The 72,089-nt window shown below is 43.3% G+C and overlaps 1 protein-coding gene across 1 annotated transcript; it reads right to left on the reverse strand.

Annotated features, from left to right (window-relative positions):
• Nucleotides 1-12,984: 12,984 nt before the first annotated feature.
• Nucleotides 12,985-48,747, reverse strand: LOC147634373 (putative sugar phosphate/phosphate translocator At3g11320). Its single transcript, XM_086805515.1, has 4 exons — nucleotides 47,488-48,747; nucleotides 46,400-46,503; nucleotides 46,063-46,291; nucleotides 12,985-13,551 (listed from the first exon to the last, which is right to left on the reverse strand). The coding sequence occupies exons 1-4, from the start codon at nucleotides 47,998-48,000 to the stop codon at nucleotides 13,405-13,407; spliced, it is 993 nt and encodes a 330-aa protein (XP_086661641.1). The 5' UTR covers nucleotides 48,001-48,747; the 3' UTR covers nucleotides 12,985-13,404.
• Nucleotides 48,748-72,089: the final 23,342 nt, after the last annotated feature.

Below are 72,089 nucleotides of genomic sequence, written 5' to 3' on the forward strand. Positions count from 1 at the left end.
ATGGGGATCTCAAGAAAAGAAGTTTAGCAAATTCAGTTTTGCAAGTGGTGTCTTGTTTGGAGTAAACAAGTGAGAGCATCTTACTACACTATGTGAAGAGGATAAAAAATCAAGGAGAATATTTGAAAATGATTTTAAACAGAGTGGCCATCACATAACTACACTATCACATGCTATACACGTGTAATAATTTGATATCCTCTACTTTCATCAATGAAGTCACATTTCCCTATGGTTTAAGAAAACAACTATCACTTCCCCACCATACTTTGTGTATAGTCTTCTTCTTTTTCACCACTCCACATGTGCACGGAATCAACGATGCATCGTCAAAACCGTATATTTCATCAACAATGACTCATATTAGTTAACATGTTGATGTTAAAAAAATCTACAAAAAAATGTTCTTTTAAATTCAAGGATTGAAGAATCCATCCAATTTTATACACGAAACGTCCCTAAAAACTCAAGGTGATAAGTATGGCGAAAAAGTTGTGAATGGTGGCTTACTTGGACCAGATAAAAGTAAGAGCTATTAGTATACACTCAATGCCCGCCTCTCACCATGTATCTCACTCTGATGTATAATGCACATTTGTTAGGCCCCTATGAAGAGTAGCCATGGTGCATATGTCTTTAGTGGGAGCCTCGGACCATTGATGATGGTTATTAGGAGATGGTCAAGGGTACGAGCGTTAGTTGGGGTCTGAGGCAGCGCCAGGCTAGCATCCCCCCTGGTGGGGGTTCGGCATGAGTCCCCAAGGGAGGAATACTCCCTAAAATTAAGGGCTTACTCATTAGTGGGCGGTGGTCGGTGGGCCGCGTTTTTGTATGTGGGCGGTGACCATGTCTATGCAGTGTAATCGTCCTCGTTGTATACACGCCCACTACACTGCCTACAGTACTATATATGGACATGGTTGCCAATGAGCTAAGGCATCCAATGCTTGTGAGTATCACCCCCTTGTACACTTCGTACATCCTCCATCCAGAGACTATCTAGATTGCCATTTAAGCTCTACTTGAGAGCACATGGGTGGACAACACCATCACTTGTACCTCTTTGGTATAATCAAAATTTTTGAATCCTCTCCATCGTGTCTCTATTGCATTGTCTATTTTTCTTTGTCTTGTTATCTCTTTCCGTTGTGTCATATTCTTATACAATATCAGATCTTAGGTGCTCTCAGCAAGAATAGTGCATAAAGTTTAATCCTTCTATGCATAGAACCCTAGGAGTGATGGCTTCTATCTCTGTTGCTCTGCTGCACACTAGTCTAACGCATTCATCCACCTGACTTCACGGAAGGCAAGCTTGATGGGACAAACTGCACTCTCTGGAAATTCAAAATCAATGCCATTCTAGACTCTTATGAGCTCCTAGAAACTGTTCTAGGAATGGATGTAGAGCCAGTGGGAAGTCCCAACCCCAACAACCCTACAAACATGCTTCCACTAGATGCTACACTTCTTCAGGCATGGAGAGGTCCCAACCCCAACAACCCTACAAACATGCTTCCACTAGATGCTACACTTCTTCAGGCATGGAGAGGTCACAATGCTGACACACTTTGTGCCATCGTCACCAGCGTAAGTGATTCTACTCACTTTGATTCAACATACTACTAAGGCTACAGAGGCTTGGATCATACTGAGAAATCAGTATGAGATTCGGAATCAGACCAGGATTCAGAACCTAGAGAATCATCTTGTTGTGCTGAAAAGTTTGTTGAAGGAGAAGCTGCTGAAGCATTTATCTCGTGGATCAAAAATTTGCGAGATCAAATGGCTGCTGTAGGGATTACAGACACTAGTGAGGAGTTGGCCCTCCTAGAGATGCATCCAAATTCTTCCACAGAAGTATGATGGCTTGGCTACATCACTAAACACTCAGGTTAGAGTACCACCTTTATCATTTCAAGAATTTAGTGCTATGCTACTTGAGGAGGAGATGCGACTGAAGACTCGCGATGGTGGTGATGCTGCATTTTCGACCAATGCTAAAGGCAAAGGAATGACATCTTCTGATCAGAAGAAGAAAAAGCCAAAGAAGAAGAAGTTTCAAGGGAGTTGCTATTACTGTGACAAGAAGGGTCATGGTGTCAAAGACTGTAGAAAGAAGCAGGCTGACGAGAAGAACGGCACCTTGAAATCTTCATGGAAGGGAAAGGAGTCTGTCAACAATGTCTAGACCGAGCTTGGTTTGCCACCATTAAAGAGGTATGTTCATCTGTGCTCAGGCTTCAGTTGGTAATGATTCATGGATTTTGGACAATGGAGCATCCCGACACATGACCAGTATAAGAAGGGCTGGTATAGTTTCTAGAAGCCTCTACAGGAACCCATCAGTGTTGTTGTTGGGAATGATGCTAAATGTCTAGCCGAAAGTTTTAGAACCATATCTTTTGTGGTAGCTACACGTGAAGAGAAGAAGCTATTAGATGTGCTCTATGTGCCACCCCAAATAAAGAGAAATCTACTATTAGTTGCTGCGATGATAGATTGTGGGCTTGAAGTACGCTCCAAGAAAACTAAAGCAGAAATTCTAAATGTTGTTAGAAAGGCAGACGCCGGCAAAGGAGTAAGGCGCAAAACTCTCCACGAGCTGAGTGCCCTTACAGTGTCTATAGATAAGAGCACAAGAAAGCTTTGGCACGAGCGATTTGATCACATTGATTTGCAATGCTAAAGGAGATGCAAAAAAAGGGTATGGTAGCTAATTTGCCTACATTTTTAGAATTGCAGGAATCATGTGAAGCTTGCATGATGGGCAAGCAACAACACAAGGCATTTCCATAGGAAAGCAGTAATCGGGCAAAGACAACTCTCTAGAGCTGGTACATGCTGATCTTTGTGGTAAAATGTATACTACTATAGTAGAGGGATCTTCTTACTTTATGTTGTTAGTCGACAATTACAAGATGTGGGTTTATTTCCTTCGAGATAAGGCTGAAGCCTTTGGCAAGTTCAAACAGTGGCATAAGCTTGTGGAAAATGAGACATGAAAGAAGGTGAAGAAGTTTCGTACAGATTGAGGAGGATAATTCCTTTCAATAGAATTTGATATAGCTACTGCAAGGAGAATGGCATCAAGCACCAACTCACCACTGCTCACATACCTCAGCAAAATGGTGTTGTAGAATGCCGCAATTAAACTGTCATAGAGATGGCTTGATGCATGTTGAAGGCAAAGGGTTCACCCAATACATTTTGGGCTGAAGTAGTCAACACAGCAGTTTATGTCCTCAATCGGAGCTGAACAAAGGCTCTGAAGGATGTTACACCTCAAGAGGCCTACTCTGGTAAGAGACCTTCAATTTCTCATTTCAGAACATTTGGTTGTGAATGTTATGTGCATATTTCAGATGCATCCAAGACCAAGCTAGATGCCAAAAGAAATAAGTGTATCTTTCTTGGATATAATCAAGAGTCGAAGGCATATTGGCTCTATGATGCAGAGGCAAAAAAGATTGTGGCCAGCCAAGATGTGATATTTGTTGAGCAGCCACACTCAGTGGAGGAAGGAGGACCATCCACTTTATCATCGACCGAAGAAATAGTCCACCATGAGCCCCACCCACCACCAGTCAAATTTCCTCCCAAGGAGGAGGAGTTTTCAAAGGATGAAGACTCTCGCACATCACAACAGCTTGCAGCTGCACCACAAGGAAAGCCACTTCCAAAGTTGGCACAACAGCTCCTTGATGAGCGTAATCAAGTACCTGAGAAGCCAAAATCTTTAGCAAATGGACCATGGAGATCAAGAAGAATAGAGGAGTAGAGAAGAGCATCTACTCTCATTGTCAATATGACCTTGATGGGCTGAGATAATGGGAACAGTGAAGGATCCAGCCACCTTGGATGAAGCCTTAGCAAATCCAAAGTAAAAAGCCACGATGGAGCCTAAGTATGATAGAATCATAAAGAACAACACCTGGGAGCTAGTTGACCGACCAAAATACAGAAAGGTAATTGGTAACAAATGGGTTTGGAAAGCTAAGTATAAGGCTAATGGCTCACTTGAAAAATACAAAGCTAGGTTGGTTGCACAGGTAGAGGGTTTCGACTTTGATGAAACCTTTGCTCCCATAGCTCATATGACAACTATCAGGGCGGTACTTACCTTGAATGCTCACAAAAAGTGGCCAGTCTTTCACATGGATGTCAAATTAGCATTTATGAATGGCCATCTCAAGGAGGAGGTATATGTAGCTCACCCACTAGGTTTTGAGATGCCTGGATCAGAAAACAAAGTTTGCAAGCTGAAGAAGGCATTGTACAAGCTGAAACAAGCCCCAAGGGCATGGTATCACAAGATAGATCAATTTTTCAAAAAGTTTGGGTGTATAAGAAGTTCTTCTGATGCTAACTTGTATGTTCTTAAAAGGCATGGCAAGATTTTTTTGGTTGTCTTGTATGTAGATGATTTAAACATTTCAGGTGACAATGAAGAGATGATCCAGCAAACAATGGATATGCTGAGCCATGAGTTTGAGATGATAAACTTGGGTCTTATGCATTTCTATTTGGGGATTAAGGTCTAGCAATAGCTAGGTAAAATCTTCATTTCGCAGCAAAAGTGTGTTTGGGAGATTCTCAAAGCATTTGGGATGACAAACTGCAAGCATGTGTCTATGCCAATGGAAGTGAACATGAAGCTTTCTGCAGAGAAGAAGTACAGGAAGTTGGTGGGGAGTTTGATTTTTCTCACTAACACTAGACCTAATATCAGCTTTATAGTTGGTGTGTTGAGCAAGTTTTCCAGCAAGTCATGAGAAAGTCATTGGAAGGAAGGGATAAGGGTACTTAGGTACATCAGAGGTACTCTTGAGTATGGCATCACTTACAGCATGGGTGACACTCTGACACATTATTGTGACTCAGATTGGACAGGAGATTGTGATTCTAGGAAATTAATTTTTGGATATTGTTTTTCGCTTGGTTTTGGTGCTTTCTCTTAGACCAGTAAAAAGCAACCTACAGTAGCACTTTCTTCCACAGAGGCTGAGTATCAAGCAGCTTGCTTTGTTGCATGTGAGGTAGTATGGCTGAGGAGAATCTTGGTTGACATGGGAATTCACATCAAGGAGGCTACAGTCTTGCGGTGCGACAATCAGAGTTGCATGGCTATCTCCAAGAACCCTGTCTTTCATGCTCACACGAATCACATTGAGATTCGGTATCATTATGTGCGAGAGCTGATAGAGGATGAGATACTAGAACTAGATATTTCTCTATAGAGCAAAATTGCGCCGACATCTTCACCAAGGCTCTTGGGAAGGACCAACTCACTTGGCATCTTCATCGACTTGGCATTGGGCCAAGTGGACATTGAGGGGGGGTGTTAGTATACACTCAATGCCCGCCTGCATGTATCTCACTTTGATGTATAATGCACATTTGTTAGGCCGCCCCCATAATGAGGAGTAGCTATGGTGCATATGTATTTAGTGTGAACCCCGACTTAAATGCCAATGGGATCATTATTGTGACCATTGAGGATGGTTAGGAGATGGTTAGGGGTACGAGCATTAGCAGAGGGGCATGGGGCAGCACTCGACTAGCAGCCCACGAGGCAATGGTATGAGGAATATTCCCTAAAATAATCCCTCAGATACCAAGTCCATCATTAGTGGGTGGTGGTCGGTGGACTGTGTTCTTGATACACGGTCAACGACTATGTCTATGTAGTGTAATCGCCCTCATTGTATACGCATCTACCACACCGCCTATAGTACTATATATGGACATGGTTTCCATGAGCTAAGGCATCCAATGCATGTGAGTATCCACCCCCTTCTACACTTCGTACATCCTCCATCCAGAGTCTGTCTAGATCGCCATCTAAGCTCTACTTGAGAGCGCACGAGTGGACAGCACCATCACTAGTACCTCTTTGGTATAATCAAATTTTTTGAATTCTCTCCATTGTGTATCTGTTGCATTGTTTATTGTGATTTGTCTTGCTATCTCTTTTCGATGTGACATATTCTTATAAGAGCACCTTACCGAACTTTGGGGAGAAGAGAAACAAGCAAGGGAAATGCTCCAAAAGATACAAACAAGAGCACCTTGCAAAAGTATGGAGAAAGGATAAACAAATGATGAAAACGCTCCAAAAAAAAAAGTAAAGAAAGTGCCCAACACATAAATACATTGTTGCACTCTATATCTGTAATAGTTAGCTATCCTTCACTTTAATCCATAAAAGTTCTCGTCTAGATGGAGAAATAGCATGCCCCTATGATTATAGTTTCGAGGAGAGACTTGTGCAATTACTCTCAATATTCTAACAAGTGTGCACTTTTAATGGCATCCTTGTTTTCATATTGATGAGAAATCCGAATCACTCTCAATATTCTAACAAGTGTGCACTTTTAATGGCATCCTTGTTTTAGTATTGATGAGCAATCCAAATCAATTTTTCTCACTATAGTCCTATGAGATGTTTCGTAAAGTTGTCTATGTGTCATGTGCACTTCAGTTTGTGTCAATCAAATGTCATTTCAAGTAGTTGGATTTCTTTATTTGTAGCAAGTTTTGGAATCATGGTGGCTTGAAAATGGAGTGATTAGGAGCATGGCTTAAACATGATGACTAGATTAAATAAGAGATTAGGCTAATCAAATGAGATTAATAAAATGACCAACATAATGGCAACATGAATATGGAAAGTGAGAGTGTTCTCTTATATTAGATATGAGCCTTTGAATAGACAAGAGTACAAAATGATTAAGAGTAGATTAAGCATTAATCCTCTCCTAATATCTCTCCACTATCTACCTTGATTTGAGTATCATCAAAACGAGCACCATTGTCTAGTTTTGGGTGCAACCAAGGTCCTCCACCCACTTGGACAGAGAATGCGGGGGAGAGGGAGAGCTTGAGTTCCTTGCAAGCAAACACACACACATAAGAGAGGGCAAGAAACAAGGGAGAGATGTATGGATGAATTTTGTTCTATCTTCTTCTCTACTCTACAACCATATAACTAAAAAGATAAGAGTACATACTATAAGGGAAAGTGCTCTTGTACATTAACATACAATGATCGGTCCATAGTGTAAACTCGACTATATGAGTTGGCACTATAACTATGCCATAACTCTAGTACTCCAAAGGGGCTATCACACAGCATGTCATCCTCCACTAGCGGCATATTAACCATAATCTCACCATCATACTAGTGGCATATCAACCATAATCTCACCCCATCATGCTAGTGGCATAAGTGTGGAAGCTATCACCCAGGCGGGTCATCAATGTCCCGCAACACTAGTTAAGCTCGATATCTCAACACTCCCGCTCGAGCTCAACTCCACACACTGCACTCCAAGTAAGCTCCTAAAACTATGGAGCTTCTCTATGCTCAATTCCTTCGTGAAGATGTTAGCTACCTGATCCTTTGTATACTGACATATACCAGATCTACATCACCTACTAGAACCTTCTCCTTCACAAAGTGATAATCCACCTCAATGTGCTTCGCTCTAGCATGGTATATTGGGTTACTGACCAACTATATGCTACTCATGTTGTCACAATAAATGACAACTACCCTATCCACGGGCTCACCCATATCACCAAGTAACTACTATTGAAACCAAGATACCTCATAAGCTTCCATGTAGCAGCACCCCTATACTCTGCCTCTATACTCGACAAAGCAATTGTTGGCTTTTTCTTACTGCTTCAACTCATAGCATCACTCTCAAAGAAAAACATAAAGCCGCTGAGATGGACCTCCTGTCTGCGAGCGACAACCCAATTCGCGTCTATGTACCCATGTAGCTATATCTCTATACCAACCTCATAAAAAAGTCCATAATCATCTGTGGACTTTATGTACCTAAGAATCTGTCTATTCATATCCAAGTGTGGCTTCCTAGGGGCCTGCATAAACTAACTCACAAGTCCAATAGCATAGCTCAAGTCTGGCCTAGTAATGGTCATGTAGATCAAGCTACCCACTATGCACGTGTACATAGTGAGGTCCTCCAAAATCTCACGTGAATCTATGAAGCTTTGTGTTCTGCTCCAATGGCAATGAAATAGGCTTACATCTTGTCATACCATACTTGGACAACATTTACAAGCCATACTTCCTCTGTAATAAAAAAGTGCTATGAGTCCTAATAGCATGTATGTCAGCATCACTATCACCAGTGGGGTAATCAAGTCATCCATATAAATAACGAATAGCATGATCCTTCTATCTGCCTTTTCACGTAAAGTGAAAAATCTACATTGGATATCTGAAAACCAATGGTTTGACCATAAGATACTCCCCGATCTTGTTTGACCACGCTTTGGGTGCCTACTTCAAGGCATATAGGATTTTGCATAACCTGAACACAAAATCTGGGTGTGCATCCCTCTCATAACTTGGTGGATGCAACATGTATGCTTCTTCTTATAAATCACCATGCAAGAATGCATTCCTTACATCAATTTGATGTAAAGACCAACCCTTTGTTGTAGCTACACCACAAACAGGTGCTCACTTCTATCATCACCACCATGTTTACTAGATGATACATGGTTGCCTTGCTGCAACTTTCCACTTTTAATGTCATTATGCTTTTTAAAGCAATCCTTTGGCATGTGCCCTACTCTATGCTATTTGCACTTGGATTTCTTTGACAACCACCTCGGCCCCTCTAGCTCCCCCTACCTCTAGATTGGACTCTTTCACCTGTGTATGATTGTTGTTGTTACCTACCTGCAAATCATTGAATTGTTGTTGTCCATAATTATGGTTTCCATGTCGGCCACCACCTTGGCCTCGACCATGACCTCTACCTCTGCTTGTACTTGAATTGGAGTAGAAGGCCTGTTCTGATATATTCTTGCTTTGTGAAGAAGAGTCCTCACCCAAAGACTTTTCTTCTATGATCAGCATAGATACTAAGTCCCGAAAGTTGGGAACATTCTCTCTAACTGCAATGGAGGTCTTGAATGGCTTGTACTCTTTGCCAAGCCCATTCAGATGACAGACGCTCACTAAATCATCATCTTCCACCAATACATTGATAGACCCAAGGGATTCAACAATGCCCTTAATCTTTAAAGCATAATCATTGATAAACATGCTTTTCTTCTCCACAGTATGCAGCTCTTGTTTTAGTTGTAGTTTCCTTGCCTTTGTGTTGTTCTGAAACATCTACACTAGGTTCTGCCATGCAACTATTGTTGCAGCGTTGGCATCCTGCATATGTCCTATCATTGTGTCTATGACACTGATTGAAAGCCAATACATGACTTTCCTTGCACCCTGGTTCCAGTCCTTGAATGCCTTTACATGTACTGGAGTGATATTCTCTTCAGGCAACTTCGGAGGCTCCTCATTATCTTCTTCGAGATAGTCTCAAAATCCTTTACTCTTCAGGAAATTGGTCATTCTAAACTTCCAAGCATGGAACTTATTCTTGTCCAGCTTCTCACTGACAATCTGATTAATTCCGTTAGACATGTTTATCTACAATAACCAGAAACTTGCAAACAAATAATTTATGTATGCAACCTGTAACACAGCAATATCTTCCTTGAGACTCTCGCAGAGCAGTGATACTTCAGCACAACATGTATGTCACCAGATGTGACCAGAGTACATGTACATACATCCAAGATCAACAATATATATGCAAACACTATATGCACTCCCAAAAAGCACTGAAGCACTGTAGTAAAACCAGATTTGAGCAGAGATAATTCTCAATCGAGACTTCCCAGAACTGTCGAAAACACCTTGTAGTGACCAAACAAAGACCGAAAGGCACCCAAAACGCAATCCTAGCTGTAAAACTTCAATACAAAGTCTATGAAGACAGCTCCTCAATCAGAGATGTGTAGCTCCTAGAGCTGCCCTAGGGGTGTCATACCTAAACAAGAAGGGGAAGAGATGATGATGCTCTTAACCCGTGTACCGCTTCCTTGCTTGCTTTGTTCTTGCCTCCTTAGCTCTCACACAAACCGGAGCTCTGATACACCAAAAAGAGAACCGGAGTTCCCTACAAGCAAACACACACACACACAAGAGAGGGAAAGACAAGAGAGAGATGGATGATTGAATTTTCTTCTCTTCTCTACAACCATATAACTAAAAAGATAAGAGTACATACTATAAGGGAAAGTACTCTCCTATAATAATATACAATGGTCGGTCCATAATGTGAACTTGACTATATGAGCTAGCACTCTATGCCATAACTCTAGTACTCCAAAGTGGATGTCACATAGCCTGTCATCCACCCACTGGTGGCATATCAACCATAATCTTACCAACCATGCCAATGGCATAAGTGCGGAAGTTATCACCTAGGCGGGTCATCAATGTTCGGAGCACTAGTTGAGCTCGATGTCTCAGCATTGTTTCTCTCGAGTTTCTCTAGCTGAGTTGGAGGGGTGATTGGACCATATTACCACTTGCTAATAAGACAAGGTAGAGGGATGACTAACGAGACAGGCATGTTCTAACTGTTCTAGAAAAAGTGTCTTCGATGTAGTTGGTCCCTTCTCGAGCCTCTTTTTCTTTCTTCTCTACTTCTTCTATACTTCATTCGGCTTCACCTGCAAGAAAAGCTTTCTAACCTTTGTTTCTATAGAAACATTCCTTCTCTTCATGATTGAGTTTTTCACAAAAGTTACATGACTTCTTTGGAACCTCCTTCAAATAATATCCTTTGAAGTGTGCCTTTGATCTTGACTTTTTTTAAAAAGCTCCTTCTGTGATTCCTTGCCTTTGTTTGAGCTTGTTGTCTTAATCAAGTAGAGATGCTTCCACATCTACTAACTTTGGGGCTAGCAAGTTTGTGAGTGTAGTAACAATGTTAATGAACTCATCCTGGGTAAGCTCTTTAAGAGTGCAACAATGACAACATCATCCTCTATTTTTTTCTTGATGCTTGCGAGTTGAGTGAGGAAATATAATTGAGATGAGTCGGGGTTGACTCACCCGGGTTCATTTTAAGCTCAAAAAACTTTATAAGTAGGCTAATTTTTTAGTTCTTTAATTGTTCCTCAAAAAATGTGTCGAGTGTTCCATGCATCATGAGAAGTATCATTTCCATCTATATAATGGATGTATATGTCACTAAGGCCCAAAGCAATGATTCCCAATGCTTTCTCATCTTTGCTAATCCATATTGCCTTTTCATCTCTGATGGTAGGTATCTTTTCTTTCCTATTTGCTACACTCCATAACCCCTTCCTCATACAGTGAAATCTATCTTGGTTTGCCAAGTGTGAAAACTATAACCCTCAAATTTGTCAAGTTTGAATGAGTTGGGCCATGGCTTGGATAGGTCTAACCACTTGGATAGGTCTAACCACTTGGCTTATCAACTCAAGGACAGTGTCTAAACCCTTACAACAAGATGGAAGAATTTCTAAAAGTCCCCCTTCACCATTCAAGTGCATGTGAGTGGAAAAACTTTGAAAAACCCAAATTCTTTGCATAAGCATGATAGTGAGTTTTAGTTTTGATTCTCTTCTTTGTCTTCATGTACTAGATGATTCACAAGAAGAAGGCATATTTAATCACCACTAATTAGCTCACAAAAAGCTTCCAGAGAACATTAGATCAGTGTATCAACTTGTGATTTGAGCACATACACTTCACTTAAGCCTTTTAATCAAGCATTAATCTCAATTTTACTAAACTATGCGTTTAAGGAGTGCACAAGTCAAAGTCAATTGCTACCAGTCGTTTTTCAAAAATTTAAAGCCACTGTCGTGTTCTCACTTGCCTCGAAAAGCCCTGGAGGTGAGAAATAAGATCGACTTGCCTCCTAGGTGTTGATTTTGAGATTTTCCCCAAAAACAAGGCCACTAATCCTCTGCAAAAGCCAACTACTTCAAATCGTTGTGGACCATTGAGACTATGGGTGGCAACACCTCTGAGTTGGGCAGCACCTTCAAGGTGTCGCCTGTCAAGGGATTGAGTGTAGGATGAGAAATCAATGCTCCAATGGCTTGGGGTTGTGGAGAAAATGAGCAATATGACCTAAACGATGAAAAAGATTAGAGAGCTTGCGAAAACAAAAGGCCTAAGGGTCCATGCTCTAATACCATGATGGAATCAAAATAGAGTGATTACAAACATGACTTAGAGATTATGACTAGCTTAAACAAGAGATTCAAAACTAATCAAATGAGATTAAGAGAATGACAAACATAATGAACATGAATATGAAAAGTAATCATTTTATACGCATGAGTATAAAATGATTACTTGTAGAATTAAGCATTAATCCTCTTCGAAAAGCTCTCCACACTATCTACCTTGAATTGAGTACCATCAAATGAGGACCATTGCTTAGTTTTGGGTGCAAAAAGATTCTCCACCCACTTGTTTTCCACAAGTTTCTCTAGCTAAGTTGGAGGGATATTACCACTTGTTAATATTGGCTTTTAACCTTGGTACCTTTTGTCCTTAGCCCCAATGTCACTTACATTTTAGTGCATTACTTAATAACAATGAGAAATAATCATTGATGAGTTAGACCTCTGGGTTGCTTAGGCCATCATCAATGCTACTTTTGAGCAAGCTAGTGTATCGCCTTCGTTTCTTGGAAGTAGGCTTCGTCTTTGTTTCTTCAAAGCAATCATGAGATTGAATCATTCTACTAAAGCAATAGTAAGAATGAACCATTCCACCAATCAATGCATGGTATGCCTCAATAAACACGTTAACATACTCTCAAGGTTCTCTCTTGTAGTGTATATTTTAAGTGAACCCGAGAAATTATATGCTGTACCACCCAAGCATTCTAATTTCCTTTGGCTTCCTGTAGACTAACTTGGAGGTAGTCTACATACAAATTATAAGAATTGCATGTGATTAATCTTAGGGAGGATAAGGGGGATTAATTTACGATGTATTTGTGACTTTCAACTCTAATTACAAACACAGAGCTCCACAATAAAAAGAAAATCCACAAGGAATATATTGGTATCAGTATAGATTGCATAGAGAACAGATCGCAGGAATGCAAGACACTCTACTTTGATATTGATTTCCATAATCTGCATATTAGATAATCTTGCCATATAATTTTGTACTGGTCTAATTTCATTTTTAAAACTATTCTGAATAAACCGTCACTGATGAGTTTACCATGACTTCCAGAGAAGAGAACTGCAATGATTGTAGAACCACCCCCCATGTTCCCGTGTAGCTCTCCTCCAAGGCCCAGCTCAACAGTGTTGAACTCTAGGGACGATCCAAAAGAATTAGTGATTGCTCTCAAAAAAATAAGGCGCCCAAACTGTTCTTGAAATGCATCCCTCTTTGATAGTCTTTTCAAGTCCTCCCATCAATATTTCCTCAATGCTTGGGTTTTGAGATTCCATATTTCGAGCAAGACTTACACACAGTGTAGACTGTTTCATATTCTCATGGGTTTACTTCCATCGCTTCTTCACTTCACCATACAGTATCACACCGCACACAGTTAGCGTGTAGCCAAGCATGCCAACAACAGAGACAGGATTGCGGAACAGAAGGATGGACACCACAACAGCGACTGCTCCTTTTGCATTTCCAAGTACCTACACATGACAGAGACAAGCATGAAGTAAGTTATCTGTAAGTTGGAGGTGGTTTTTTTTTAAGGGCGCGCACGAGGTGTGGTTAGTTTGGTGGTGTTGTATTTGAAGTTCTGGATTATCTATTTGAAATCATCAATATCCAGGTGCTGCTCCCTTCAAAGTCGGGAAACATATTTATCAAGATGCAATCCACACAAGCAACACATCAGATCAAGAAATCTTAGAAGTGCAGACCATCCACGGGTGGCGGCATCGTTTACGACTGCATGCTCAGAAAATATCTACACGTCAGTGCTCCAGAGGAGATCCAGATGCATATCCCATGTTTAAAAGCATTCACAGTCTTTGCATCTTTCTAAATCGACTAGTTACACTGAATTTTCTCAGTTCTTCAATGGCTGAACAAAAAATCAGCCAAAATGAACACTAGCACTAAAAATATTGCTGGATCTGACTCGTATAGTCACTCTCTAACAGCCAACGACCATGGTGAAGATTGAACTAGAGTCATGTTAACTACTATGTCAAAAAGTGTGAGCATTATTCAACTAAGCCGGACAAAGCAGAAAGTAATGAAGTCAACTTTGCTCTAAAAATGATATACCGTCATAAGGCCAGATGAATCTGAACTTACGAATAATTTTAAAAGAAAGAAGAGAATCACCAAAAACAAACAAATTTTTTAAAAAAAAAAAAGCTTAATAGATACACCCGAGAAAAAATAATAATAATAATAGTAATAATAACTTGCAAAAATAGACAAATACATAACTAAATCACACATGCCCACATACACACAAACAAATTCTTTATTGAACCACAACAAAAGAATTTCTAACAAACAAGCTAAATAATTTTTTAATAATTAATTAACAAAAACAAACTTTAAATAACTAATTCACTAAAACAAAACAAGTAAAGACAAGAATACAAAAAGTGTGAACTTTACCTCAAAGATTGTCCAATCATGAAGTATAAGATCATCAACTTCATCATGCATAGCGTGGACTAAGTGCTACGACATCCCTACTCACGTTATCAGCACCCCAAAGTAGGTGCAGGTTTACATATTAAAAAATTTGTCCTAACCAAGAGGACAAAATTTTTATACAGAGACTAACGAGCTGAGTTTCTATCACTTCTCCGGAGGTGAAGGGCAGACTCAACCATGATGAAGGCTAGCACTTACAACTAGACTAGCAAAAACAAATCACTTCCCTATTAAAGCAATGATTAAGCAAGACTAGAAGCAATGATAAATAACAACTAAGAGCTAAAATGATCTAAACAGAAAATGGGCTTTTAAGCTCCCCATTTTTGTGAAACTTATTACTTATGATCTTAAACATTCCAAAAGCAGAAATCTCAAAGATATATCTACTTCGATTCAAAAAGCAACGAGCTTTGCTTAAAACCTTTTTAAAGCAATAATCCTTTTGCACAAGCAAATTGATGAGTTGGCAAACTTGAGTAATAAAAGTAAACTTGTTTGAACAAATACGAGAGAATCTGAATAACTAAGAAGAGACAACACCATATTTAGTTATTTTAGAAATGTTAGAAGTGAAGTGCGGCATTCTTATGATATTTAAGTTGGAATACTCAGGTTGTAAACGTTTATCATATATATCTACATCTAAACCAACACAAGATTGAGAAATCTTAAGGTCCAAAAAAGAACAATGGTCATTATTTGCAGTGCAATTAAGTTCACAAAACTCTTTGGGATAAATTCCTCCACTTGGAGAGGTAGGGTTGAAATACATTAAGTCTTGGAAATCACGAATATTGGGAACAAAAAGATCATCAACAAAACGTCTCACTTGACAAAGATTGTGGAGAAAGACAAGACACGTATCAACGAAAACTAGGCGTTCCATAAATTCAAATTCATATGTAAGAAGATGAAAGTTAGCAAGAAAAACAGCACAGTTAGTACCCATAGGAATACCCATGGCTTGTTTATCGCCTAGGTTATATAGAGGTTATCTAGGAAAAAATCTAACCAAGACATAATATCATCTTAGTCTACAATCTTAGTGTATCTTTTTTTATTCTTGGCTATGTCTTGGTTTTTGTTTTTCGACCAACAAAAATCAAAATGAAGAGCTGATTTTGCTATCAACGAGGCTTTGTATCTATTGTGCTCTAGTTTGTAATGAAAGACTTGACAAATCAGAGATTTGCTCTAAAAATAATAAGCTAAAACCTGAAATGGCAAATATAATTGTCCAGCCTTTTAACTCAGAACTCAGCAATCAACCTATCAAAGCCCAGAAAATGATTTGACAGCACAAATTGAGGACCAGAACATAGACGTGGGCATTTTATAACGTAGCAGATCCAAAATAATACATTTCAAATACCCCACTATGCAAGCTCCAGTTTAAACAGTTGAAAGGCTCTCTGGATCTCCTCTTAAAGATCATGAAGAGGTTAAAATAAGTTAACCTTTCAATGTTTGAGAAGGATAGAAGTGATATTACCAACACAACAGCTCAGGCTTAATGGCTCTGCTTCGTTCTCTGTTTCTTTTAGCACTCGTCAAAAATTACATGGCATCAAAACACCTTGTAACCATAAACCCTCCAGAGGTTTATTCCTTCAAGCCTCATCACCAAATTTCACAAGATGAGTAAGAGCATGATTTGACATTAGAAGGGGTACCACATAAGCTCAAAGATAGCCATTTGATTCCTATAAAGTTGAAAGGCCAAAGTGACTTGTTTTGGGGCATAGAGGATGTACTATGACATTCAAAGTCCAACACACGTCAAGAGTTGGAGCTTCCCCCTGCACGTCCGTGCCTGACCCGCCAGCGAAGGCGAGGAAGGCCCAATGCTGGCGGGAGGCAGCGGGGCTGCACTGCAGCAAGAAGGGTAATCCTCCTTGGCCTCACCTTTGCCCTCCTAGCCGTCGCTTCCCACCTGCGCCCCTTGGCCGTCTCCTTTGCCTCCCGCCCCCTTGGGCCCACCTAGCCTTTGCCTCCCTCCCACCTCCACCTTCCTCGCTCCCTCTTAGTCTTCCGCCACCCACTATCCCTCCTTCACCCCAGCCCCCCCTTGCCTCAGCCCTGTCTTTGCCCCCCTTTTCCACCCCGCACTTCCATGGCAACCCTCGCCTTGCCCAGCTTTCTACACTCCTGCTAGCTTCCCCCCCTCCCTACCCTCTTCCCCGTCAAGTGCTTTTAGCTTTTGGGCTTTTTTCTTTGTGGCAAGACTCCGCATCTTCTGGTCTCAAACCCCCAGGAGGACTCCATGGCAGCCGTGACGTCATCTCCGACTGAGGCTGCCGTCCCTTGCCTATCCTTTTCAAAAGAGAATCTCCAGCTTCTCACTTCGACAATCGCTTCTTGGAGGCCTCCACGTTGGTATGCAAGATTGTGGGTAGCCGCCCGCCATGCAAATAGTTCAAGGATCTATATACAGGCAAGCCTTCTTGGCGCGCCTGGAAAGATCACAGACATTCGTCCCTTGGGGCGTGGCTACCATCAGGTTGAGTTTGATTCGCCTGCAACTTCGGAAAGAGTCATGCAGCTAAGCCCCGTCACACTACGTACAGCCTAGGCCTTCTTTGTGAGGTGGCAACACAGCTTCGATCCAACGTCCAATCCTTTGGCTGGAGTCTCAGGCTTTCCTGTGACAATCTGCTTTCCAGGTCTTAGCTCGAGCCTTAGAGATTACGCAAGGGAGATGGTGTCCTCCAGCCTCGAGGTGCTGCTTTTTGTGTTTCTTCATGTTTCAGAGGGCACTACCCCTTCCCTCCTACAGATACCTGCATTGTGACAAGTGGAGTCCAGAGTATGCATACTCCAAGGATTGAACAAAGTGGCTCCACATGGAAACCACGTTTCGTGCCCATCTTGCTCGGCTTCGCCCCAGGACTAACAGTGATTACTCTCCATTGAAACCCGCGCCCAAGACTCTTCGAGTGGAGGGCAGTTCAGACAGTTTCGCTTCCCACGGATCTTAGGTATGCGGATTGTCTCATGGAACATTCAGCGTTTAGGGAGCCCACAATGCTTTCAGAGGCGTGGTGTTCTTAGAGGAGCTCCACAAAGCAACAGTTGGTGGACCCATTGACATTCTCTTCATTCACGAGCACCATCTTTCAAAGGGATGTACCCACCGTTGTGGGAAGATCTTGCAAGGCAAGAGAGACACCTTTTGGTCCCATTCTTTTGGCCCCTCCAAGACACAGGGTGGAGTATGCATTTTTGTCTCAGTGAGCAACTAGTCCCGATAGTGGTCGACTCAGGAACCATTGTCACTGGACAACCCAGTGGGTGGCCATCAGGATTGGAGAGGACTGTGTGGGCTTCCTGAATGTATATGCGCCAAATGTGGTAGCAAGCAGGGCCACCTTCTAGAGTACAATTCACCAGTCCCTACCGCCGCAGGTGAATTCTCTACTGATTATGGATTTGGGAGGGCCGGCCTCTCACGCATCTCCGGTGGGACCTGAGAGTGAACCTGGCATGATCCAGAGGACAGTGAGGAGATGCCTGGCACCCCCTTTTTTTCATATATTGCACGATTGGGCCGTAGGATTAAAATGCCAAAGGTTAAGGACACTCCAACAGCAGCAGGACATTGCCAGTCCCAAGGCCTCCCGCCACACTCTTAGATTTCTGGAAGCACTTGTGGAATAGTTCTCAGCCGCGGAAGATCACTATCTTCATGTGGCAGCTGGCACATAGAAGCTTGGCAATTGACACTTGGTTGGCCGTTGGGGGTAGACTAGCATTTTGGCCGAAGTGTGGCCATCCCCAAGAGTCTCAATGTCCTTGCCTTTGGGACTGCCCAAAGGCACAACAAGTTTGGCAGTGGATCCTACACATTTTCACTGTGGGTCGGGCCCCCACCCGCATTGTTACGTGGGGCACAAACACTTGGGCCACTAAGGCCACGATCGTCATGCCATATGAGGAGGAGGGTGGGGGACTAGCTCTTCAGGTCTCACCTTCGTATTTCTGCAGTGCCAGTTGCAGCTCCACCTACAAGTCACTGGACTCCAGGTTCTAGCCAAAGATGGGAGACTTGCAGTACTATTGCTACGTGGCACATTTGGAGAGCTCGATGAAGCAAAGCCATCGTAGGCACCCTCACCCCACATGCGGAGTCCGTTCGGAGCCTCTGGCTCAACATCATTCACACCCTCCATGGTCCATGGGGGAAGCTTTAGGGTGGCTCAAACCGCATGCGGAAGCGCCGGGAGGCCTTCTTGAGGATCTGGCAACACGGTCCCTTTCTTACTGATAGGGTTGCAAGCCCGTTCGGCACTACAGATCACCTGTGTGATTGTTTCCCCCTCCACCCATTGTATGAGATAGCCCTTCTCCCAGAGCGGCCAGTTGGAGGAGAAGAGCATCCTCCTCATTTATGCATCTTGACTCTCGCTTTCCATTTGGGGGCGATTTAGCAATTATGGTTGTTTTCTCGGTAACTAATAGAAGGATCGTTTTCCCCAACCAAATAAATAAATAAATAAATAAAAAGAGAGGATGTAATCTGACACACCTCACCTACAATATACGTTCACAGCCAGTAGAAGCTGTTCGGATGTGTGCGCAAGAAGTTTAGTATCCTAGCCATGGCAGGTGCCACATGGCAATCACCCAATGGACAAAGGGGCAATAATAAGAGACTAACAATGATTATGGTGGCAGCCGGCATAAATAGATCATATATATATATATATATGCATAGCAAAATCGTCAAAACCATCTGCAAATTACAAGCGTTTTCCCATAGCATCTCTCTACACAGCGAATCCAACTACAGGGATATCCAACACAGTAGTGGGATGAGCAAGTGACATCTTCCTCCCAGATCCCTCCTATTCTACTTGATTTCAGTTGTATATCTCTAAACACTAGCACATACGCACAAGTGTTCTACAATTGGTGTCAGAGCCTAGTGAACCTGCTATTTTTTTCTTTTCTCGCAATCATGCGTGTTGACTACTTAGATAGGGTAGAGCCCCTTGATTCCAAGAGTGCACAAGGCCAAGTTTGGGAAAAGTCACTATTTGCGTTCCCTGGTATTGGTGCCCTCTTACCCCACCCTCCCGTTGTACTTGATTTCAATTGTAACACTCTTTCTTGTACATAATACAGATCATAGTTTTTAGGACTCGTGTGTGATGTGTTTGTGATTCCACTCCTTTCTATCTCTAAAAACCCTAGCACATAGGCACAAGTGTTCTTAAGTCGGTATCACGACCTAGTGAACCTCCATTCAAGTCATACGGCTTTGACAAGTGCCACCCTATTGTGGTGGGAAGACCACCTTAGGCACCACTCCATGGCTTGGTGGGATGACTTACCACCTTGAAGCAAGTTGTTCCTGTGGACTATTACCGTGAGCTAAAGCGGCAATGGGAGCATTTTCCCCAAAAGTAGGGTGCGCACGCAACCGACTACTACCAAGCGTTTTTCTAGAAGCTTCTGCTCATGTTCCCAAGGTTGTTCTTCAACGATTGGAGTAGATTGAGCATTTTGTGGATGGTTTAAAACCATTCTTGCATGCTGATGTTCGTGACATCGGCCCCATGATCTTTCCGACATGGTTCGTCTTGCTACAACCCTCGAGACATGGAAGCCTAGAACTCAACAGAAAGTCCAACAGCATAAGGAGAAGGAGATTCCTCAGGAAGAAGATATAAAGGGCATGGAGAATAACATTAGTTCTAGTGGGGAGTGTCGCAGACACGACTCTCTCAGGAGGAGTTCCGAGCCAAGCGACTAGCCAGTTCAACGTTTCAAGTGTGACTCCACCAAGCACATCACGAAGGATTGTCTGAGAACCTTGGAGGAGCAATATGAGGCGGCGGCTTCTTCAACATCAGAGGAGCAGTCCAAGGAGGAGGCTTCTTCCGAACTGCAGGATGAGTGTGAAGGAGACGCATGTGTGCGCAACTCAGCTTTTTTCATTTCTTGGATTGAGCACACTTCCAAGGTGCAATTCATTGCAATGTGCCACAAGCTCAAACAAAGGAAGTTTTCGCCTAGGTCTCTAAGGGACAATCTTCACAACTGCCAACTGCACTAGGTGGAGAATCTTAATGCCTCAGTGGCAGTGGCAGTTGCTTCTGTTTTAGGGCTCGTACAAGAAACTAATGCAATGCAGCTATATTAAATGAATGGTTACAATGAAGATCTATGAATAGATCTACGCCTGTCCTAGATGAATATCTATCTCGAGAAGAGAGAGATATACTGGATGGTGATGCTGACTGAATGTTCCCTTGTCAATGCTGAGGTCCACCCTTGGAATGCTGGCTTTCCTCTATGTAGGAGGCAAGAGATGACTGAACTGTATGCTGAATCTACTGTCTACGACTGTATGTTGCCTATGATGCCCTTGCTCTTCAAGCCAGAAACGTTGAGAAGAGAAGATGATCTGAATAAATGATGCGTTTCTATTTGTGTATGTGTTTATGTTGCCGATCGGGCTGGGTCGGATGGTTCTGAAATGTTGTTGGCTGGACTAACAGGTCCCAACTTGATGTGATAAATGCTCTAGATGCCTTTTAATGCTTTATATACCTGCCGTAGGTACTGTAACAACCCCCTTACACTACACATGCTGTGATCTACTGCTGTAAATGCTGGATTAATGCCATGTTTAATGCTTATGAGTGCTAAGAATGCCATGTCACCTACTGGATGTGCACGTGACATTCCCCTCTGCTAAACTGTTACTGGGTGGTACACTTGGCAACCTTTCGACTCCTCTATTGATTCTCCTCCACTGAAACCACTGCCCCACTTTGACTTCTTCTGTCGGGACTGAGGTCAACTGCAACAGTTGAATCCTTTGAGCCAAAGACTTCTCCACTATGGGAACTGCATTGCAAATGCTCCTAAATCTGATTGGAAATACATGAGTCACCACTGACCTGTCTGTGGAATCCTTTCACACACCATCTCCAACTTTCCTAAACCTCAAAACCTCCTGAGGCGATGGTGGAGCAAACTTCCGTCTTCTTATGTGGAAGAGGACCCCCTACTGCCAATTGAAACCCAAAACTCCATTTACTCCTTTGATGATGGATCCTGTTGGGTTTTTGTCGCAATAGAAGGCTATAAACAGCCTGTAGAAGCAGTTGACCAGCTCCCATGCACCAAAAAAAGCAAGCGCCTCACATAAAACTAGAGTCTTACTCAAGATTAGAGCTCCTCCGCTAGTTTTAGCTCCCACGTGTGCTTTTTAGGTCCAGAAGGGGCACCTACTTGAAGGAGACTCAGATATTGTCTGGTGCCCAGCTTTTGGCCGCCACATGTATTAAAAATATTGTCCAGTGCCCAGCTTTTGGCCACCACGTGTATTAAATAAGTCCTGCTCACTTTGTACACTTATAAGTTGTCCGGCCACTTATAAGTGAGTGTAACATGCAGCGGAAGTCTTCGTATTGGAGGATCTTGTAACACAAATGCTCACACCATCTTCTGTATCCTGAGTTTCACGAGTTTAGCAATCCGCTTTAATGCTTCAAACTTTAGAGAGATATATATGTATACCAGATTGGGTCCCAAATTACCCACTGAAGGGCCCCCTATCCCGTTACTGGAATAGTATTTGCTTTATTACTTTAGAGAGAATGACTGTGGACTGTAGATGAGCCAAACGCAAGATCTCGGAGGATCGGAAGCCTGGCTGATCTGAACACGGCTGTAGAAACACCACAATGAACTGATCTCGAGCCTATGCACTCTTCCCAAGGGTATGAGGAAGGGCTACACACCTGAGGCTGAGAAGGGACTGTAGTGGACTGTTCTAAGCTATGAATGAATGTTGTGTTACCTTCACCAGATGGCTGGGGCAGATGTGGATGATGAATGGAAGGTTGAGAACTAACGTAGAACTAAAACGCAGGACTATAGGGGGTACTGTGCACAGGCCGGTTGCTGTATATGCAGAAAACGCAGGAAACCTTGCTGGAAACTGGCCCGGGAATGACTGTACTGCTGCGTTTATATATTGTGGACTGCTGTAGGCTGAATGCTGATGCCCAGGGGTGCTGAAGAGGCAAATGATGAGCCATCTTGTCACCATGCACTGAGTGCAGATTGCATGTGGCTTCCAAGTAGTCCACCAACAACTGGGGGTACTCTTGAAAGAACTCCTTGTCTAGCCATACGGCTTCGTGGGTACCTCGATCTCGGAATTTCGTATAGAACTGACGTATCCATCGACCAGAACCATGCTTCCAACGATGAAGAAGGATTTGCTCGGGCTCGATGACTTCTGCTTCGTCTACCACGTCTGGCTGCTGTTCATCTGAAACATCAAACACTTCTGGACCAACATATGGTTTTAGCCAAGAAACATGGAAAACATCATGCATTGTCCAACTGGTAGGCAACTTTAACTTCATGGAGACATCACTTAACTTCTTAACGATTGGGAAAGGTCCAAAACTACGGAATGAAAGCTTGGGACAACGTTTGCCCACTTGTTTCAATCTTTGTTTCATGATGCGCAGATAGACCCAATCCCCCTTCCTTGAAGTGGACATCTCGTCTAAACTTACTTGCCTATCTGTGAACTGAATAATGGCCAGACTCAAAACTGAGGGCCAAATTGGGTTGAGTACCAAACTCTGCGAAATCGACATACTGATCTTCTATGCTATTTAAGTCTTTTCCAAAGATGTTGAGAATGGTACTCCTAATTGGTCTGGATGCTGGTCTTTCTACTAAGAACATCTGCTACTGGGTTATACTGACCAGGGATGTACTTGATCATTCCTCCAACCTGGTGGAAGAGCTGACCATGTGTAGTGTGCTCAGCACTCCACTGGGCACTTGGCATCGGCGGGAGCCACTTAAGTGCTTGGTGGTCTGTGATGACTGTGAAAATGTGTCCATAAGGAACAGGTTTCAAATGTTTAAGAACTGACTGCTATTCTAGCTTGCCTTTTAAAGTCTTGGAAAGACGAGGGAAACTTACTAGGAGGTTCTGCTACCTGTGGGATACTCGGTGGAAGATCATCCTTAAAAATGTCTGAATGAGAGAGGAGATCTGCCAACTGAGGGACTGAAGAAGATGAGACAGCGGTTATCGATGAGATAGAAGCTATCTGAGCATAAATCAATGCTCCTTCTGCTCCCTTGCGGATAGCTCGTCAGGCCTGGAGATGTGAAATCATAGGAATGCCAAGAATGCTTCTATCCCCACCACGAATCATGACAAGCTCAGGAAAACCTTTAGAAATAATAAAGGTCTCCTGCCCCCAATTGGGAATAGGTTCATACTGACAAAACCACTGGATTCCTAAGATCATGTCACATCCCAACAGAGAAGAGACAATGAAATCTCGCTGGAATGAGACCTTTTGAACTTAAAAAGAAAACTGTTGTGCCTTTTGAGATATGTGGGTGCGGAGACGAGGTGTAAACCCGTCTACCTCCAAATGATAGGGCACTAAGGTACAACTCATGTTGGTAGCCAACTGGGGAGAGATGGCGTCCTCAGAACTGCCCATGTCAAAAAGGATTATGAACTGTCGGCCCTTGGCAGAGCCACAAGCTCGGATCAGGCTTTTCTGTATGTTTGTTGCCTCACTCTCCTGCTTAGCATCAAGTACCACGGATGGCATGGGATGCATAGAAGGTAAGATCTGAACTGCATTGGTGGTAGCAAGCAGGCCTGGAGGAGCGGGAGACACTGCAGCAACTGTGGCAGCAGGCTCTTTGGAGGCTTGCTCCACTTGCCTTCTTGGACAATCCTTCTTACCATGCCCTATGATGTGACAGAAAAAACATATGTTTTCTAACTGATACCACTTTTGCTCCTCTGGAGGAAGATAACCTCCAGTAATGCCTACTTGAGCCTTTTTCTCAGGGGTTTTCTTAGGCTTGGATTCCTTACCCCCTGAACTAGAGCTAGGACTGTTGTCTGTCTTAGTGTGTTTAGAAGACGAATTACCCTTTCCCTATTGGGGTTTGGTACAAGACTATGATGACTGCTTGGGCTCGCCTCTGTTCATCTTCATTTCTTCATTCTGAGCAAGAGTCAAAGCCCGGTCATATATACTGGGTTCAAAGTTACAAACTGTGAGCATGTTAGGATCCAATCCACGAATGAATTGCTTCATCTTGGCCTGCGCAGATAACCCTAACTGTTGTGCTAAAGTAATAACCTTTCCGAAAAACTGAAGCACTGGGGATCCGTTCTGTCCGAGTCCATAGAACTCATCTGCCATACCGGTCATGTACTAGGGCGGGAGAAATCTGGTCTTCAAGTCATGGACAAAGGTATCCCAGCTGAAAGCTGTGACACCTGTGGCCTGGTCTATATAGAGATTAGACCAATGCTGCCACCAAGTGACTGCCTCACCAGTGAGATGGGGAGCCACTACGTGGACTCTATCCTAAGGATCTGTGATCCTAGCTAATGGAAAATGAGCAGTAAATTGATGAATAAATTGATTAACTGCTAAATGATCACACTTACCATCATAGTTACTGAAATCGGTTGACTGCAAATGACGGTAGCTGCGGGCTGCTAGCTGGTGGCACCTATGGCTAGGGAAACTAAGGAGAGATGCTGATACCTCAAGTGTATGGCCTCCTTTTCCCGTTGGTGGTCGAGTAACATACGTTCTCGATCAAGCTCACGTTGGTGCTCCCGAGCGGCGAGTTCAGCTTGACACCGGTCTTCGTCGATCCTACATTGGGCTTCCTCACAGTCCCATCTTTCTGCTTTTTCTTTTTGTTTTCTTGCTTCTGCTTTTGCTTTTTCTTCTCTCGTTCGGGCCTCATCCTCTCTCCTTTGTTGTTCCATCTAAAAGAAGAGGGAGATGTAGTCAAGTGCTGCTGGAGGCGGAGGAGGACGTGCTACTACTGTCTCCAAGAGTTGGAGACGCTCCATGAACAGCTGGTTCTGAGCTCTAAGAAGAGCTATGGTGTCTGCGCGGTAGACGGAAGAGCGAGGTCTCCTTCGAGGGAGACATCTTCCGGCTGATGAGTACTCTCCTCTGTAGACATGATGCCGAAGTCGATGGTCGTGTCGGAACGCAATCTGACCATCCAAGGATGCCCTCACGCTAGGATACGGTGTGTGTGGACAACCTGAATCTGATACCAATGTAACATGCAGCGGAAGTCTTCGTATTGGAAATCCTGTCACACAAATGCTCACACCGTCTTCTGTATCCTGAGTATTGCGAGTTTAGCAATCCACTTTAATGCTTCAAACTTTAGAGAGATATGAGAGATATATATATATATATGTATACCAAATTGGGTCCCAAATTACCCACTGAAGGGGCCCCTATCCCGTTGCCGGAATAGTATTTGCTTTATTACTTTAGAGAGAATGACTGTGGACTGTAGATAAGCCAAACGCAAGATCTCGGAGAATCGGAAGCCTGGCTGATCTGAACACGGCTATAGAAACACCACAATGAACTGATCTCGAGCCTATGCACTCTTCCCAAGGGTATGAGGAAGGGCTGCACACACCTGAGGCTGAGAAGGGACTATAGTGGACTGTTCTAAGCTATGAATGAATGCTGTGTTACCTTCACCAGATGGCTGGGGCAGATGTGGATGATGAATGGAAGGTTGAGAACTGAGGTAGAACTGAAACGCAGGACTGTAGGGGGTACTGTGCACAAGCCAGTTGCTGTATATGCAGAAAACGCAGGAGACCTTGCTGGAAACTGGGCCGGGAATGACTGTACTGCTGCGTTTATTTACTGTGGACTTCTGTAGGCTGAACGCTGATGCCCAGGGGTGCTGAAGAGGCAAAACACAGGCCTGATATGAAGGGGGGACTGCTGGCTGTAGGCGAGTATGCTCCTAGGGCTGAGGAAGAAGGCGCCTGGATTCTGAATGAATTACTAAGCACAAGGCTTGCCTATTTATAGTAGTTGAGAGTTGGTCAAAGTTGGCTGACTCGACATAAAGTTATTAAACTGTCATAAAAAATGGCATTAAATGCTAATTAAATACTATAAAATATTGAAAAAATACCAGATAAATCCTAGTTAATTTCCTAAGGCTTTTGTGATGCTCTAAGTGATGCACAAGCATATGAATGCATGTTATGCAAAATGCAGAGTGCTTTCTGCTGCAAACACTAAGGCTTCTACTTACTCTACATGCATGAATGATTCTCTCCAAGTGGGTTAAGGGACTTGATTGACTGACTGACCCGCTAAGGCTGAGGAATGACCTACGTAGCTCGTGCCTGACTTATCTTGGACTGAGAATATACAATGGGGTCACGGCATACAACAAATATCATCCTACTGGGTTCTAATAATGTACAGATGTTGCACTACTGATGATGAGCCATCTTGTCACCATGCACTGAGTGCAGAGTGCATGTGACAGTGAGTGTGAACCTACACCAAAAATTATTAGCATGTGAACTCATAAAGCTGTAAATTGAGTTTTTGGGGATACTTACCACCTGCAAAAACACATGTAGACCACCTATCAGTCCCAAACAGGTGTCCACATACACGTCCACAAGGTGCCCAGGCGTCCCGGGGCCCATGGACAATGCAGGCAAAAATCTCAGGCATTGTCCAAGCAAACAAGACAAGTTATCCAAAGATAAAATCAAAGTCATGCACACATGAGTGCAGCTAGACTGGAAGAAACACCCATCTGCTCAGTTGTATTCGATAAAATGTCCAGGGCTCATGAGCCTTCCGGAACCTTCCCAGAACATAAATACAAAAGATCTCCAAGATAGCTAGTCCCAGGGAATTACATCATGTCAAGCTCCATGAGCCATATATGTACACCATGTCAGGCTCCACCAGCCACACATGTATTATCATGTCAGGCTACACCAGCCATACATGTACTGTCATGTCAGGCTCCATATGCCACACAGACACACCATGTCAAGCTACACCAACCATACATGTATGTCATGTCAGGCTCCACATGCCATACATGAACAATAGAAAAATAGAAGCTATAAAGGAATTTTGTGACACTCAATATCGAGCATGATATCCTCATCCACATGCTCATCTGCAACAACTGGAGGAGGAAGCTCAATAACCACCTCAGGAAGCTCATGAGAGAGCGGAGGAGAGGATACGTCATAAAGATGATCTCTCAGAAAATACAACATCACGGTTGAGAAGAATCTTTTTAGCAATAGGATCATAAAGGCAGTAGCTTTTGGAAGTGGTGGTGTGCCCCACAAAGATAAGAGTACGGGATTTGGAATCCAACTTACCCCTATGATCTTTTGGAACATGCATGTGAACTGAACAACCAAATACTCGAAAATGAGAGACATTTGGCTTCCGTCCAAAGTAAGCCTCATATGGAGTCATAGAAGGAACAACAACAGTAGGGGACTAGTTGAGGATATGAACTGTCACGACACAAGCCTCGACCCACACCAGATGAGGAAGAGATTGGTGCTCCATCATTGTCCGTGCCATCTCAATAACAGTCTTGTTCTTTTGCTCTACTACCCCATTCTCTGAAGGCATATCGGTGTTGGAGAACTCTCGCTTGATGCCGTGCTCTGCACAATAGTCATCAAACTCATGAGAAGGTGCTCGAGAGGATGATCCTCTCCAAGGGGTGGAGTGAGAGTGCCAGACTCATTTCTCAGGAATGAAGACCAAGACGGTGTTCAGAGACAGGGTAGGAACGGAATGGGGACTGGATGGAACAGATGCATAGATCTTCTTCAGAGTTAAGAGTGGATTTGGGACTGGAAGAAGCAGATTGGAAACCCGTCGTCAAGTTTAGCATCAAGTTTAGCAGAGGGGGATGTTATGTGCACACATGTACATCCTAATCTTAGAGCTAATCCTGGAGGCAACTGTCAGAATACGCAGCGGAGATGATGACCAGATCTGGGAACACGAACAAAAACGCATGCAGAAAAAAATACAGCACAAGAGAGAGAGAGATAGAGGCGTGTAACTCTGCTCTATATACACAAGAAGATCCCGGGGTTGATACAAAACTGGCAAGGGGGCTAGGGGCCTATTTATATGGCCCCCCAACAGTAGTTGGCCTGCTGTAGGGCAGCCGACTGGCCCTGAAACTCCACGACCAGCTCACAGGTTTGGGCTTCAGGGCCCTGAAACTCCACGACCAGCAGTCGGCCTGCTGTAGGGCCGCCGACTGGCCCTGAAACTCCACTCCAGCTCACAGGTTCGGGCCCTGAAGCCCAAACCTGCAATGCAACCTCTGCATAGTCACCACCTCACAAGCAGCATCACAAACAGCCCGGTACTCTGCCTCTGTGCTCGACAAGGCAAAAGATGACTGCTTCTTACTGCTCCATAAAACTGCTCCTGGGCCTGAAGTAGATCTCCTCGTGTTCGGATCTCCTCCCCAAACTAAGTCACTCCAACCGTGGAGTCGGACTCCATCCAACAATCCCCCTCCTGTGTACATGAGTCCATGATCCTTCGCATGCCGCAGAAACCACAGAAAACGCAATCCTGCCTCCCAAAGAGTCATCCGCAACCATGAGCTCAACTGCCTCATCAGGAAGCTCCCGTCCAATCTGGTGTCGATCAACCAGATCAATGAACCATTCTGCTTCTGAGTCAAAGAGGCATCACACTGCTCACAAGGATCAACACCTGTTACGGTGCAAAAACAAGTCCTGGAAACCTGATGAAGACCACGCAAAGCCTTCTGAAACCTGTCAACCACCCCCTCTGAATCCGGAACCACAAAGCCTGGAGAAACCACCTCCTTCTGCAAGTAATCACCTGCCACCTGCCTGGCTTTCCGAAAGGTCCCCGTGGAAAGAACATCCGAAACCACAGGAGGTTCTCTGACTAACGAACACAAGAACTACCAACATCAGTACTGGAGAGTTCCTGCCAACTGCTGCCATCTACTGGCAAGCTATCCACCATCTGGTCCCGGAATGTTGGGGTAAAGGCATTATGCCCACCCTTATAGTGTGTACAAGCCCATAAGTTATAGTACATAGTACACTTAGTACTTTTAATGTACTAAGTGCACTATGTGTACTAGTGCAATATACATGTGTGATAGGGGAGTCACACACTCATTCCCATGAGTTGACTTATCCCCACAACTCTCTCTCTCTCTCTCCCTTGCTTCTCTGTGTATGTCTCCCACATGAATTCTAACTCTCCCATTCAACTGGTATCAGAGCCTTGAGCTTAACTCAGCAGTGGAGCAGTCGTACTGGTCGTGCTGAATTCTGAAGGTGCTGGTCGTACCCTAATCTGGTCGCCTTTCTCTGCCCAGCCAACAGGCGTGGACTGCTTCAACTGCTGCCCAGCAGCTGGGCGTAGGCAGCCAGTAGCGTGGGCTGCCCAGCAGCCACGAGGACTGCCCAGCCATTCAGGCGCAGCCAGGCGTCTATACACGCTTAGTGCAAAGGGGAGGCACGCGAGCGTGGAGCCTTTCGAGCCCAGCCATCTGTACAGCACTGCAGGCACATCAGCAAGCAGCGCCCCCCCCCCTCCCCCCCCCCCCCTTTCTGCATCAGATTTCTGCAACAGCATCAACAGAAATTCAGCCTACAGATCTCAGAGAAATTCAAAAATTAAGAGGTATTTGCCTTCAATTTTGGGAATTTCTTATCAATTCAATCAATTGAGCAGGTACAGGTGCCGAATTGCTCAATTTCTGAGCAAAATTGGCAAAATTGGGTGACATTGGTCACAATCAGGATCAATTTGCAGAAAATTGGATGTCGAAATTTGGGGCTTTTGATGTAATTATGCAATTAAGCACTCATACATGCTGTATGATGTGAGAAATCGCACATTCGGGCAAAATTGCAGCAAATTGCAGTGCAAATCAAGGGGCTTTTGTGCCGATTGGACTGATTTGCATGCAGGCACTCACAGTTGATGCTTTGGGCAACGTGTTGATGCCTGGCAAGCACTCAATGTGCCTGTAAATCAAGGGGCTTTCATGTATTGGATGTATATGTGGCCAAGGGGATGCCCAGCAAAGTGCCTCAAGCAAAGTGTATTGGTTGAAGAAACTCATAGGTCTTCAGATGAAGGAAGGGGCGTCTATGACAGCCCATCTAAATGAGTTTAATGGTATTGTCAGCCAAGTTATAAATCAAAAGTTGGCAATGGACGATGAGTTCAAAGCCACTTTTCTCTTATGCACTTTGCCAGAGAGTTGGGACACATTCAGGACAGCCACTAGCAATTCGAATGCTATGCTGTCATATGCAGATGTTGAGGGTGCTCTTCTTCAAGAAGAGATGAACAGGAAGAACAACTCTATTGGAAAGTCCAATGCAATGAATGCACGTGGGAGATCCCAACAAAGGGGTAAAAGCCAAGAACGGGGAAGGAGCAAGTCTCGCTCCAAAAAGGACTTGGAATGCCATTATTGTGGCAAGAAGGGACACATCAAAAAGCAATGCTACAAATGGAAAAATGATCAAAAGGAAAAGGGAAAAGGCAAAGACAAAGACAAAGATGAAGCCAAAGATGTAAAGCCCAAGGGCAAAAGTGGAGTCAAGATTGAAGAAATCAATGTTTCACATGCAGATGACAGTGAGGATGAGGTCCTATTTACGTCTTCACTTGATGCCCATTCACTTCTTACAGGTGGTCATGGTATGCACTCATGGATCATTGATTCAGGTGCCTCCTTTCATGTCACAGGTTGCAGAGACTTGTTTGTCAGGTATACTGCTGGCAATGAAGGAGTGGTTTATTTGGGTGATAACCATGCATGCAAGATTCTTGGCAGAGGTGATGTGAGGCTTGTGTTTTCAGATGGCTCACATCTTATGCTCCATGATGTCAGGCATGTGCCTGAGATCAAGAAGAATCTGCTTTCTACTGGACAACTTGATGATGCTGATTATGTTACCACATTTGGTCGTGGAAAGTGGAAAATTAGTAAGGGCTCACTGGTTGTTGCCAGAGGCTCTAAGGTGGACACTCTTTACTTTATGCATGCAGGTGTTTGTCACCATGCTAATGTAAATGCAACCGAGCTGCCGGAAATCTCTATGTGGCATAGCCGGTTGGGACACATGAGTGTCAAGGGAATGGAGCAATTGTCTCGTTTGGGTTACTTGCCTTCTCTAAAGTTTTCAAGTTTTCAGTTTTGTGAGCATTGTATATATGGCAGGCAACTGCAGTGCCCCCACAAGAAAGCTCTTGGATAGAAAGATGCTCAGTTAGAGCTTGTGCATACTGATGTATGTGAGATGCCTCAGCTTTCTTTGGGAGGGGCAAAATATTTTGTGTCTTTTATTGATGATGCCACACGCAAGGTGTGGGTTTATCCTCTTCGTTTGAAGAGTGATACATTCTCAGTGTTTCAGAAGTTTGTTGCTCATGTTGAGAATCAAACTGGCAAAACACTGAAGGCTTTGCGTTCCGACAATGGTGGAGAGTATATGTCCAAACAGTTTCAGGACTTTTGTGATGCTAAAGGCATCAAGAGGGAGCTGTCTACTCCTTATGATCCTCCACAAAACGGAACAGCAGAGAGGATGAACAGGACCATTCAGGAGAAGGTCCGTTCTATGTTGTCACATGCTGCGTTACCTCATGGTTTTTGGGCTGAAGCTGTTATGACAGCCGTTCACCTTATAAATAGGTCACCTAACACGAGGCTTGGTGGAAAAGTGCCAGAGGAAGTATGGACACGGAAGCCTCCATCATACAAGCACTTGAGAGTGTTTGGTTGCGTTGCGTACGTGCACATACGCAGGGAAATGCGCACCAAACTTGATCCTAAGTCTCACAAATGCATATTCCTAGGATATGGTGACAAAGGTGAAATGGGGTATAGACTTTGGGATCCCGTGAATAGAAAGATTATACGCAGCAATGATGTCATTTTTGATGAAACATGCATGTATAAGGAGCCTGCAAGGCAACAGGAGCCTGGCAGAGTCGTCTTTGATGATGATGGACATCATGGACAACAACCAAGGGCTATAAATCAGCCATTACAGCAGCAAAACCAGCCCTTAAATGGTGCTGAAAATGGTCCAAATGGACAGCCAAAGATGGCAGAAGATATCCCTATGGATATACCACAGTTAGAGGAGATACCGGGCATGATTTTTCAGCCTTATGCCATGGAACAGGAGCCACCAATAGGTGATATGCAGGCTGGACAGCAACCTGCAAATGATGGTCATTGGGTACGGAGGTCCACAAGACCCTCCAGAGCCCCTGACAGGTTTGTTCCAGGGGTTGACTACTTGATGCTTACTCACTGTGGGGAGCCCTCATGTTATAAGGAGGCTTTACAGAGGGCAGACAAGGCTCTTTTGGAGCGTGCCATGAAGTCAGAGATGGATTCTCTGCACAAAAATGGAACATGGAAGTTGGTGCATTTGCCTGCAGGCAAGAAGGTTTTGCCTTGCAAATGGGTTTACAGGCTCAAAGTTGCACCTGATGCAAAGCCAAGATACAAAGCCAGGTTAGTGGCTAAGGGCTTCAAGCAGGAATATGGTGTGGACTTTGAGATCTTCTCTCCAGTGGTCAAAATGACCACACTTAGAGCTGTATTAGCTTTGGTTGCTCATGATGATCTGGACTTGATTCAGATGGATGTGAAGACTGCTTTTCTTCACGGTGATCTCCATGAGGAGATATATATGCAACAACCAGAGGGTTATGCAGTAAGTGGAAAGGAGAAGCTTGTATGCAAGCTGAAAAAGAGTCTTTATGGGCTCAAACAGGCACCAAGGGAATGGTATCATAAATTTGATACATTCATGAAATCACAGGATTTCAGGAGAAGTGACATAGATCACTGCTTGTACACCAAGAAAGCTTTGGATGGCAGTCTATTGATCCTCATCTTGTATGTTGATTGCCGGGAAATCTCGTAAGGAGATGGATGCCTTGAAGCAGAGGCTGCATCAAACCTTTGATATGAAGGATTTGGGTGATGCAAATCACATTTTGGGTATGCGGATACTTCGGGACAGAAATCAGCATGTGTTGTATTTGTCTCAGAAGGAATACATTGGCAAAGTTTTGCAGAGGTTCAATATGGACGGGGGGAAGAAGACTAGTACTCCTTTGCCTCCATATGTGAAACTCAGTGCTATGGACAGCCCACAGTCAGATAGTGGCAGGGCTGATATGGCCAAGATTCCGTATGCTTCAGCTTGTGGCAGTCTCATGTATGCCATGGTTGCTACTAGGCCGGACATTGCATTTGCAGTGGGAGTGGTTTCTAGATACATGGCCAACCCTGGCAAGAAGCATTGGGAAGCAGTGAAAGGTGTCATGAGATACCTGAAGGGCACACAGGATATGTGCATTTGTTTTGGCAAACAGGATGCATTAGTGCATGGTTACACGGATTCGGATTATGCCGGTCATCTAGATAACCGGAAGTCTACTACCGGTTATGTGTTTACATTCACAGGAGGTGCTGTGTCATGGATATCCAGGATGGAGAAGTGCACTCTACTACAGAGGCCGAGTATATTGCAGCCACAGAGGCTTGCAAGGAGGCATTATGGCTACCTCGGTTAGTGGTTGATTTGGGCTATACAAGGGATATTCCATTGTTGCATTGTGACAGTCAGAGTGCCATCCAGTTGGCAAAGAACCCTGTCTTTCATGCAAAGACGAAGCATGTGGATGTGAAGTATCACTTCATCAGAGAGGTGATAGAGAACAAGCAAATTCAGCTTGTTAAGATTCATACGGATGACAACCCGGCTGATCTATTGACAAAGAGTTTGCCTCCGGAGCGGTTTGCTCATTGTGCAGACACTTGATGGGCATTGGATGAGGCCAGTTTCAGCCTTGATATGGCCTTGTATATTATCATGTACATGCTGATTTTTCTTTTCCTTTACTTAAGGGCACTTTGCCTTTAAGTGGGAGGTTGTTGGGGTAAAGGCATTATGCCTACCCTTATAGTGTGTACAAGCCCATAAGTTATAGTACATAGTACACTTAGTACTTTTAATATACTAAGTGCACACTGTGTACTAGTGCAATATACATGTGTGATAGGGGAGTCACACACTCATTCCCATGAGTTGACTTATCCCCACAACTCTCTCTCTCTCTCTCTCCCTTGCTTCTCTGTGTATGTCTCCCACATGAATTCTAACTCTCCCATTCACGGAAAGCCTGCACCTGCAACGTATCCACACTTAAGTGGCCATTACCAGACTGCCACTCATCACAAACCTGAGGACCTGGGAGAGAGAGTGCTGAAAGCTTGTAAACTCCATTCTCCACTCCGCCTTCCCAAACCACTTGGCCTGTTGCTTTGTCCCGGAGAGCAACAAAATGCTCATCAACCTCCACCCGTACGCCAGTCTTGCAAACCTGATGCACTGACAACAGATGAAAACCAAGTGCCGGAACATACAACAACTGGGAGGAATGCTTCCCCCCTCTGCCATTGGGAACTATCTCCATCCTGCCCTCACTGTGAACTGGGATAGTGGACGTATCCCTAGTAAGAATGTGACCAAAAAGCCTGCATAGATCCTGTAAACCGGAACGGGAAGAAGTCATGTGCCTGGAAGCACCACTATCTAGAATCCACTCCCGAGTATCCGTTTTGCGGAGAGTCCTCCAATCTCCTCCCTGCCTGAAGAAAATGAAACAGCGGTGTCCACCACCTCCAGGTGCACAAAAGCCGGAGTCTTCATGATTGAAGCTGAGGAATCTTCACCCTTCTCGGTCTTCCGCTTGGGACACTGCCTCCAATAGTGGCCTTTCTCGCCACAATCAGTACAGGTCCTCTCTGCCTTTAGTTTCTCGCGGTCAATAACGGACTTCTTCTCAGAAGACTTCTCCGACGAAGCCTTCCCTTGCCCGTGTTACAGCCTTTCGACCGTTGGCCAGTTAAGGCCTCCGAACCTCCACCCTGAGGAGGGTTCGTGAATCGTTCCTCCTGGTCCAGGACCATGGGCACAAGCTCCTCCCACGTGATGGTGCTGAGCCTGCCACTGGTAATCAAAGATGAGTAAAATGATGAGTACGAAGAGGGCAAATGTGACAGCAACGTGATGGCCATGTCCTCTGACGATATCTCCTTCCCAGCCTGAAGAACTTCCTACTGAAGAGCCTGCAGCTTGTTAATATGCTCTCGCATCGTTGACGACTTTGCAAGGTTCATAACCCGCATCTGTACTTCCAAGGAAATCCTCTTCATGGGCGATACCCTGTTGTAAAGAGAAGCCAAATGCTGCCATATACCTCTGGCCAGCGTCATATGCTTTACATGATTGATTATCTGCGGTGTGCAGTTGAGAAAGATAAACGAACGGACCCTGGCGTTGACACGATCCCACATCTGTGTCTGAGCCTCCCGGTCCTTTCGGGTCGACGGTAACTCCCCTTCCTCTACTTCCGGCCGTGGAACACCAACAACGACGAAATCAACGAGGTCGTAAGACTCCAGAACAGATTCCATCATAACCTTCCATATGCCGTAGTTGCTCCCGTCCAACTGACGGTCCACCGGGAACGTGGGGAGTGTCGGGATCTTCACATGCCTCTCGGCCATCTCAAACAGATCTGCCATTGCGGAGATGTACTCTAAAAGGGTGGGTGGGTGGGAAAAAAAATCTGTAAAACCTGCAAGTGGCTGTCCAGCACCTTAGCCCGCCTTCCTCTTGCACCTTCTCTTCCCAATCAGCCCAAAACAGTCCACCAATCAGCAACACAGCAGTCCCCCTCTTGCTCACACAAATCCCAAGAACTATCTAGAGCCTAGGGCTCTGATACCATGTCAGAATACGCAGCGGAGATGATGACCAGATCTGGGAACACAAGAGCAAAAACGCATGCAGAAAAAAATACAGCACAAGAGAGAGAGAGATAGAGGCGTGTAACTATGCTCTATATACACAAGAAGATCCCGGGGTTGATACAAAACTGGCAAGGGGACTAGGGGTCTATTTATATGGCCCCCCAACAGCAGTCGGCCTGCTGTAGGGCAGCCAACTGGCCCTGAAACTCCACGACCAGCTCACACATCCAGTCGGCCAGCTTGTCAGCAGTCGGCCATCTCATACATGGAGTCGTGGACCAGTTCCAGCAGTCGGCCAGCAAATGGGCTGCCTCCCAAGCCACAGAAAAAATAGGGAAAATAGGGGGAAAATGCGAAGAGTGGGGAAAAATGATAAAACTGAAACTCGCGGCGGCAGTGCCCGGGGGACTAGGGCCTTTGACACACTTGTTGATACCATCAATGGATATTAAAACACTTAAACATGGCCATAGCCTTAACACATATCCATCATCACTTTGCATAAAACATAAAAGCTGGACAAAACATCCACAAATGCTGAAAATGGAGCTTGCACGTGTGACACCGCATAGAGGTCGGAATGGGCCGACCCCCCCCTTGGAGTATTTTATTACCCAAGGAGAATAATATCATGTACAAGCTTTGAGGGCCTTACTCTCCCCACGGGAGATGCCGGATTATCCCTATACAAATACCATAACACAGCCCAACACAAGGCTACCAAGCCGGAACATAGGCTGTAGAAATGCCGAGCCAACAATATAATCCATATACCTCCATGTGGGTACTGATTCTTCCCTAAAAACCACGGGTCTTCATGCAATAGAGAGGTTACAGCAAGTACAACTCTCCATTCAGCCGGTACAGCAGGTACAGTGGCTGGTACAATCGGTACGGTGACTGGTACAGCAAGTACAACAAGTACAAAAGCTGGTACAACCGGTACAATGGGTGGTACAGCAAGTACAGAAGCTGGTACAACTAGTACAAGGGCTAGTACAGCAGGTACAGTGGTTGGTACAGTCGGAACGATGGCTGGTACAGCAAGTACAAATGCTGGTACAAGGCTAGAAATCATAATAAATGATTGAATACCCTTGCCTTCAGTATTTCTTCGCGATGGAAGCCTCCAAAACAATCCCCAACAGCCGGTATTCTTCATGGGCAGCCTTCAAGAGAGAGAGAAAGAGAGTAGCCATCATTAGGGCAGCCTTCAACGGTGGTAGAGGCTAGTGTGCAGCAAGAGAGCCTCCACTAATGAAGAGAGAGGGCTCCAATTTATAGATTTGGGCCTCCCATGAGCTAAAATGGCAAGAGAAGGTTACGATGACAAGTGGAGAGCCACACAATAGCTGAAGTGACAAGTGTGAGGCCACTTGTCTCACTTTGATCCACTTTCTAACAAGTGTCAGGCCACTTGTCTCACTTTGGTCCACTTTCTTGCCACATGTCCCAATCTAAGACATGGGTCCTTCCATAATCTTTACCTCTAAAAATATCCCAACTGGTAGACATTCTGTCATAGGCACTTTGCCAACTCTTGGTATCTGCTCAATTCCAGATGTAATGACGCGAACAGAATTTCCATCGGAGTCGGGCCAAAAATAGCAACTCTCCTAAATTTTAGGAGTGTGGTCCTTTGTATTCTAGGATAATCCCCCATTCCCAAAGCTTGTACTTTCCAAATATTTAAACATCCTGGAGTCCACCAAACCCCTTTCAGACTGGGAAATGTCCAGGTTGGTGACATCCTCCCCAACTTCTTAAAAGTTGTCCGCAACTTTAAGCTTCAAGCCATATATTCAAGATATAATCATGTCCCATCGATTGGGCGAGACGAGACAATCTCAAAAATCCAATATAACTGAAGATTCCATGTCCCAAAGAAATGGGCGAGACTATATAAGTCTCCATAATACCAATATCAAAATCATGTCCCAAGATAAATGGGCGAGACAAAAACAGTCCCATAAGTCCAGATATCATAATCATGTCCCAAGATAAATGGGCGAGACAAATCAGTCCCATAAGTCCAGATATCATAATCCATGTCCCAAGTAAATGGGCGAGACAAAATAAGTCTCCTGCCAACAAGACATCGGTCCACATGACCCTTGGCATAGACATAAGTCCCGTCATGTCCACTTTACCACTTGCACTCCGTGTTGGTACTCTGACCACACACCTTGGATGAGAGGTGGGCTCAAGTAACAAGATAAAACAATCACTCGCAGGCATAGATAACCTGGAGTTCCATAAGCATTTCTGCTACTTGAAAATATTCCGCCTGCCATCATAACACACCATGTGTGCATGGCCGGAATCCACACGGGCACCGCCCGAAAGTCCACAAATGTCCTGCCATGTCCTTGGACTCATATGCATCCACTCATATGATCCATACACACGCCTGAAAATATTCCGCCTGCCATCATAACACACCATGTGTGCATGGCCGGAATCCACACGGGCACCGCCCGAAAGTCCACAAATGTCCTGCCATGTCCTTGGACTCATATGCATCCACTCATATGATCCATACACATGCCCAGGTATAATCCATACATGCATCCGCATGTTTCTAGGCCTGACACGCATCTGCATGTCCCTAGAATATAGGGGTTTGTGACAAAAACACCTCATAAGGGCGGGCACACCCACAACAAAGGCCCTGGTGTATAAAACTAGATAGGAGATGACTTCTAACAGCAACATGATAAAGACTCACTAGAACCACATATTTTGGAGCATTGGAGTGCAAGTTTAGGCAAGGGATGGACTGGAGTGGACTCAAGGACCTGTCGACTGCATGGAGAACAAGATATGGCTGTGTGGGCTGCATCAGACGTCGAGATCTGCTTTAATTATGTTTGCGTCCAGGTGGCTGGCCAACCAGCAGTCGGCCAGATCTCCAGCTGTCCAAAGCATGTTTGCTCATTGTTTATTTCATTCAACTCCTTTTGAGTTGGGTCTACACATAGGACTAGGGTTAGGGTTTTCTACCTTTTCTAGAAGGCAGCCCATGGCTGCAAGGGATTATGTACCTTTTTGTACCATATGAAATACTGAATTTCCAGCTCTCTCTCTCTCTCTCTCTCTCTCTCTCTCTCTCTCTCTCTCTCTCTCTCTCTTCCAGTTTTATGCCTCTTTGGCATCGATACCCAGAGTGGAATGTAAATGGATGTACCTGATCTGTCCCATAGGTCGGATTCGGCCTCCTGTGGACGTTAATATAACTCTCTCTCTCTCTCTCTCTCTCTCTCTCTCTCTCTCTCTCTCTCTCTCTCTCTCTCTCTCTCTCTCTCTCTGCATCAGCATGTTCTAGATGGTGTTTAGGGCTGAAAGAAGACTCTCAGAGCTTCTGCATGTAACAGCTTGAGTGGCAGATTGCCCAAAGGCTCAGCAGATTTGGTAGCGGATTCTCTGCATCTTCACTATGGACACGACCTCGACCCGGATCATTACATGGGGCACTGTCGCTTGGGCCACAGAGGCTGAGGTGGTCAGGGCTTACAAGGAGGATGGGGGAGGGCTAGCCCTTCAGCTCTCTCACCACCGCATTTCGACAGTTCTAGTTAGAGCCTCATCTACAGACCACTAGCGACCAAGCTCATGCCAAAGGTGGGAGATTTGCAATAGCATTGCAGCCTAGCACATTTGGCGCGCTAGATGCAATGAGGCCATCAAGGGTACCCACACTCCGTCTGTTGAGTCCATTAGGAGCATTTGGCTCGATATCATTCATACCCTCCGCAGTCAACGGGGGAAGTTACAAGGAGGTTTTGACCGCATGCGGAAGCAGTGGGAAGCTTTCTTGAGACTCTAGAGGCCCGGCCCTTTTCTCACAGATCGAGGTGGTGACCCCACTTGGTATTACAAACCACCTGTGTGGTTGTCCCCCCCCCCCCCCCCCCCCCCCCCCCCCATATGAGATAGCCTTCTCCTCATAGAGGAGCCAGCCGGAGGAGAAATGTATCTTCCCTTATGATCATTTGATTCCCACCCCATACACAAGGCGAGTTTGTATCTAGCCCTACGGGGTTGTTTTTTTAGTAACTAATAGAAGGATCTTTTTCCCGGGAAAAAAAAAAGAATAGAAGAAGTAAACTTTCCTCCATGCCCGTCAGGAATAAGGACATGCGCCTTCACCACAAATAGGGATGGCGGATTTGTCATCGATGGTGACATTCCCAAGACGTTTCTTTAGATCACTCATCAAGTCCTGTCGAGAAGTCATGTGCTTTGTAGCACCACTATCCACAATCCACTCCATAGGTGTAAAAGCTAAGAGAAATCTCTGGAACAATAGTAGAAGAAAGCTCCTCAAGATGTACCCAAGTAGCTCTGTCGGCGAGAGGCTGTCATGTGCACGCTAGGGGCAGGCTGATTGGCGAGCTAGAGTGTGATATGTTGTGGGCAGACATGTGCTTTTTGGTCCGTTGTTGATAGCGTGGACACACTCCGACAAATGGGGCACAGGAGTGCAGAGCACATGGAGCAGGAGCTGTTAGAAGTCATCTCCTGTCCAGTTTTATACACCACGGCCTTTGTTGTGGGTGTGCCCGCCCTTATCAGGTGTTTTATCATTTTTCCTCACTCCTCGCATTTTTCCCCTATTTTTCCCATTTTTTCTGTGGCTTGGGAGGCAGCCCTGTAGTGGCAGGTGGACCCTGAGCCTGGCCGACTGCATCTGTGAGATAGCCGACTGCACCTCATGAGTCGTGGGACTCTCCTGCTGCTGGCCGACCCAATGCTGGCCGACTGTGTTTATCCAGTCGTGAGGCTTCTTGTGTCCAGTCGGCTGCCTACAGCAAGCCGACTGCACATGTGGGGGCATATAAATAGGCCCCCACCCCCATACCACTCATTGTATCATATTCGGGATCTTCTTGTGTATATCAGAGCACAGTTACACGCCTACATCTCTCTCTCTCTTGTGCTGTTTTTCTGCATGCGTTTTTTTTGCTCTTGTGTTCCCAGATCTGGTCATCATCTGCGCTGCGTATTTTGACATGGTATCAGAGCCCTAGGCTCTAGATAGGTCTTGGGATTTGTGTGAGCAAGAGGGGGACTGTTTTGTGGCTAATTGGTGGACTGTTTTGGACTGTTCGGGAAGAGGAGAAGCAAGAGGACGGCGGGCTGATTTGCTGGACAGCCACTTGCAGGTTTTAGTTCTTCTTTGTTCCCACCCACCCACCCTTTTCAGAGTACATCCCCGCTATGGCAGATCTGTTTGAGATGGCCGAGAGACATGTGAAGATCCCAACACTCCCCACGTTCCCGATGGACTGTCAGTTGGACGGGAGCAACTACGGCATATGGAAGGTTATGATGGTATCTGTTCTGGAGTCTTACGACCTCGCTGATTTTGTCGTCATTGGTATTCCACGGGCGGAAGTAGAGGAAGGGGAGTTACCGTCAACCCGAAAGGACCGGGAGGCTCAGACACAGATGTGGGATCGTGTCAACACCAGGGTCCGTTCGTTTATCTTTCTCAACTGCACACCACAGGTAATTAATCATGTAAAGCACATGACACTGGCCAGAGGTATATGGCAGCATTTGGCCTCACTTTACAACAGGGTATCGCCCATGAAGAGGATTTCCTTGGAAGTACAGATGCGGGTTATGAGCCCTGCAAAGTCGTCGACGATGCGGGAGCATATTAACAAGCTACAGGCTCTTCAGCAGGAAGTTCTTCAGGCTGGGAAGGAGATATCGTCAGAGGACATGGCCATAACGTTGCTGTCACACTTGCCCTCTTCGTACTCAGCATTTTACTCGTCTTTGATTACCAGTGGCAGGCTTAGCACCATCACGTGTGAGGAGCTTGTGCCCATGGTCTTGGACCAGGAGGAACGATTCACGAACCCTCCTCAAGGTGGAGGTTCGGAGGCCTTAACTGGCCAATGGTCGAAAGACCGTAACTCGGGCAAAGGGAAGGCTTCATCGGAGAAGTCTTCTGAGAAGAAGTCCGACGCTGACCGCGAGAAACTGAAGGCAGAGAGGACCTGTAATGATTGTGGCGAGAAAGGCCACTATTGGAGGCAGTGTCCCAAGCGGAAGACCGAGAAGGGTGAAGATTCCTCAGTAGCAATCATGAAGACTCCGGCTTTTGTGCACCTGGAGGTGATGGACACCGATGTTTTATTTTCTTCAGGCAGGGAGGAGATTGGAGGACTCTCCGCAACGGATACTCGGGAGTGGATTCTCGATAGTGGTGCTTCCAGGCACATGACTCCTTCCCGTTCCGGTTTACAGGATCTCTGCAGGTGTTCTGGTCATATACTTACTGGTGATACATCCACTATATCCCAGTTCACAGTGAGGGCAGGATGGAGATAGTTCCCGATGGCAGAGGGGGGAAGCATTCCTCCCAGGTGTTGTATGTTCCGGCACTTGGTTTTCATCTGTTGTCAGTGCATTAGGTTTGCAAGACTGGCGTACGGGTGGAGTTTGATGAGCATTTTGTTGCTATCCGGGATAAAGCAGCAGGCCAAGTGGTTTGGGAAGGCGGAGTGGAGAATGGAGTTTACAAGCTTTCAGCACTCTCTCTCCCAAGTCCTCAGGTTTGTGATAAGTGGCAGTCTGGTAATGGCCACTTAAGTGTGGATACGCTGCAGGTGCGGGCTTTCCGGGACCAGAAGGTGGATAGCTTGCCAGTAGAAGGCAGCAGTTGGCAGGAACTTTCCAGAACTGATGTTGGTAGTTCTTGTGTTCGTGAGTCAGAGGAAACTGAACAGGTCACTTATGCTCTGATGTCTCGTAGTGTTCGGGACATAGAACCTCCAGTAGATGTGGATGTTCTTTCCACGGGGACCTTTCGGAAAGCCACGTCGGTGGCAGGTGATTACTTGCAAAAGGAGGTGGTTTGTGGTTCCAAATTCAGAGGGGGTGGTTGACAGGTTTCATCAGGTTTCCAGGACTTGTTTGTGCACCGTAACAGGTATTGATCCTTGTGAGCAGTGTGATGTGATGTCTCTGTGACTCAGAAGCTGTATGGTTCATTGATCTGGTTGATGGACACCAGATTGGGCGGGAGCTTCCTGATGAGGCAATTGAGCTCATGGTTGCGGATGACTCTTTGGGAGGCAGGATTGCGTTTCCTGTGGTTTCTGCGGCATGCGAAGGATCAGGGACTCTTGTACACAGGAGGGGGATTGTTGGATGGAGTCCGACTCCACGGATGGAGTGACTCAATTTGGGGAGGAGATCCGGACACGAGGAGATCTACGTTAGGCCCAGGAGCAATTTTATGGAGCAATAAGAAGCAGTCATCTTCCAAGTTCTCAGAGCCGACCGTTACCAAGAGTTTTTGGTCACTTGTTTCGATTGGTATTCGTCCTTTCGAACAATTCTTTCCGTTTGTGGTACATGGTCAGCCATTGGCATTTATTGTTTCTGATACATCGCGACACATTTTGGCCTGTGAAAAGCTTGATCCCCTTTGTCGGACTAGGTGGAGGCATTCCGGCTCTCCTCGTCAAGTACCATGAAGACGACCTCTTCCCACTTGAGTTCTATCATCCGTCTGGAAGTGATCAAAGAGGAGTAGAAGTTGTCGAAGGATGCAGGAAGCTGACTAAGAAGCAGCAATGCCATATCCTCCGAGCCGATTTCTTTTCCAGAGGAGAAAATCTCATCCCAAAGAGCCTACATTTTGTTAATATGCTCCCTCATGGTCTTGGATTTTGAAGAGTCCAATTTGTTGAGTTGTACCACAAGAGAAGCTCCCTTCATGGGAGGCCGACGGTCATAGAGATCTCCGAGACGCGTCCAAATGGAAGAGGCCCACATCTCATGTTTGATGTGGGAGAGGACTGCGTTTTTGCAATTGAGAAAGAGGAAAGAACAAGCCCGAGCGTTGCTCTTGTCCCATATGATAGCTTTCCTTCTTTCAGTCTTCCTCCTCCTCCTCGTTGAGATCTGCTTCAGCCGGATTCAGTCGAGGAGTTGTAAGAATCTCTGCCAAAATCAATTATAAGTCTCGAGAATAGACTCAATCTTCACCTTCCAAACGCCGAAGTTTGTCCCATTCAGATGCTGTCCTTCAGGGAAAATGGGTAAAGATGGCAGTTTGAACTCCAGAGAAGACATTGTCCCCCCTATGAAGCAATTGTTTGCTGGAAATTCAGGTGTAGGAGAGGTTTCTGACACAAAGATGGCTCGAAAACACCAGTACAAGGCTGGAACTCAGCAATGCAACTGTGAAAATCAGCAATCACATGTTGGCAAATCAGCAAGGACCTCCCAAGCAAGTGCAAGTCAGAAAACGCCAATGTTTAAGGCTCCTCCTCGCTGAAAACAGGCCCCGAACAGCAGCAAAACAGGCTGAAAATTGAAGGTGTGAAGCGTGTCCAGGATCTACTGCATCAGCTCTGATCCCATGTCAGAGGACAGCAGAAACAGATGCACAAAAGAAGTGAAACGCTTATACTGAGAGAGAGAGAGAGAGAGAGAGAGAGAGAGAGAGAGAGAGAGAAGCTGAATACAACTGCCTGAGGCTGGGAGTGGGCTCCGTGTGTAGCAGGCAGGGGTGGAAAACACTCAAAACTGATCTATCGGAATGATGGGGGACAGTGCCTATAAATAGGCTAGGCAGAAGCTCAAGAGTCAGCAGCCGACGAGTCAGCCATCTTGCTACTCTCACAACACAGGAGATGAAAATGATGAAAGTCATGCTAACAGAGTCTACACCACAGATGGTGGCATCGACTATGAACGTGGACGAATGCGGCCTAGTCATGGCAGCCCTGCATCTCCAGGCCTATAAAGATGCACACTAAGACACGTTTATCAGCCATTATTGTGTAATAACCTCTTTACCTTAATGCACACTCTTGCTAGTTCTAACAATCATCTCAGCTCCCTCCGCCACAAGAGTTGACTTCACAGAACTGGCACTCAATCCTTGGGTGTCTTCATCTGCTTCTGAGCCGCCCATTTATATGCATCTGTAGGGCTGGTTGGCTGATATAGGGCTGGTACATAGGTCGCCTATCCTGCTGGTTGGCCAGAGCACAGCCCAATAAAGGTACTTTCCAACTGGCTAACTGTCAACTTGCCAACAGGCTCCACACTTAAGCTCATGCCCTTGGAGTGTCTCCTAGGACTTCTGATTGGTGCCTATCTGGCCTCTAATTTCACCCTTAAGCATGTCCACGTGGCGCACACGGTGGTGACGCACATGTCAGCTGAGGTAGGTCTTAAGTGACACAAATCCTACACAACAAGATATGAAATGAGAGGTTTCTTAAAGCCATATTGTTAGATCTTGTCTCATAGGAGGACATTACAGTGTAGAAAAACCTGTGCAAAGACACTACTTTATGGATACACACGTGTCTGGCCATAAATAAAGGTTAAGTTTACATGGTTGTCAAGGCCACATAAAACAAGCCAAAAGTACATATCTGCAATATAAGACACAGTAATAGTATAACTGGCTTCTAATACACCATAGGGCACGTATACAAAGTTGGCAAAGAAGAGAAGCGTCACATGAAGCAAAACCGCAAGCCCTTTTCCTAAAATCCTCATTTCAGGTGTACTAGGTTGGCCAGAAGCATCCTACATATGGCTTCAACTGGCTCTATTGAGCAAGGCAAAAAGTGATGACAACCAACAAAAAAAAACAAGAAAAACAAAGCAGACACTGAGAAACCAGTGCAAGTTACAACAAGAAACTCTGGTACAAGTAATCAGGAACAGACAACAAGAGAAAGGAAAAACAGACATGATCCTAACTGTGTATAACAAGCTCGCCAAAACTGAAGTTACTGCTTACAACTGACCTGAAGTGTCAAGGCACTTGTGTGCTTGGTAACTAGAAAATTGGTCAAGTTCACAAAGTAAGCCATTGTCGAATTGATGACAAGATACAAAACTATTCCTGAATCTTGCCTAGCCAAAGCAACTGTAATCCCCAGCACATTAGGCTCCATTAAAAGAGTTGCAGGCAGTAGCACAACTACTGCAATCGGTGCCATGTACAGAAGCAAATTCATGGAGTTCAACTTTTCTCTGTCACGAGAACAGATCAAATAATCATTAGAGCTATCAACACCTAGGTACAAAGTACTTGGATTGTAGACAATACAAAAACTGCAATCACAAAGGTATCCTGCTCACCCTTCGGAAGACAATAAAATGCCTTGCAAGACTGACTTGAACGCTCGAGCAGCAGTAGCAGCAACACACATGATGAAGCCATAGAGATGAAAGCTGGGCTCACCCTGTTCCAAACAGAATCATAGTTTGATGTTACAGTTGAGATGCAATCTGACCAAAACCATCCCTATACAGACTGCCAAAGTCAAAGAGATTGTGAGCGCACTAAACCCACATAATCTGTCAAAAATAGACTTGCATATCCAGGCAAAGGGCCTGTTACTGCACAAATCCAATGAATCCAAGAGTTTAAGCGCACTTAAGTGAAGCCCAAAAGAACCTAGATAATTATAAGCCATCATACACAAACAAAAATCCACATTCACAGCTCATATGTAATGTTATAATAAACCCACCCCATGCTTACGCTGTATCCATATACATGTTCAACAATCTAGACATACATGTCAAAGTCTAAGATAGCCCATCCTTCAGTAATAACAAACACCTCAAATATTCATGGGATTTGTTTGTCAAAACATAAGTTTGCTGATATGATTCAGCAAACAGCCTGTACATCCACGGAACTCATAAATCAGTAAACCCTAATGTGTATGACTCGGCCATTACAATATGAATCTCTTGGATTTCAGTTCTAATCTCATATGAAGCCAGCTCACACTAGTGCCATAAATCAATCCATGAAGTTTGAGTGAACAAATTTATTAAAAGTGGTAGCAGAAGTACAGCGCTCACAAGCATTGCAGCATTAGCTTTCATTCCAATCTTGATAGTGGGATACCCCAGTGGCATACAACCAGAAGTGCCCATTAGCATATGGATTTGTTTACTAACTCTGATCTCAATAGTTACAGCCTACCCCAAAAAAAAACCGTCATATAATGCATCAAACCTTTACTCAGTTACAAATTATCATGTATTGAGCTCTAATCTCAAAAATTACCAGATAAACTTTTGAAATGATTACCAAGTAAATCAGTGAAAAGAGCTTGCCCATGAGCATATGGTTTTGCTTTTGATTTTGAACTCCCATTAAACCAACTTTTCTCAGTAAAACAATATGTATTGAAAATGGAGAGAGGACCTACCCCACTAGCAATGACAACACCGGTCACCACAGGCACCAAGGTTGCGTAGGTGAGCCAAGCCTCCCTCTTGAAGGTCATGAGGTAAGCGAAGACTGCAGTGAAGAAGGGGGTGGTGGCACCGACGGCCTGGTTGAAGGAGACAGGCAGGTACCGAAGAGAGATGTTGCCGCTCACCACAGATGCGCAGAAGACAACGCTCAGGGCTGAGATCTTGAAAAACTGCACGCGCGATCGGATGGATTGCATGGGCACCATCTTTAGCCAGGCTATGGCGATGTAGCTCAGCAGAGCGCAGGCCGTCATGTGGCACATGGTGAGGAAGATGGGGAACTTGAAGCCGTAGTTGGACAGCAAATACTTGTTGAGCAGGAGGACCCCAATGTTGCAGAAATACCATGACCCTATTAAACCTACCGTGAACAGCTTCCCCGAAGGTTTGCTGCCACCCGGCGATGGCAGCCCGTGCGGCAGACTGCCATTGCTTGCACCTTTCTTGTCCTTCCCCATCAACATCGCGATGAGAGGCCCGCTAGGGCCAGAAGGAAATTAGGATAGAGATTCCCCTCTCCGCGCCGCACTACAAGTTAGCTTTAGGACTTGCTCAGGAAAGCAATTAGGGCTAGGGTTATGGTTTACTCAGGTCGGCGGATGCAAACAGGGTTAGGGTTTTGTCGGGGCAGGGGAAGCAATTAGAGTTAGGTTTTGTTTCAAGCCAACTGCGATTCAAGATTGGGGTCTCCGCACTAGGTTTTTAGCTGCTGCGATTGAAATTTAGCGTTCCTTGCGACCATTCAGACCCAACTGCCTGTTGAAGGCCAGCTACTCAATAAGTGCCTTCCTGAGTCAAACTGCTGCGGTTCACGGTTGAGTTTAATAGAAAGGATGAAGCGGTGCAGATCTGATGCAAAAGCAAAACCGTCGGGCGTGGTGTGAGCAAGAAGAAACGGAGGAATGGGATCTGCGTGAAGATCCGCAAGAAGGGAATAGCGCATGAGTGGGGGTGGTGTGTTGCCGCTGTTGTGTGGGTGGGCCGGCGGGCTTGGACCGTTTCCGTTGTGATTCATTCAAAGAGCCACATTTTCTACATGGGACGTGGGCAGAGGTAGATGACAGATGGTGCGCTGTAGCTTGGGAGAGATGGGGACAAAGAGCGTGTTCACCCACTCCAGCTCCGCCGCAGAACGCTCGAGTATCGCCTCCTGCATCTCTCTCCAAAAATGCTAGAAGCACACGTGCGCTGTGTGAGAGAGTGACTCGTGTCTGTGTGTGAGGGAAAATGTGTGTCGTGTGTGTGAGAGAGAGAGAATGTGTCGTGTGAGAGAGAGAGAGAGAATGTGTCGTGTGCGCGTGTGCGTGTGTGTGAGAGAGAGAGAGAGAGAGACAGAGAGAGTATGAACACATGCCCATCGCTCTAAGCTATATTGGCCTCCATCATTAAAAAACCCCTCTAAAAGTACACAAATCCCATATCATCATATGGAGAGCTCACCAACCCACGTGATCATGCAACAAGTATGATTGTGTTATCATACGAGAGAGAGAGGATGAGATGAGTCTTCTAATGTCATAGACAAGCCAATATGACCTTTGAGGTGCATGAAATGGGACTTGGACCTAGAATCACTCGTATGCCAACACACCACACACACACAAATCAAGTCCTCTTGTACAAATACAAAAGTAGGCAAATGCACACGTGTGCTTGCATGTATGCATCGCTTAAGCACATGCATGCACCCATGTGACTATTTGCATGAGTGTGAGGTCCCAAAGCCAAGAAACATTTCACTACTAAGGGCTAAGGTGTGATATTATATCCCACATTTGAGCTCATCTTTCAAAGGTTTTGCAATAAGTTGTTCGTTCCTTTTAAGAGAAGGATGTGTAGATCATAGCTAGGAATATGTGGGCATATAGTAACATTAGATGGCTTATGAAACCTCATGTAATGTCAGTGCATAAAAGGTATGAAAAGTAGAGGACAATTGCACGTAAAGAGTACACATGGCCAAAGCATTGGATACGGGCAGGAGGGAGTGATTACTCGTCTCAAATTTCCCAACGCGTGTGCATGTGAACTATAAATAAACATGAGAAGAAGGATAACAATTGAATAAGGACTTAATCCATGTAAGGTCTTGAATTCGGTTGACTATGTGTATGAGAGAATGATATGTTTGAATGTGACTACCTTTGTTGTGTTTGAGAGGGTCAATACTCAATCATATGCCTTCCATAAATGCATGGAAAAAATGTCTTGAAAGTTGAATACATTGAAAATTGGATAATCATCACCTATGAAGCATTATCTCTCTTCTTAGTGGTCATCCACCTATGCAATAACCAAAGCAAGACAACTACATTGTATATGTAAAATAAACATAGATAGACTGTTTTTTCAACACAAGAGTGTGTAGATTTGTGAAATTTGCAAATGTCTCACACCACGAATGTGCCATCAAACTTTTTTGAACATGTGAACCTTGATTTCATCAACATTGGCTTCTTATTCTTCAAATAATAAGTGCATACACTCCAATCCATGTCATGTGACGACATATCATAGTAAGTGTGGAATCTTCATACAATCCTAATGTAGAAACATTCTTCTCAAATTAAGCATTGAATCTCAATATTTGATTTTTATTCACCTTTTAAAGGTGTTATTTATTGTATATAAAAAGTAATGTATCAATTTGGAGTTTAACTATGTTGTTGTTCTAAACTTATACCCTAAAGAATAGTCATAACAACTATCTCAAATACAATAATACAATCAAATAGAAACTCTACAACATTTCAATTCTCTATGTTATTCTTTGGCTAATTTTGAAATTTAAAAAAAAAAGGTTTTGTGCTACGTAAGCGTTCTAACATTGTAACTTAAGCTTTTCAATGTTGAGCATAAATGCACATTAAAGAATATTCCTAGACTTGGTATTGCAATTGGGGGAGTTCTGAGTATTTAGTCTAAATTATTTTCATTTGTTAAATCACACAAGAACAAGGGAAATCTCTCTCTCTCTCTCTCTCTCTCTCTCTCTCTCTCTCTCTCTCTCTCTCTCTGTAGTGGGAAAGGCATGAATGCTCTTATGTTGAGCCTTAACAGTGTACTTTATTGTTTGATTGAGGCTTTGTTCCCAATGGGAAAGGCATTAATGCTCTTGACCTTCCATCTCATCTCCACTATTATACACACACTAGATTGCATTCTAATCAACATTTGTGCTTTGTCTACCATAAAACCGAAAAGAAACCAAAGAAGTGTCTTCCTTCTCAAATCCATTTGACACCATCACGTCATTAAGGCACTCACAAAAAGAACTTGAGATGTTTTGTCCTCTTCTTTCATCTCACATATTGCAATCGTAAGGAAATCATACAAATTACAAGGGGTAATATTGATAAAGCCACTATCCCCAAGGTATAGTTATGAGAAAAAGAGTGTATATGCATAACATAGCTTGGGTCATAAACATGGAAATCCATTGTTACCCAATCTACGTTCAAATTGAACCCATGCCCTTCGTAAATCACTATTACTAAATCCAAGGCTTTGAATTTGATTTTTTGACTTCATAGTAGTGTGCTAGCCCTTGACATTTACTCCTTGGATTTTCTTTTCTTTCTTTTTCCTTTCCCCCCCCCCCCCCTCCCCAAGATTTAACCATCCCCATTTAAGTAAATTCTTGAATTAATCAGTTTAAAGTAGATGGCCATCTCTCTCAACCACCACTGACACTTCTTCCAACATGTCCTTATCATTTTACTCCAATATTTAGAGGCTCTTGGTGTGAAACTCCTTTACTTGGTATTTGTTATTAAGTTGTTGTGATGTGATATTGCTTTTTTGATTTATGGTGGCTAGCTCACTTTTTGCTTTGAAACCCAAATATGTGTACTAGGAAAATCTTTGAGCATGTAGTAGCTTCTTTGGTAACCAAATCTTGGAGAGCGATTGTATGTAGTGTTTTTTATTCACTTTGGTTGATGTTGTATCTCTTTGATGTTTATGTAACCATAATATTGTGTTACCTTCAACATACCCTTAGGCTTAAGTAGTCTTTGTGTGACATCAACCACAATGCTAAAGTGTTAGTTGATTTACCTTGATACTTCTTTTTCTTGGGCTAATTATTGACATATGTTGATGGTTTTCTAGCCATCCCAATTTGATTTTAAACATCATTCCCTTGGGCATTCCATTATTGTATATTAATCTTTGACTTAAAAGGGATGTACTCCCTTGGTGAGATTTGGTTTGATTTTTGTAAGACTACTTGCTCGTAGAGGCTTCACTACATAGGATTGTAATCTTTGATTCCATAGGCTTCTTAAAAGAGTTAGTTATTGATGACAAAGCTTATCAGGATGTTGACAAAGGGACGTGATGAAATTAGTCCTCTTTTACTGATGGTTTCTGGTATTGAGGCCTCAATAGCGAGGCCTTAATAACAACTATTTTGGGTTTCTTCAAATGGGTTTGGACATGAGGAAACTTGAGGCTTAGAAAGAGTTATTGATGAGGTTAGGTCTTTGCAAGAATATTTTATGATGATGAGGATAACTTCCCTAAAGAGGTTTTTGCAAGCTAAGGATTTCTGACATGTTTCTCCTTGACACAACAAGGTACAATGACTTCTTTGGAATAAATTAGCAAAGTGCCCCCTCGTTCTAGCATATGGAATTGGGTTTCCTTGATCCATTTCCATCCAAGGATTAATTCTTCTTGTAAATACACTATCTCATCTAAAACATACATTCTACATTTCATAGGATTAGTTCCCAGATATATAAATTGATCATTATAACCAACACACAGAAGCTTAGCACCTTCTATAAATGGAATGTGACCAATTTTTAGTTTTAATTTTGCTTGTCCTAATGACTTCCAAGTATCAAACCTAGTAACATTTACTTCATGTGGCAAGAAGACATGGGAGTTTGTTCGACACCATTACGAGTAGGGAAACCCACCCATATTCTTGGTTCTTTTCTTTTTTGTCACTCGAAGATCACAGGTTTCAAGAATTGGGTTTTTTGTTCCACTCAATATTTAAACTGTAACCATTAGGTTTTATTTCTTGTGATATTAACTTTTGCTTTGCTCAACATATATCCCAAATTAATTAGTTTTGACACCTAGCACATTTGTAGATGTTGGTGTTTCTTACATGTCTTCAAATTAACCTTTACAATTTGACTATCCTTCTTGAGATATATGTAGTTAGTAGACCAAGTCTTGTTTCTCTCGTATAATAAAAGGTTATCCAAGAATCACATCATATGAATCTCGTTGTGTTCTAAAAAGTCCATCACCACGCATGTATGACAAAATGTAAAAGAAAATATTTTGACCTTTAGATCACATACAATCATGTAACCCCTTCCATTAGTTGTTTTGACGGTTAAATCCATGGGCTCTAGAGGTGGTTTATGCCATTTCTCCTAACAATGTTTGGTTATAATTATAACGCCAACACTTCCACATCTAGGATTGCTGTGGCTATCCAACCTTTGCAGGACACAATAGGGTTGCATTTGAATCATCTCGCTCAAAGTAGTCACTAAGTGTACTCAGTGGTATGTTGGCCAAATTCTAACATTCAATCTCCTATATGATACTAAGCTCCTCTATGATACTTAGCTCTTGTTAAGACAAATGATTCAAGGGCATTAGCATTTCTTGCTTTCCACATCCATCTATTCTTTAAGATCCTTCCAAGTACTTGCTCTCAGATCACCACATCCATCCAGTCTTTAAGGTCCTTCCAAATACTTGGATTTCTCTACAAAAGGGATATATATGCTAATTACACAAGATAAGAATGTCGTAAGACTCGCATTATCCCTTGGTTATTTCCTTACAATCTCATGCTCCTCAAAAAAAGTTTTAGTGATTGAGGTTCAATCATCTTCTCAAGAGGCACCTTAGACCCTTTTATTGATTACTCTCGACGTCAGGTCTGGTTCTAAACCCCCTTCTGATTTCTTTTGACGCTTTTGTCGATTACTCTCGACATCAAGTCTTGTTCTAAAGCCCCTTCTGATCTCTCTTTAGGAAGCTCTATGATTTCACTTGGTGTGTCCAAAGTTTTTGTAGGCTATTGGCATAGTAATACATTTGAATATATTATTTTAGGCCCTGCCTTTAATTTAGCATCACATTTCTCTTAACACTCATGCATCGAGTGTTTCACTTCTTCCAATTGACTCTTCTCTTGTTTTTAGGATCAAGATATTCACCTTTTTCCTTCGAAAATTGCCAGTTGAGTATCATTTTGAATAGTGGAAGCTTTGGCATTGACCATAATATACTTAAGGTTCTTTTTCTCACAAGGAGAAGTTAAAGCAGATATAGCATTATATTCATCATAGCCACTTTGAACATTGACTCTATCATCTCCTTTATCATCCTTCTTCACCCTTCTTCTTCTCAATGTCTTAGAATTCATCATCCTTCTTCACTCTTCATCTTCTCAATGTCTTAGCAATATCATCCTTCTTTACTCTTCTTTTTCTCAATGTCTAGCATTTACACTATTGTGAATTGTGAGCATTTATAATATTGTGAATTGTGGTACCTACTTATTTTTGCTTGTAATAGAGTTATAAAAGTCACTTTTTCTTTTTGAACACTAAGCATGGTGATTGTAGTTGATGGGTTAAACTAAACTCATAGTGGGTGCTCTCATCACACAATTCTTAAAGAAATGATCCACATCACACTTATTACAAATAGGAGCCATTGGGATGACTACATTTGTGAGCTTGATAAATTTCTCATAGGACACTCTATAACACTATAAGGTCAATTGTATCCATTCTAATGATAAAACTATTATAGAGAAGTTCTAGGCGTTGTTAAATTGGAATTCTAGCATTGGGCTGAACATTCACTTGGAAAACCAAAATCAAAATTTTGCCTTTGGCCTGAACACTCACTCGGAGAACCTAAATCAAAATTTTGCCTTTAGGTTGAACACTCACTTAGAGAACCAAAATCAGAACACTCACTTGGAGAACCAAAATCAGAACACTCACTTGGAGAACCAAAATTGGAATTCCTTAATGATCCTAACAATAGCTTATAAAGAATCTTGGGACTGCTCCATATATGGGGGATTAGGTAAGGCAAAACCTAGGCACCATGTATACATGCAAAGATAGGCAACCTCAGGCACCCTATATACACCTCTTTGATTATTTACATTGCAACTGCCCACTGGTGTTTGAGTTTACAATCGTAGCTTGTCTTGGTATTGTTCTAGGCAATGATCTTTGGTGGTAAGGTAAGTATTAGATGCTCTTGGATAATGACACAAGTTGTGGGTAATGATCTTGAATGGTGCTGGTAAGGTAAGTATTAGATACTTTAGGATAATGATACAAGTTTATCTCATGATTACCCCATCACAGAAAAATGTGCATAATACAAATTAGGTCTTTGCCTTGAATGAGGAAATTCTAGACTTGTGTAATATGGTGGAAAATCGCACACTAGACTAGCTCTCTACAAGGATGTAGATGAGCATGCCCCACATTATCTCGTGCATCAATGAAAATATAAGCTTTGGTTCCCATTGCTTATGAATGCTTTGTGGAGTGTTGATTTGTCTGGAGTACCGCCAACTTACCTGTGAAGACCATTTCTATTCCTCGTCTCCCTTTTGAACCCTTCTTGTTGATTCTTATTGACCCCCTTCTCCTCCTTGTTGTGGAGTTGGTTTCTAAGTTGACCCTTAGGCACCCAATGCTGTGTACCACGTGACTTGGGCTGCTTTTTGTGTAGGGATTGCAGAATTGCTGCCTTTTTTGCTTCATGAGTTGATGTCACTATGCTTGGTGTTTCTATCTCCTCAATCATGGCCTGCTTCCCTATGTTTATCGGGCTCCATAAGGGTATGGATATGACATTGTCGCCCTCATTCAGCAGTGCTGTCCTCTTCTCCCATTGGACATTACAGTTGTTGGCACAAATCCAGGACCGTCCTAGGATCATTTCCTCTTCCATGGAACCTATAGGCGCATGACAAACACCTTCCTAACCAAGGAATTATTTTTGATGAAAATATTAACACTTTTAAATCTCTCAGCTTTCGTACTTGTCAAGTGCACATTGTGTACTTATGCGTTGGTGGTTTCAAGGTGTGACTTATCTAAGGCTACCCATGTCTCGTATGAGATCAGGTTATGACTTGATCCTGTATCTATCAATGCAATGCTCTTTGCAAGACATTTAGTCGAGAGTCCCACCTTGAGTCATGCTGGCTCAATGTTTAGTTCCTCTTCGTCGAGTAGAGTTAGTGAAGCCATGTTCACATGCAACATTCTCTTTTGGAGTATCTGTTTGGCTTTGTCCTCCCTTGCCTTAGCCTCTTCTTGAGCTTGCTGGATTTTTTCTTTTACGAGCTTCTTTTGTTGTTTTAAGAGATGTTCTTGCAAGAGCATCTCTTGGGTCAATGGTCCAAAATATTTTTTGAGTTTGCTCCCATTGACATAACCCTCCATTTATACGCCCTCAGTTGTCTCGATTCTAACCGACCCCTGAGGTGTGATCTCAGACACTCGGAAGGGTCCTAGGCCTCTGTACTTGAGTTTCTTTTTCCTGGTGCTTCCTATACCATACATAAGGACAAGGTCCCCTATTTCCAATTGTTTTTGTTTTAAGTTTTTGTTTTTGTTTTAAGTTTTTGTCGAACCAATGCTTTCTTCGTAGTTTTTCGACCATGAGTTCGTGCGATGAAATTAGTGTGGTCTCATCAATCTTCTCTAAATCGATTAGCCTTTCACCTAATGCATTCTCAATCAGATGTTCTTGCACTGCAATCCTTAAACTCGGAACTAGGTATTTCATAGGCATTACTGCCTCAACACCATAAGCTAGACAGAAGGGAGTGTATCCCATTGCTACCTTATATAATGTTCGGTATGCCCATAAGGTTGCTGTCAGCTTATGCTCCTAGTCCGTTCGACTTGCTTCCAAAGTTTTCGTTAAGATAGTACACAAAATCTTGTTTGTAATCTCTACTTGACCATTAGCCTGTGGATAATAAGGTGATGATTTTTAGTGGACTACTAAGAATCCACTAAGTAAATGATCAATCACCTCATTAATGAAATGTGAATAGCGATCACTAACTAATTCTAATGGGGCAGCCGAATCTCGAGATGATTTGGTTATATAAGAATTTTGATGTTGTTCGTGCATCAACTCGCTTAGAGGCTCTGGCCTCTGCCCATTTTGTGAAATATTCCATGGCCACGATTACATATCGGGCTTGTGATGGGTGCGCCGGTGAACTAATAGGTCCACCAAAATTAATCTCCTATTTCTCGAAAGATTATCGGCATCCTGTCCCTTTGTTGCGGGATACCAAATCGCTGACATTCCTTGCACCTTTTGACAAACTCTATGGCATCCCCGAACAACGTAGGCCACTATAGTCCTGCTTGAAGTACCTTCTTGCGAGCCATATTCTCTCCAGCAAAATGTCCTCCGGCTATCCCTGAATGAGCTTTATCCAATATTGTGATGAACTCATCTTCTCTCACGCATCTTCTTAGGACATTGTCCTTACCTAACTTATATAGTTCTCCTACAATTAATTGATAAGGTGCAGCAAGCTTGATAAGCTGCTGCATTTTATCCTTGTTCAAGGGTGTTTCTTGTGGAAAACCATAAGCTAGATAATCGGATATCTCCTTGCTCCATTCGGGCACCATGTCCAGTTTGAACAAACAAGCATAAGGGAGAACGTCATCAACACTAGTTTTGCTGGTTCCCCATTTGGAATTCTTGACATATGATCGGCCAACACATGCTGTGTCCCCTTTCTTACCGTAAGTAAAGTCGAGTTCTAATAGTAATAGCAACCAGGATGTGATTCTTCCCGTGGTGCAAGGCTTGTTCACCAAATATAATAAGGCCTGATGGTCCACGAAGAATACGAATTTGTTGGCCAATAGGTAGTGTCAATACTTCTTGACTGCATAAACCATAGCCAACCCTTCTTGCTCTGTGGTAGTGTAATTCACCTCTGCATCATTTAATTGATAACTAGCGAAGCAGACTGGGTAGTCCAATTTGAACTCACCACCAGGCTGTGCTAGTACGCATCCAATAGCAAAGTTTAATGCATCGATATGTACATGAAATATGAGGTCCCAATTGGGTGGTCTTAGAATTGGCGCACCATTCAGTGCCTGCTTCAATCGATCATATGCTTCCTGGCATTCCTCAGTCCATTTAAAGACAATGAGTAGCTTGTATAATGGCCTGTCGATTTAAGCATAGAAGATTATGAAGTGGCGGAAATACCCAACGTGGCCCATAAATCTCTACACACCTTTATAATTAGTAGGTGGTGGTAGTTCCAAGATCAACTTGACCTTGATGTCATCCGTGGATATACCATTCTTTGAGACAATCTATCCCAATATCACACCGTGTTTGACCAAAAATTGGCATGTGAAAGGGTTTAAGGATATACGATATAATCAACATCGCTCAAACACCTTCCTTAAGTAAGCCAGATGGTCTGCCCATCGAGAGTGTGCACACAGATCATCAATGAATACCTCCAACCACTTCTGCAAGTAGTGTTTGAAGGCTGTGCACATCAATCGTTGGAATGTTGCTGGGGAAATGGTGAGACTGAAAGGCATGACTTTGTATGCAAATGTCCCCCACAATGTATTGAAAGCTGTCTTATGCTGGTCTTCTGGTGTTATAGACACCTGATTGTAGCCTGAAATCCATCCAAGCAGTTGTAAGCTTCTTCACCAGCCACTCTCTCCAAAACATGTTCCGTATAAGGCAATGGATAATGGTCTTTCCTAGTGGCCACATTGACCTTTTTAAGATCGACACATACCCTAAGTTTTCCATTATTTTTTGGCACTATTACGATTGGCGGACAACCAATCCGTATGTTCTATCTCATAGATGAATTCCGTAGCAATGACTTTATTGATTTCCTCCTTTACAATTGCTGCATATTTAGGATTCATCTGGTATGGTTTTTGCCTGGTTAGCCTTGATCCTTCCATGATTGGGATCGTATGTTGCCCCACCAACACCATATTCGTGAATTTGGAAATCTCCCAAGTCCTATTTTTGTAATACTAAAAAGGTGGGACCCGATTAACATGTCTATAAGTTTCTCAAAACCCTATCATGTGACCTATCATTGGAAAGCGCTTGAAAAGAGGGATCTATTAAGCTTTAAAGCGCACAATTTGGAGTAATGGTGTTCAAATTATGACAAATCCAAAGTTTTGACCACGTGTCCCAAACTTATGGGAAATTCCCATATTCCCCAATATGGTGTTCACCTCAGGTGGTACACCCTTCATCTCCTTGTAGTTCCAGGCGAAATAATCCTTAAACTCCTTAAGGAGAGTAATGAGCTCATTTTCAGCCAAAGTCAAGTCCTTAGCGATATAAATAGGTTTGGCTTCCTCCCCTGGTCCCGCAATATCAACTTCCTTGACTTCAGCTGCTGTGGGCCATCATATGATGTGGACAACCCATCTTCCTTAACCCTTTTTACCGTCAGTCGGACCACTTTCCGTTCGCCAATAGTGTAGGTTTTGAAGTGGTCTGGTACTGAAAGCAAGTATGGTTTATCCTCATTCTCACTTTTTGTTTTTGCCATGACTTTCCTAGCCTCTTTCTTAACTTCTGCCAAAGCTTTGTTTCGTTTTCAATGTCTAGCTTTCATAAGCTTAGGCGTTTCTGGTTCTTGAAGGATGAATTCCTCCTTATGTTTTTCTTCAAGCGATATCTTAATTCCTCACCCCAATCCTTAGAAAACTCGTCGTGTACCTTAGTGGCTTTAAGGTATCTTAGCCACTGGGCATCCATGGGCTTTCTTCGTAGTAGGACATTTCGTCGAGCAATATATCATTTCTGCTTTCGCTATCTTCTAAGGCGTTGGACGCGTTGGTATGGCCTTGTGATCTAGTCTCTTCTATGCTAGAGACATCATCTTTTGATTCCTCATCAATGGTTTGCCAATGGACCATACAGACAGAGGTAGTGGGAACAGTTCCAGATTCCACATATTGGGTCCCTCTGGGTTGCATCACATTTATGGTAGTTAGCACATGCATCCAATTTTCACTGAAATCTGGAGGAGGAAGTGATGCATACATTTTTGTTTCCTCTTCCTCTTTTAAAATTTCCATCGTGGGCTGGCATATTTGTACGGATGTGGTCCGTTTAGTTGTGACCGAATCATTACCGAACAGTTGCCCTTCCATGGGGTGTGCTCTCCATGTTCTCAGATCTATCTTTAAAATTTGTGATTCCCTACGCACATACACATGATCTAATGCCCAATCGTGTAGCAATTTGGATTCTCCCATGAAGGGCCTCCTCAATATTATGTCATATGAGTCTGGTTGGTGTAGAAAGTCCATTACTACAAATGTATGATGGTAGCGAAACGTAAAGAGCTTGAGTCTCACATTCTCGAAAAGCCCAATGGGTTCCGTCTGCCATTTAACGATTAGATTTGCTCTTTTTAGATTGGGTTTTCCCCAGTTTCCCCAACACCGTTTTGTGATGATGCCTACTCCCATCCCACCATCCAAGATAACTAGTGCTTGGTACCCATTATGTGATGAATTGGGATTGTAGCATTAGTGTCATCACTTTCGTAATAATAACATCCCAATCGATTAACTGGTATCTTGATGACTTTGGTTCTTCTTTGTCTTGTGTGTTTTAAGGTTCTTTCTGCCAGAGGTGACATAACATCCTCTGTAGTGTCGGCCGGCCTTAGTCCGCCTTCTACCCATTCCTTTATGTGTCTACCCATAATGTTGGTGAACTGCATAGCAGTTGTCCCAATGGCATTTGCATAGAAGTGGACAGTACAGCCACGAGGCTGCCTATGTCTCTGGGTTCTCTGGCAATTGAGGGTTCCTTCCATGTGTGTCTCGTATCCATCCCTAGTGAAGGAATGGATGGACTCATCTTGCGCATCTTCCTCAAACATTCTTGACATTGTGTTTGCTTTAGATCCCTCTTCCGTCTCTTCTGGAATTAGAGTAGGTATGCCCAATTCTCTTTCCCTTGTTAGTTTGTTTCTTGGATACATTGTATCCCTGACTCGGTTAGCCCTTAGTTTGGCTTCATGAAGCCGTTGAAATTCTTCTACTAAGGCCCTAGTGTCTTCGAGCTTCCTTATCTCCTCTTCGACAGTTGGGTATTCCTCGACCTCTTTAGGGGTTGATGGTCTTTCCCCTTGCATCTCTAGGTCAGGCTCTTTTTGGTTGACCGCTTGATCCCCTTCTTCTCTTGATGGGGTGGATCTGGTGTCGATCGTATCTTCTTCAGATCCATCTTGGATTGTGACCTTGGTGTCACTCTTATCCACTTTTTTCACTCTTCTACTTCGGCCAGTTCTATAAGTGGTTGCATTTGCTCGGTTCTTCCCCTTGTCCCCCAATTGGGCCTGGGCTCATGTCAAGACATTGAGTGGCATGATATTTCTAGGCTGCACACTAATGATCCCGTCGGTGTTTTGGTTATAAGTGGAAGTCAAACCACTTGTGCTGTATAGACAATCCTTGATCAAATGATCAATGCTGCATTTAGTACGAGTACTGGGCATGTCACTGGGTGGAGCAGTCAATTGTTGGGGTTGGTGCGTATGAACCATAGTTCTACTTCACGCACCATATCCATATCTTCTGATGGCTCTTCAATCAATATTTGTGGTTGATTTTAGCCTGTGGTGGTTGATTTTAGCCTGTGGTGGTTGTGGTGGTAGAACAGGTGGTGGTAGAGGTGAAGTGTCCTGTACCCAAAACATCCCCCTAAGTAAATAGGAAGATTTGGGCTGTTCTGCAGCTGTAGTGATTTGCACAAGTGGTGCTGGTAAGGCCAATGGAGCTCTAGGTGCCGGGGCAGTTGTGCAACTGTTTTGGAACCTTGGATATCTGCACATGGAAGTGTCATGATTCTCTAATTTTACATAGTGTGCACAATAGAGTAGTGGCCTTTCTTAACTGTGGACATTCAGTGGTAGTGTGATTCAATCTGTACATAGAGCACCACACCAATTCCCTATACGAGGGTAAAGATGGGTATGCCCATGCCCAAATGTTTCTCTTCCCTCCTTTACCTTCAATTTTTCCAGTATTGCATTAGTGAGCTTGTCCATAGTCATGTTTCCGACTTGCTTGCTCCGAGTTCCAATCTCTTGGTAACTTGAAACACGCGAAGTCATTGCTCTGCCGAAAATATTCTGACATCTTCCAGTTGTGGCAATTCCAATATATTATCTTCATATTCAATTGCTAGTTTGCAACATGCATCTAGAGTAGCCGGTCGAGCTAATATCAGCAGATAATCATGTATCTTGTGATCTCTAACTCCCCTTCGGAAGCAAGGCAATAACTGATCACATCAGTTAGCCTTTCGTGTAGTTTGCACCTTGAATTTAAGTGCTTTAGTCGAGACACATAGTCTCTCATCGACTCCATTTCCTTTTGTTTGATATTGTGTAGTTGTGCCACAGGACTCCACTTCTGGCAAAGCTGGGCACAAACACATTCTTGAGTCGCGTGAAGTTAACCTTATCCTTAGGTTTGAGGGTTTAGAACCACTGATGTGCTTTCCCTTCTAAGGTCAGTGATGAGAAAGCATGAATCATTGTTACATCACTGAGTGGCCCACACGTTTCACATGTGGATTAAAAAATCTCTACATGTTGAATAGGATCCCCATCCTCAGAGAATTTTTGAACGAGCTTGGAAATTATGTGTGGCCTCATTTGGGAGGGTCCGGATTCTAGAGAAGTGCCTAGTACCTTGACCATTCCTCAGCCCATTTTGTGGCCATATTCAACAAATCCGTCCTTGTGGCTACATTAAGATTGATGGCTGGATCCACCCTTGGTCTTTGAGGAATTGCTCCCCCCTACCTAGACCTTGTCCTCTTCCTATGTTGGCTCTTCTAGGCACCTCCGATCTATGGGATGGTCCGGCCACTTCATTCTGGAATGGTTCATCATTAGCCGCCTCTATATGCCTTTGCAAAATTAAGTTTCATGTCCTGTAGAAACGTGGGATGATTGATCATCTGCTCGATGTCCTTTTTGGTGTACAAGCGGTCTTCCACTTCGCCCGATGCTCTTGGTAGATTATCCTCTTCATCTAGGGTTACAAACCCTTCCTCTGCTCTGGGCTCTTCATTAATGGGTTTTAAGTTTGGAATTTCTCCCTCACTTCTCCCCATGACTATTTTCGGCTCTTTACCCCGTGATTGGAGTAAGTTTACACTTCCCATCTCCTTTTGTTCGGCTCTAGCCCTTCGAGTATCGAGCTCTTTTTTCCTTAAGCTCAATTCTCATATAGCTGTCCTTCCACCTCAATCCTTTTCAGATCTAACTCTACTTCCTCTAAGGTTGGGAAGAATACTTGACCAGTCTTGGCCGCATTTTCTATGTCTCCTCTCATTCGGGGGATACCAATGTTTGACAGCCTTGAATTTGAAGTTTGGATAGACACTTCTTGCCTTGAACTAAGTCCAGCGCCTTGTTGACGGACCCATGCCCGTAGATTGCGCTTCTTCGTCATTGCTGGTTTGGAGATTAAAAAATCCCCAGGCTATATCAATGATACCATTGGATCTGGTAGGGGAGGGTGGTTTCTCCTCTTCCCCAAACCTAGAGTATCGTAGACCTTCTTCCATGGATTCTTCACTACTAGTTTCAACGGTGGTCAGATTCCTTAAGACACTCAATTGAGTGCCTAATGAGTGGCCTGAACCCACACTCTTTTGATAGGAAGATCCTAGGTGATTTGATGCACTATCGTCAGGAGTGAGGTTGTTCTCGAGGAGCTTTCTAGATCTCAAGTGCATGTGAATATGATTTGATAAGCTATTTTGCTATCCCAATTAAAATTTAGCTAGATTTTGCCGACTTGTTTCTCAGGTCATGAGAAACAATTAAATTTTAGCTAGATTTTGCCGACTTGTTTCTCATGAGATTGCAGAGAACAGTTCACGGTGTGAAGCATCAAAAAACAGTTCACGTTGTCAACAATTTTCTACACTTTCACGTGTTTAAAATTTTTGCTTTTTTGGACTCAAAATTCCATGTTACCTTGTTATGATTTTCAATGTTCTCAATACTTACTTGGCCTTAATTTGACAATACCAGGTTCATGAGTTGGATTTGATTGAGGCGTGATTGTAGAAAAATTTCACACCGTGAAGAGATAAGGTTTCACGTCGTGAACAGCAATTGGTTCACGTCTGAACTAAAAATGGTTCACACCGTGAAGGGTTCTAAAATGGTTCATGTCGTGAAATGAAAATGTTTCACGCCATGAAGTGCTCTGAAATATTTCACATCGTGAACGATTTTCTACACGTTCACGATTCTTAATTTTGTTAGACTTTGTGGTGTCATAGGTGTCAAGATAAGGCTACCTATTTTTGGCAAGGTAATACCATGAATTATGACGTTAATTGTGGCATTGATGCCAGGAGTGGTTCACAACGTAAAGTTGCAGAAAACGGTTCACGTCATGAACGATTTTCCTACAGTTTCACGTGGGAACTTCCCACGTCGACTAAGGTGATTTTGGGTGCAAAATACTTATTCAACTATTTCTAAAATAATTGTGCCACGCCTAAGGAGTATAATACAAGTTCAAGGCACAGTCAATGGTTTCTTATTTTTTTGATTTTTGTGAATTTTTAAAAAGAAAGAAAAATAGCACACCAACCTGCTTGTTCACGTTGATGATTTCGATGATGCAAACATCAAAATTAACTAGAAAAAAGAGTGAAGCTCTCTTCCAAGATGACTCCACCAAACAAATACACAACAAACACAACTAATTTCTCACGATTTTTCCCTTCCACAGAAATCTTATCCATTCATTTTCTACACAATGCACTACCAGAATGCAAAGGCAATCATGAATCTTATGCAATGGGAGTTGCAACTCCAAGAGGAAGGAAGAAACAAAGGTGTTTCCTGGCAGCGGCACCAAAAATGTTATGGGCTACCACACCTCCAAGAGGAAACTCAATGCATTCACCTAAGGAAAGAGAAATAGAACACAACTATCGTAGGGCACTTACCAATGCTTCAAACTTGAGTTTCTTGAGGCCTCCAAGCTCACTTAAGATCCAATCCTCTAAGCTCCACCTCCACGCTGTCATCATAGAGTTGCTTGCAGCATGACATAAGGCAACCACTCTCTCTCACTCTTTAACACAAGCATGCAACATACAAGCATAGAAGAGGCACAAGTGCTATAATGCTCTCTCTTAATCTCTGTCAAGACACAAAGAAGAGCTTTCAATAGCACAAAGGGGGATTGTGTCTATTCATTAAGAGAAAATGCCTTATATACATTTGGCCCGCTATACAGCTTGGCAGCTAGCTCGTTTGCCAAATGACCACAAAGCACATATTTTGGATATTTTGATTGACGGCGATTTGCAGGAGAGGCTGAAGGATTCACAAATCCCTAAAATTATGTACTAATAACTTTTCTTATCTTCTTGATATTTACAAAGTACTTTATTTTGCTTGAATAACAATTTCAATGGCAATGGAGCAAATGCAAGTTTATTCAGGGATTGGCTTCGAAGAGAAGTCATATGGCATGAGATTAGAGTGCAGGGTGTAACCGTCCTTGTAGAAATATCAAAAAAGTACAAGGTATTTTTTCCAGATACATTCCTTGATGACATTGCTGATCTTAAGAGAATGTATTTTGAGAAGCTGTTCGAGGAAATGGTGGGATCCCTAAAGAAACAAGGTGTGGTAGCTTCCAACCCTATTGTCATGAAGGCTACCAAGCGTGCTGTGTTCAGGTGTGTAATATTCCATAAAGTGTACTTACTACTTGGTTGTACTCTTATATTTGTAAACTCAACGGATGTAATAATGTGTAGATGGATTTGTAAGTGCCATGCGGAGAGATCTATTGCAGATGTGCCTGCAATCTTAAAAGAATGGTAGTACAATCCAAAATATGAAAGCACTATGTATACATAGCAACTTCGAGACCTTTGGGATGTAGAGATATACAAGAGATGCCCATTGTTCCTTGACTTTCCAAGTGGCAAATTTTCCAAGAGCGAGAAGGAGATGTATACTCGGGCTTGCAAAGCAAAGCAATCAACCATGGTATGAACTATAAAATTAGATATTTCACTTTAATTTAACTATTATTTCTTATATCTTTTCGAATGGTGAATTCTATTATGAAGCCTAGAAGTTTACGTGACAAATCACATGTTCAAGGTAAAGGTAAAGGTCTTATGAAAGATGAAGGGGATGATGAAGATGAAGAGGATGATGATGATGAAGAGGATGATAACGACATGAAGGGAAAAAAGTACCAAAAAAGGATGCAATGAAGGGAAAAGGAAAGTCACTATAGGAAGAGGATGACTTTGATACCCCTCCATCAAAATTTATCAAAAGCGATTCTGATGATAGCATATGCAAGATTGAGGCAACTCAAAAAGTTGAAGAAGTTGATCATGCAGCAACACAGGTAGGGCACTCTTTTACTCGTGGTTCATTGGTATTATTGTTACATTGTTTACATACCAACATAGATTAAGTTATGGATTCATATTACCTTGGCAAGAGGTGAAGTGCCAAATGCACCATTGCAACCAATTCATCCACCTAGCTTGGGTGACCTGACTCCAATCCAAATGAATTTTCAAGGTATGATTTTACTCATTTTTGTTAATGATAATGTAAAGTATTTGTGTGATACATGCACTTACAAAATGTACACTTTATAGGAGTGTCTCGATGTACCATGACAGTAGTCCTTAGTTCTCCCAGCGAACATCAAAGTGCCAGTTCCTCTACTGTTATAGAAGCCTCGGCGTTAATAGGTGTAATAATCAATTGTGACCACATGTGAAATGATTGTAAAGGTGTGTCTTTTAACAATTGATGTATAACTCTACCGAACATAGTGTGGTAGGACATCATTCTACAAAGATGATGGCATGTGTTGGGGATCCTTTGAAGATAGGTTGTGCATTTCTGAACCAGCAGTGTCCACCGAAGCTAGAACATGTCTTTGATATGTTGCTGAAGGCCAACATGGGAGACACGACCTTTACTGTTAAAGGTGTCAATACAAACATAATGTGGGATTGTATTGTAGTGAGGTTATCCAAAGGAGGTTCTGTTTATGGTTTCCCCAATGACATTGTCCCAGCATGGAATCTCTACACATGTGAGTGATGAGATTATTTTCCCTTCATTAAGATCTTGTGTGTTGTTGTGCATATGTTGCATGTGTGTATGTCATGCTTATGTTTTTTGTGTATGTCATTCTAATTAATGCCACAAAGATGGAGAGAAGCATGCATTGCTTCAGATTTGTGAGACCATCTTAAACAACAATGGCTCTATTATTGTCATCTTCGGTACTGTGTATCAAGTGGCAACCATTATAGCTCATGCTGGCATTCTGGCTTCTCCTTGGACACCTTGGTGAATGTGTGATGTACAACGTAGATTGGAAGGGCCTTTGGACAAGAGGTAAGCAACACTAACCATCATAGAGGTTTCCATTGAGCATCACTTTTTGCTACAAACAATCATCTCATACTTGTGCAGATACATACCCTCGTCGTTGCTACCTTCATGAGCATAGTTGAACAAAACCATACACAATCTTTCTCACCTGATTATATCATTGATCCTTGCAACCTGATGCACTAGGGAAGATGCCCAGATGGGACAGCATGGCGAGGTATGGAGTTAACTCTTCACGTGCTCCTAAATAAGGACCTTACATTTTTTGGTCGAATTAAGAGATGTTTTCTTTATACGTGGATCTCAACATGGATATGACTTTTGGGATAGCTTGTTGAGCCATCATGTAAAGCAAGGGTAAGTGTTAGTAGAGCTTTATGCTGGATTTGGAGATTGTGCTATGGTAGCAAAAAAATTAGGCATGAACATTGTTTGTATTGACCCCCATGAGGATGTAGTGGAGAGTCTTGATCAAGATTTCATTGTAGTGTAGCAAACATATTTATTTGTGAATATCTAGGTGACTGGGTCATGATCTTATTTGTAACAATTGTTTATGATTATGTCATGATCTTATGATTGTGTTAAGAGAAAGAAGGTGAGAGCAATGCATGTTGGGGGAGGGAGGGTGGAGAAGGAGAGGAGGATCTCCTAGAGAGAGTGAGGGAGGGAAGCGAGAGAGTGGGGGAGGGAAGAGGGTGGGAGAAGAAGAGAGAGGGTGGTGTGGGCTGGGTTGGGCTGGGCGATGGTGGGCGGAGATGGTGGTGGCAATAGTTCGAGAGAGATTGTTCAAATAGAGAGAGAGAGAGAGGAAAGCCAAGAAAAGCTTCCTCTACCAAGCTCGCTCGGTGACCATCTCCGGAGATAAGCCAAAGGTAGTGAAACTTGGAAGCAACTTCACCAATAAGAGGTCTTATGGTCAAATATAGCAAGAGGCCCTAAGCTCGTAAACCTGTTACTTGCTGACTTGCTAGAAATCAGACGTGACATTCATGATTATATATGTTTACAAGATATGGAAGTGAGCGAATCTAGCAGAGTCATGAGGTGACTATGAAGACATATAGGCTGATGCCGATGGCCAAGTACCAGTAGAACAATTTGGTATATCTAGCTACCCGGAGGGTGCCACTCCTCGCCATCAAGAAATGTGCTGACATCTACAGGGCGGCACCAAGACATCTAAGGATTGAACCTCTATACATGTTGATAAGAAGAAGATTCATAGAGAGGGAATTCAAGGAAAGGATGGCTAGGTATTCACAATTCATCTATAGCTTTCCTTACTTTGAGCATAGAATGTTTGACACTCTAAACAAGCAAAGACATTTTAAGCTCACAATAATACATGCATGGAGGGCCATCCTCGATCCAGCCATAGTTGCCACTGTCAGGTTTTTCAAGCTTATCATTCTTCTGATCGACATACAAGACGACTATGTGCATAGCTATACAATCAATAAGGCATGAAGTTTGATCTCAGCATAGGGCCATCAGATAGTGGTATCATGTACTACTATTATAGGCTATGATGTCTTCCGTCGTATGTACATACAACTTTCGAAGACATGATCGACACAAATTTCTAGAAGACACTTTACTTTCTTAGAAGAACCCTTTGAGTGCTCTAGACAAGGAAAAGCCACTACAAAAAATACCTAGGTGAGCAAGCCATCATGCGGCAGGGACAATAGATTTCGAGGACATAATCCACATCAAGTAGGAGGTCATATTAGCCCCATTTTGAGGTTAACTTAGCTTGATGTGGATTCTGTCCTCGAAATCTACATCAGGTAGGAGGTAATGCTAACCCCATTTTGAGGTTAACTTAGCATCTCTTCACTACATATAAGAGATGTCATAATAAGTGTCATGAAACATCAGTATAGAAGTTATGATTATGACAACGACTGGCCAATCCCAAGCCTAAGTAGCTTTGTAATTATTTAGTTCATTTCTTTTTAAGTTTTGGGCACCCAAGTGTGAATAAGGGCCATTGTATAAATAACAATTTCTCATAATGCAAAGACACAATCCCCCTTGAGTCTTTTGAGATGCCCATTTAGCTTTTTAATCACTTAGTTCATTTCTTTTTAAGTTTTGGACACCCAAGGAATAAGAGCCACTTGTATAAATAATAATTTCTCGTAATGTAAATACATAATAGCCCTTGAGTCTTGTGGTTATCTCCTTGATCTCTTATTGCGTCTATGGTGTGAGAGATGAGAGAGTGCTCTATTCTTGGTGCATACTCCTCTTGTGCTTATGTCTATGAGTGCAAGAGTAGAGAGGGGTGAGAGTCCTTGTATAGATAAATACAACCTCTTGGTGACATGTTGAATAAGGGGGCAAAGGAGTGGAGCTAGCAACCACTAGTGCAGCTTGGAGTCTTCAAGGGATACGAGCATTCGACGTCCCAAATCTAAGGGCCATGATATCGTGATGACCAAATAAAGAACATGAGCCTTTGAATTGCTACAATACCAATAAAGAACATGAGCCTTTGAATTGCTACAATACCATCATGTTGTTGAAACCATTATCAAACCCATGTCAAAACCATATCAAAGAAGAAAAAGAAACATACCTTGTCATAGAAGAAAAAGAAACATAACATGCATCATCATCAAGTGTAGTATCCACACCAAATGCCAACCCCCCACCAATGTGTCAACAAAGATCACTTCCTTTATGAAATCCAAGAACTTTTCCATGATCAAACAAAGAGCATGATGACTTCGCCCCTTTGTAGAATCCATGCAAATAATCATGTAGAAACTCATCACATGGCCAATCAATCCTTTTCAAAGGCTTGTAATCCATATGCATATGATCATCAACAAGCATCAAGTCACAAGGTATAATCCATGCAAATCATCATGTAGAAACTCATCACGTGGCCAATCAGTTCTTCTCAAAGGCTTGTAATCCATATGCATATGATCATCACAAGGTTCTTTGTTTTCCAATTCACCATCAACATTGGACTTCACATGAACACTATTCTCAAGAACTTTATGCATCTCATGGACCCCAAATTCCTCCATGGTAAATAGAGTAGACAAACCATTATAAGCATCATCCTCATCATCCTCATTATCATTCCTCAATGGTAAATAGAGTAGACAAACCATTATAAGCACCACCCTCATCATCAAATGTAGAAAATAAAAAGTGTAAACCATCATATGCTTCATCTTCATTGATGAAATTGAACTCTTTGCTCAATGGGTCTTCAAATAAATCCACTGCCATGGAGAGAAGATCATCCTACATCAATGTAAACTTTGCGAAGAGATCTCCTCTTCTTCATCCACCTCATCTTCAAACAAATCTATTGCCAAAGAGAAAAGATCATTCTCCTCAAGAGCACATAAATGGAAACTTTAGGAGGAACAAACTCCTCTACTCAATCAATACCACACCCAAGCTCAAAGTGCCCCAATGCAAGAATATTCATCTATATGGGCTCCATAGGAGTATCTAAGGTGTGTTCCACAAAATCATAGTCTTTGAGCATCTCATCCACGTGGCCTCCAAAGAAGAAAGTTCCATGCCACTAAGCTCTCAAAGACATCGAAACATAGATTTGGATCCACCACCTCCTGAAACTCATCCCTCTCTTGTCGCACACAAGGCCCCTCCTTGTGCTATGACTCAGAGACAATATAAGTAGCCTAAAAAGACCTCAAATCTTGGTCTACACAACCCCCTTAGCTGATACATGCTTGTCTTCAATCTCAGCCACCATCAAATTAGCATCCTCTTTCAACTTCCAATATTCACAACATAAGTCTGAATACAAGTGCTTGAACCATGCTCTTGTGCACACATGACAAACATGCCTCGAACTATGAAATTCCAATCATTCTGGTAGTTGAACATACCAATCATAGATGCAAACCTCTCACAAATTCAACATGAAATAGCTCACCCATTCTTCAAACTGAACACTTTTGCAAAATCATCGTATTTATGTACATCTGTAAGAATCACCATGAATCATCATCACGTGGATATATCTAGAAATAATACAGGAAAAAAATTACGGCCATAAAACAATGTTACACTCACACACAACCCATGTATGTGAGAGACTTCAAGTGCGTCAGGTTTACCAAAAAATGTGAGGGTGCAAAGAGCATTGCCAAATACACCCTCTCGTGTATATAGAAGCATCAACCGGGCATTGTGCTATGCGTGTAAACATTCATAGGCCTTTGAATAACCTCAAATCAAGATCCTTCTTTAAAAAAATCTCTCGTTCTTCCTACAAAGAAAACGATGCCTTACTTTGTATTTTTCTGCTTTTTTGGAGGCCCATAACCTTTTGTTTTCTATAGAAAACAAAAAGACATATATTTGTGCAAAGATATATATATCAATGCCGAACCAAAACGGCTGTGCGGATGCCCACTAAGGCTCAACCAAGCCCTCAATGCTAGTTGCACAAAAACAACCCCCAACCAAGTGGCCTACCAGCCAAACAACCGAACTAGAACGGGCACTTGCCATACCCAAGCACATCAAAAGACCAAAGGGCATAGGCAAAGGAGACTTGAACCCATGCCAACAAGTGAGAGCTCTCTAGGGTGCCTCTAATAGCCCACAAGGTCAATGCTTTAGGGCACCAATGGTGGGTGAGAGCTTTGGCCAATGCTAAACACATGTTGGCAAAGCCATTTGCTAAGGCTGTCATGGCCCTAGAAAATGGAACAGCACAAGTGTGGGCATGGTGGTTGCTGAGCCAAAATATTAAATGATTCACATTTGGGGTGCCCGGACAGAGATAATGATGTGTGGACATCTCCAGGTGTGAAGGGGGGAACTAGAACATTAATATTTTAATGTTTTATGAATGGTTTCCCCTAGGCCTTAGAGGCCCCTAGGGAACTTTAATGATTATTAAAGTTGGGGCCCTAGGATAAGTTTGGAGAGGGGGCAACTCCACTTTTGGAGTGCATGCCTCTCTCACCTCACTCTCTCTCTAGCTTTTGGGAGTCGTGCAAGAAAGAAGCATGGAGAAGAAACGTGGGATTGCTGGCTACT

Source organism: Cibotium barometz, chromosome 11 (genome assembly GCF_041138505.1).
Source record: "Cibotium barometz isolate CiBa-2024 chromosome 11, ASM4113850v1, whole genome shotgun sequence".
NCBI lineage: Eukaryota > Viridiplantae > Streptophyta > Polypodiopsida > Cyatheales > Cibotiaceae > Cibotium > Cibotium barometz.

What these genes read in the sequence shown, in the direction of transcription:
- LOC147634373 (XM_086805515.1), bottom strand. Translation starts at nt 48,000, where the DNA reads ATGTTGATGGGGAAGGACAAGAAAGGTGCAAGCAATGGCAGTCTGCCG. An exon ending in GTGTTGTCATTGCTAGTGGG is followed by an intron (nt 46,504 to 47,487) that starts GTAGGTCCTCTC and finishes TGTTTGGAACAG; the next exon opens with GGTGAGCCCAGCTTTCATCT. An exon ending in CAAGTGCCTTGACACTTCAG is followed by an intron (nt 13,552 to 46,062) that starts GTCAGTTGTAAG and finishes TGTCATGTGTAG; the next exon opens with GTACTTGGAAATGCAAAAGG.